Genomic DNA, 53,264 nt, shown 5'->3' on the forward strand with positions numbered 1-53,264 from the left:
ATAAATAAACTAAATATAAGTATAAAATTATAAATCTATCTATCAATCGATCCATCCATCCATCATTATTTATTATTTTTATTCAAATATTCATTTTTCAAATTATTTATTTTCTATCAGAGAAGTGGTGATGGCAGAATTCTGACTTTATTATAACCAAGGGCAAGAGCATGAATTAGAATCATCTTTGTTCCCACAGTCACGCAACAGGCAAATTACAAACAAATCATTATTTGCTGTTATTTATTGAGGAAACAAATTATTATAGAATATTTAAATGGAACAACAACATTCCTATCAACATACAAGGTCTGAACAGCATTTACCAAAAAAGTACAATACAAATAATAAAAACTTGTTAATGATGCTGTAAATCCAACACTGAACAAAGTATATTATGCAAATAGTCGTGTGAGAGATTGCAATAGGCACACATTCAAAAGGAGCAGGGCACAGCACTCTCTCTCTCTCTCTCTCTCTCTCTCTCTCTCTCTCTCTCTCTCTCTCTCTCTCTCTCTCTCTCTAACCTTCAGCAGGAATGAAACATGAATGAATATTAGATGGAATGTTGAAAGATACAGCACAACGTTCTTAAATTAGACTTCTCTCATGTGATTGTCCAGTCTGTTAAAGTTTAAATGACAATGGAGAAAATGAATGCAAACGAATGAACTAAAAAATGTACATGTATGCATGCATCATCTGAATGTAACTATGTCATTCAAGATGTATTTCTGATCAAATAATGTTAAAACACAATATCTTCTTAGTTTAGACCTTCAAAAAGGGTCATGAAGGGGGCAAGAATGAATGCAGCTAGTAGTAGCTAGTAACATCTTTGCTGGAGTTTGTTTATAGGGTCATTATTTTAGGCATGAGTCTTTTCCCTAAAGTAGGGGAGGCTGTGTTTGTTTTGCTTTTGAATTAGCCCATACTCTCTGCTTCCCAATCCAAACAACAGTGAAACTATTACTGTACATACTCACCTGGCTTTTCCTATTTGAATTAGACAAGTAAGACTTAGACTTTACCTGTTAAAACTAGTTTTTGATTCAGTTGTTAAAACATTTTCAAAATATCAAAACAAGTTTGGAATGCAGAGTATAACTCAGAAGTTACACAACACATGAAGCTGTTTATTGTGTTTGCCTTGGTCCCGTGGTGAGTGGAACATGGTTGTTATTTTAGCTGGCTGCATTTACGTGTGTATGTTCTAAAATCAGCATTGTACCATACGAGGGCTTTGAATCAATCATCCTAGACAGGTGTGTTTTATCATGTTCAGACATATAGAGATTCTTTGTTTTCATAGGCTAGGCACTGTGGACACTTTCTGTGGTTTAGGCCAGTTAATTCCAGGCTTTGTCTAAATATACAGAATAAATGGGAAGTTACTCTGACCATCTTTTTTCAAGAGCTTGTTAAATCCGAATCACGTTCAATCCGACTCGTTCCGAGATGTTCAACTAGTAAATGCAGTTTAATCTGGACTTGAAAAGAATGAGTGGATCTGTGGTAATACTGTAGTATCAGTGTCATGATACTTGGTTTAGACTTGTCAGGGATGTACACATCTTAATTAAAGATTATGAGAGTGTTTTGTTTTAAACCAATGTTCTGTGGCTGTAAAGGGGAAAGGGCACGTTGTACTTCTGCTGACAATGCAGACTGGCATGCACAGGATATGGGGCCAGTAGAACCTTTATTTTAAAACAGAATAACAGAAAAGATTGCTAAAAGTCATAACCAGTGTCTATTTTTAGAGGTAAACTAATGCCAGAGAGGAAATGAAAACAGTGATCCACTAAACAGAGAACTGAGATGACCAATACGAGTAGGTCCTTGAGGATATTTTGAGATATCTTTGAAGAAGAGCATTTTATGACCTGATGTGGTTCACACAGAAGTCACCTGTCCATCTTCAGAAAATCCGGTTCACAGATTCACTGTTAACAACAACAACAACAACAACAACAACAACAACAACAACAACAACAACAAAAATAACATTTGAATGGAGGGATGAATGGATGGAGGGAGGGAAAGATAAATGGATGGATGGATGGGTGGACTGACAGATGGATGGATGAATGGATGGCTGGATGGATGGATAGATAGATGGATGGATGGATGGAGGGAGGGAGGGAGGGAAGGATGGATGGATGGATGGGCAGACAGATGAATGGATGGACAGATGAATGGATGGATGGAGGGAGGGAAGGAGATATGGATGGATGGATGGATGGACGGATGGATGGAGCGAAAGTTGGAGGAATGGACGGAGGGAGGGATGGCTGGGAGGATGGATGGATGGGCAGATGTATGGATGAATGGAGGGATGGATGATGGACTGACAAATGGATGCAGGGATGGTGGATGTATGTATGGATGGATGGATGGACTGATGGACGATGGAGATGAAGAAACTGAGGAATGGATAGATGGAGGTATGAATGGATGAATGGTTTGCTTGAAAAATAATATAACCTTTAATAAAACACCTAGATAACAGTAAATAACTCCCAAATATTTTCTGGAGACTGTGAAATGTGAGAAGGTCCCAGGTTTTGATATAAGAATTAAAAATGAGCTAAAAATTCAAAATGTAAAATACAAAAATTGCAGAATGTACTAACCTTAAAGCATTCCTGAATTAAAACGACAACAAAAACAACAACAAATAAATTAATGACTACCTCTTCAAGTTATGTAACTACAGGATTTGTCCACAAGAGGTCCTGAGAGACTATGCTGAATGACATGCAACACTCTACAGCAATTCTGGTTTGTTTATAAATAGCCCAACCATATCAAGCTTTTTTAAAAATAGTTTTTCGTTATAATTATTTTCATTTGTCCATGTTTTTGATATGTCTATTTGTAAGACAATAAATCAGACCTCCCATAATCCTAGAAGCACTCATATCCCTCACGTTCCAGACTTTTTGTGCTATTAAGATTATTTATTTTTATCTATCTATCTATCTATCTATCTATCTATCTATCTATCTATCTATCTATCTATCTATCTATCTATCTATCTATCTATCTATCTATATTTGTTTTTTCATTTGGAGGTTTCATTTTGGTGCTTGACAGTGCCAGCCCCCTTTCACTTTCATTAAATGGAAAAAAGTGTCCAGGATATTCTTTAATATTTATCATTTTGTGTCCACAGAATGTTTAGAACGACATGGGGGTTTGTAAATAACTACAGCATTTACATTTTTAGGTGAACTATTCCTTTAAACTGACAAATTGTAATAACAAAATCAGAATTTATCCCGGAAAATACATTAAAACAATTGATGTCTTTTAGAAAATAAAACGTATATGTTATTCCTAGCTATATACAATAGCTTAAAGAAATCAACCAACTTTTATCATACACAAAGTGCCATCTAAACGCTCGTGCTTTATCATGTATCATCAGAATCTGTATTCATCCGCGCCTATTATTTTTTTCACCTAATGCCAGCGGCCTAAGTACGCCTGCGCGGAGGGATATTCGAGGGACTACACCCAGAGTGTCTACAGCTGGGACTGTCTGTGTGCGGCTCAAAGTCTCATTAGAGAAGGGGGCGTGCAGGACACTGAAATATACGGCTGCCGCGAAACCAAGACCGAACAACACTGTTAGTCACGTCATTTCAAGGCAGTGTGCACGGGCTTGAAATTAGAAGGCAAACATGTCGTCATGGCAGAGCTACGTGGATAACCTGATGTCGGATGGCAGCTGCCAGGATTCCGCCATTGTTGGGTACAACTCAGATTCTAAATACGTGTGGGCAGCGCACGAGGGGGGAACATTCACAAACATCACGGTAAATACGCGTTATTATCAACGTTCTTTGTGCCGTCTTAAGTGATGGACTGAAAACTGTGGCTTTGTCTCAAAATCTAGTGAGCTGCCTACCTAGACAGCATGGGTGGCCGTCATATAGGCGCGTTCCGAGTCAGCTGTGCATGATGGCCAAAAATGCTGTTTTGGAACGCGCCAAAAGTGCTGCCGACATTGAAGGCGCCAAAGTGAAGCTGATTTTAAAACGCGTCAAGTATGCCCAACAGAGCTGTCTACGTGCACGATTTTCTCTATTTTGAGATTGTGATGCCCAGAAATGGTGTCTAGGTAGTCAGCTCCATAGGTTGCGAGATTATGATGCCTAAATATGCTGGCTAGGTAGGGAGTTTACTGGGTTTTGAGACTGTGATGCTCTACGCAATGTGCGTAAACTCGTTCTTGAATGCAAGATCTCCGCAGCGCCTGAATACTTCCCCTTGTCCAAGATGTCGCTCTGTAAATTAGTGTTAATTAATCTGATAACAAGTTTATTTATCACGCTACTCTTTATTCCCTCACCTTTCAGCCGAAGCATTCAATTGGTGCTTAGAATGATATGAATACTCATTAGCGTTATATTCATAAGCAAAACAACAAATGTTACAGATGATCAGCAAAATGTGATGTTGTATATAATTAATTTTTTATAGGAATAATTTATCATTTTATTTTTGTTCCATTGTTTTGTCTTATTGTATTCTGTTCAGTGTTATTCTATTGTTTTATTTTATTCTATTTTATTTTTTATTCGATTCTGTTTTATTCTATTGGTTTTTTTTCTCTTATTCAATTATTATATTTTATTAAATTCGTTTTTATTAAAGTATAGGCTATTCAGTATTTTCTGTTTTATTTTTATTTGATTCTATTATGATCTATTATATTATATAGTTGTTTTTCTCTTATTCTATTTAATATATTTTATATATATATATATATATATATATATATATATATATATATATTTAATTGTATGGTTTCTATTTTATAGATATTTTGTTCTGTTTTATTCTGTTCTGCTTTCTATTTTGCAAAATTTTATTATATTCTATTTTGTTGTTCTATTTGATTCTATTGTGAAGTCATTTCTGTTTTTTTATTATATTCTTTAATGATGTTTGGCTGTTGACTGAAGTTTTATAAAGATATAATTCTATTAAGGACAATATAACTGTTTTTTGCAAAAGAATAATGGGAAGTTGTTGGGTGCTGTAATTAATTTAGTTATAATTATTAAGATAGAATGCATAGATGCATACACCAGTCAGTCAGAGAGCTGTCAAATACAAACTGAGTCAGTATTCATTACGATTTTTTATTAGTACTGACTTGCTACTGAAGTACAGGTACTTTTTTTTATTCTTACTGAGGACCAGATTATTGAAATTGTGTGTTAAGGAAAAGTGTAGTTCTCTTACGAGAGGTTCTCTCGTATTGCGTAAGCTAGCTTACGCTACGGGAAAGATTCATCTTTTCTGAGATATTGAAGCCAAAAAATTATCCTTAATTTTTGTATCCATTGTCAACGCAGTGCGGCAGCTGCAGACCTTGAGCGGGCTAGCTAGCGAGCTCATAGGTTGCTCTGCGGCAACTGCTGCAGCCTATAGACGAGCTTGGGCGAACTCGCATCCAATGAGAGGCGTCCGGCGCTCACTGCAACAAAGCCCGCCAAAATGGGCGTGACTAGAGTGCATATAAGCGTAGTTCAGTAGGCTGGAACCCTGATTTTCATCTCTTCAGCGAAGCTCTTCGCATCTCTGAACTGGAAGCCGGGTCGCCGTTCGAGGGGCATCAAGCAAGCGTGGACAGCGCTCGAAGAAGCCGGCCGTCTTCGCCACCTTCAGCCGTCCTGCGAGCTACGCCATCCGGCGACGTATCCTTTTAAAGCAAGCTAGTTCTCATGAACTTCACAAAAGAGTACTGAGCGTCTTTTTAAAGATGCCTCGCTCCACTTGCGCCTCATGCGCGCCCCTCTCAGCACCGGAGACCGCCACGTCATCTGCGCTCTCTGCCTGGGACTGGGGCATGCAGAGCTCCCCTCGCTGAAGGCGGATGCGATCTCTGCGAGGAGCTTCTGATGTCGACCCTGCGGGCTCGACTCGAGCGCTCAGGACCGAAGCCGCCGCGCCTTCCATTCAGCCGCGCAGTAAAAGCGCTGCTCTCAAAGGTTGCCGGAACCAGTGGTAGAAGCGATTGCCTCGCCGGAGCCCCTCCCTCGAGCATCGCCTTCACCCTCCCCGCCCACTCGGGGCCAGCGCAGTTGCCGCCGGCGGCTGCTCTGCTGCCATCTCGGACTAAGAAGCGGAGGATAAGGGCTGTTCCATCATGGCTTCGGACAGCGAGGAGTGGTCAGGCTCACACGCCTCCTCCTCGGCCCAGGAATCCAGCAGGACCCGCGCCGAGTCGAGGGGAACTAACGCCTCCTCACACAGGTTGTCGACCACCTCGGGCTCGAGTGGTCACCGCCCCTGAACAGGCTCCCAACAGACTCCACGCCGCACCTTTGCCCGCCCTCTGCAAGATGGCGGTCTAAGCTGGTGCTCCGTCTAAGGCCTGCAGAACTACTTCCGCCTGTGTTGGCCGCGCCTATACCGCCGCCGGCCAAGCCGCATCTGCTCTGCATTCCATGGCCGTCTTACAGACAGAGGCTGTTTCAGATCTGACTAGCCGACTTGGGAGAAGCTGAACGCACTACGCGCGCTCTCTCTGTCCGGTCTCTTCGGTTCCGCGGTGAGTGGCATTGTTGACCGTTCTCGAGCCCAAGCCATGAATCTCTTTCTGCCTCGTCGCTTAGCTCCTCTGCAGGCCGCCCTCGATCGCGCTCAGACAGCCGCCTCCTGCGGGCCTCGGCCTAAGATTGTACTGAAACCTGAGCAACCGAAGTCCTCCTAAGCGTTGTTGAGAAAGCGACGGCTCAGTCCCGCCACGGCTGGACCACCGTCAAAGCTTCGCCCCCTGTCAGTCCCCTTCTCTCAGGCTACTGCAGTGGTGGATTCAGCAGCCAACAAGCCGGTGATACTACCCGTTTGCCTGCACTCAAACGCCGTTTTCACGGCGACCCAAAGAAATCTTGTAAAGAGCAAACATGCCTTATGTGTAGAAATTGTGCCCACAATCCAGTGCTCACCCCTACACACAAGCATTACACATCCCGTGTCCCTATCAGAGCACACTCACATAAGCGGTTACGACCCGCTCGAGTGTTAAGAGTTAATAAACGCGTGCACGGGCTCGTGGGCGCCTCTCCTCTGCCCGCTCTGTCACACGGCCAGCTGTATGTAGGTCCCGTACGCCCCCTGTCAGTCCCCTTCTCTCAGGCTACTGCAGTGGTGGATTCAGCAGCCAACAAGCCGGTGATATTACCCGCTTGCCTGCACTCAAACGCCGTTTCCACGGCGACCCAAAATAAAGCCTTATGTGTAGAAAATGTGCCCACGATTCAGTGCTCACCCCTACACACAAGCATTACACGTCCCGTGTCCCTATCAGAGCACACTCACATAAAGCGGTTACGACCCGCTCGAGTGTTAGGGTTAATAAACGCACCCACGAATCCGTGCGCGCCCATTCTCTGGCCGCTCTGTCACACGACCAGCCTTATGTGTAGAAAATGTGCCCACAATCTAGTGTTCAGCTCTACACACAAGCATTACACGTTCCGTGTCCCCATCAGAGCACACTCAAAAGCGGTTACTGAACCACTCGAGTGTTAGGGTTAATAAATGCGCTCGCTGAATACGTCGCGCGCTCCATTCTCTGCCCGCTCTGTCACACGGCCAGCAAACACTTCTCTGTATGTAAGTCCCGTGCCCGTGGCTATGCTTGCGGATCACTTAACAGACGTGACTCTTTCCCCATTCACCTCAACCGGAAGTCACTCACAGAACAGCCTGTCCATGCTGTCTGCGAGCAGTCCAGCATAAGCACAGTAAGCGCTCACACATTCTGTTCAGCTGCTGTGTGCGGCAATCAGAGCGATTTGGCCATTCACCCTCTAACATTACGCTTCAAAGCGTGGGAAGATATTCCAGGGATATCCGAATGGGTGTTAAGCACAATAAAACAGGGCTATTTGCTACAGTTCGATCGCCGTCCTCCTTGCTTCAGAGCTGGCTCGAAACTACTTTGAACACGGAAGCAGCGTGCATGCTTCGTTCAGAAATAGCAAACCTTCTGTGCAAAAGGGCCATAGAGAGAGTGCCGCCTCCCTGAGCTGAGTCGGGGTTTTACAGCCGTTATTTTCTTGTCCCCAAGAAAGACGGCGGCCTCAGACCAATATTAGATCTCAGGGTTTTGAACAAAGCGCTTGCAAAAAGACCGTTCAAAATGCTTACAACCAGCAAACTCCTCGCGCATGTGCGCCAGGAGGACTGGTTTATTTCTCTCGATCTGAAAAATGCATACTTTCAGATTCAGATAAATCCCGTCACAGGCCATTCTTGAGATTCGCCGACGGCCAGGTTTATCAATACACCGTCCTTCCGTTCAGCCTGTCCTTAGCACCCCGTACTTTCACGAAGTGTATGGACGCGGCGCTCGCACCCCTGCGGAGTCAGGGCCACAGGCCGCCAGCCCATCAAGGTGACTCAGACCTGTATTTCAGCTCTGCAGCCCTGGACAGTGGCCGAATGGTATCAGCGGGGAGTGACAATGGGAGCTGTATCTCGCCGAAAAGTCATCTCGACAGACGGCGTCCAACACGGGTTGGGGCGCGTCTCGCGAGGGCTGTCCGGTTTTGGCCTATGGTCAGTTCAGGAAAAGCTCCTTCACATAAATTGTCTGGAAATGATAGCGGTCGAGTACGCCGCGTGCGCTTTCTCCCGGTCATTCAGGGTCACCACGTCCTGGTCCGTTCGGACAACAGATCTGTGGTATCCTACCTAAACCGTCAGGGCGGTGTCAGATCCAGGAACCTCTTCCATCTGACGAAACACATACTGAGTTGGTCCCAGTGCCACCTGCGCCGCTGAGGGCGACGCGCGTGCCAGGCCACCTGAACGACGGCCCGGACAGACTGTCCAGAGACAATATTCCCCAGGGGAATGGTCCCTGCACGCTCAAACAGTCCAGACGTTATGGCACCTATTCGGCAGAGCGGAGATAGACCTCTTTGCGTCCAAAGAGAACTCTCACTGCCCAATATTTTTCTCAAAGCGAGGACGGCTGGCCCAGGACTGGCCCAGACGCCCGCTTACGCCTTCCCTCCCGCCTCGCTATTGCCACAGGTAATGCAGAGGATCAGGGAAACGCGTCACTCGGTGCTCCTCATAGCCCGCGTTGGGAGAATCAGACATGGTTCCCGGAGCTTACGCAGCTGTCACTGACAGCGCCGTGGCCCATCCCAGTGAGAGCAGATTTCCTCTCTCAAGCTCGCGGCACAATTTGGCATCCCCACCCAGAGCTGGGCGCTGCATGCGTGGGTGATCAACGACTACCCGTCGCTCTGCCAGAAGGAGTAATAAACACCATCATACACGCTAGAGCCCCTTCCACGAGAAGACTCTATGCGTCAAAATGGTCTGTGTTCTCAAAATGGTGCACCGACCGAGACCTGGACCCGCTGGACATGTGGGGTGTCGTCGCTGCTCGTATTTCTATAAGAGCTGCTGGATAAGGGCAGATCCCCATCCACGCTCAAAGTGTATGTGGCGGCCGCTTGGCGTTCAGCTGAACCCCTGCATGGCCAGTCATGGGGTAAAACGAGCTGGTCATCCGCTTCCTCAGGGAGCTAGAAGGATGAACCCCCGCGCCCCGTCGGTTCCTATCTGGGATCTTTCTATAGTTCTCGAAACTATGAAAGCCCCCCTTCGAACCACTTCAATCCGTGGATTTGAAATACCTTTCACTCAAAACCGCTTTTCTGACTGCCCTGTCATCAGCCAAACGTGTGGGAGACCTTCACGCGCTGTCTGTCAGCGCTGCGTGTCTTGAGTTTGGACCAAGTGACTCCAAGGTCATTTTAAAGCCTAGACACGGCTATGTTCCCAAGGTGATCGGTACTCCTTTCAGAGCACAGGTCATTTCCCTATCGGCGCTGCCAGCATCCGTTAGCTGAACGCGACGCCAATCTCCTTTGCCCAGTCAGAGCACTGAGATTGTATACTGCGCGCTCCGCCGCTTTCAGACGCTCTGAGCAGCTTTTCGTTTCGTTCGAGGGCGCACCAAAGGTCTCGCCGCTCGAAACAGACACTATCTAGATGGATAGTGGACGCTATTGCTGCTGCACACGCGTCAAAAGACCTGCCATGCCTGTTGGGCATTAGGGCTCACTCCACTAGAGGCATGGCATCCTCGTGGGCATGGTCCAGCGGGATTTCCATTCACGACATATGTGTGGCAGCGGGATGGACTTCCCTCCACCTTTGTCAGATTTTACAATATGGAAGTGCCCGCTCTGCAGGCAAAACTACTAGCGGTTTAATACGCTACAGCTCCCCTGGTGAGCTGCACTGATGGGACACATTCCACACAGACCGGCACCGCCGCTCTGTCGTTCCCTTCCCACTATGTGCTTATGTATTACACAATCAATGACCCGCATTCTTGCCGGCCAAATATTATTTCCCCACTCATAAGGGCTCCCACGGGTCCCCCTTAATTCCCTGGGGCTCATACAGTGGATGCTTGGCGCGCACGGCGTTGACAATGGGTTCCCTGTAGCGTAAGCTAGCTTACGCAATACGAGAGAACCTCTCGTAAGAGAACGTATCGGTTACCTAACGTAACCTCGGTTCTCTCTAGATGAGGGAACGAGTATTGCGTAGCCGGCCGTGCTTCGCGCCACGGCGACTTTTCGCTTCAGTCAATGAAAACCAGGGTTCCAGCCTACGAACTACGCTTATATGCACTCTAGTCACGCCCATTTTGGCGGGCTTTGTTGCAGTGAGCGCCGGACGCCTCTCATTGGATGCGAGTTCAGCCCAAGCTCGTCTATAGGCTGCAGCAGTTGCCGCAGAGCAACCTATGAGCTCGCTAGCTAGCCCGCTCAAGGTCTGCAGCTGCCGCACTGCGTTGACAATGGATACAAAAATTAAGGATAATTTTTTTGGCTTCAATATCTCAGAAAAGATGAATCTTTCCCGTAGCGTAAGCTAGCTTACGCAATACTCGTTCCCTCATCTAGAGAGAACCGAGGTTACGTTAGGTAACCGATACGTTTTCCGCAATCCGATCACAACTGTTTGATTAAATCACATCTTGCATATCTTCATTTCAATTTTATTTGAAATAAAAGACATTTTATTTGTTTTACGTTACTTTGCGGCACACACTCCTTATCTCATCACATTCAGTTCAAAGTGCAAACTCAACCTGGATTTCTTTTGCTATTAACAGTTTTTATTGATTCCTGAACACAAACATGCTCTCCAGTGGTCATAAATAATTAGAACATAAAATTATTTTTAAAAAGTATACTTAAAAACAATAAGAATGCACATACACATTTAAAACTACAAATCCCTCTCCACTAGCCCTCCCCGAGAACCCTTCAAAAAAAGCAGAATTTGTAACCGTCATCCTGTTAAACAAATCCCATTTTTCCAGCCTTCTATATATTGCCTCCTCAAATGCCGCCACCCCGCCTATCTCTTTGATCCGTCTGCCGATCATAACTCCGGCTAGGACCCAACTTTTTATGTCTATCCCCTATATTAATGACTGACCCATCATCTAAAATACAGAGTCTGGGGCAAAATGAATATTGAGTCTCCAAAACCTCACACATAAAGCTCTGAAGCCTCAACCAAAATTCTTGGCTCTTAACACCACCAAAAAACATGGGTTGTGTCCACATCGTCTGATTGCCATCGCCAGCAGATGGGTTTGTCTTTAAGACCAAGCCTATACAATCTAGAGGGGGTCCAATAGAATCTAGGTAAAATCTTAAATTGCATAAGGCGCACCCTTGCATCTCTAATGTACACTTGACATTTTTTATAATCCTAGCCCACACTCCTCCAATACCAAGTTTAAATCTTTCTCCCATAATCTCTTGAGAGAAGTTGAAGCTCCATCCCCCAGACTCTGAATTAGCAGGGAGTAATACACTGATGCCGCATGACCTTTTCCAAAAGCAGTAATCACCACTCCCAGAGTATCTGCCGCTTTAGGGGGTTGTATGCTACTCCCAAAAATAGTACAGAGCAGGTGGCGCAGCTGTAAATACCTAAAGAACTGAGATCTGGGAATCCTAAAATGTTGAACCATATTTTCAAAGGATCTCAACACTCCACTCTCATATAGGTCACCGAGCGTATTAACCTCTCTCACAATCCACTCTGACCAGCAGAAAGGGGACTTATTAATACATGATTTTGGGTTCAGCTATATTCTCGAGGCAACATTTAAATAAATGTCAGAATTAAACACTCTGGACACTTTTTTCCATACCAAGTGCGAGATAACAGGGTGTAACTTAACTTCTCTGGTTAGTTAAATAGAAAGGCTTTGCAATGGCGAAATGGGGCAAGAACTTCCTGTTCAATACAAAACCAGGGAGGGGCTCTCTCAGGAAGCGACCAGTGAGCCATATGTCTGAGACGAATGCATAATAAAACTAAATCTTGGGTAGGCCTAGCTAGGGCTGGACACAATTGGTACTTGCGTGACATGACAATTTTTGAAAGAGACACAACTAATAGAGCCAAAATTGTACGTCTATAGGACGTGTGTACACAGAAGACTTATTTCACCAAGCGGTCATATTATAAAATGATCTTGCATCCTCCATAATATTTTAGGTTTGGTCGGGGACAGAGGGGTCTCTTACTTAGATATTCAACTGCAGCCATCCCACTGATCTGCCAAGTAACATCATATTGAGCGAAACCCAAAACAACGGTAGATCTACAATATTAGGCTAATATCAGTTCACAAACAAGCTACCAAACAAGCTAGGTAACGTTATAATTGCTAACGCTGCAGACTCGTGAAAAAATACATAGGTTATCATAATTTTTTGTCATGAAAATAATCACTTCATCCGATGCTTAATGTGAATATAATAGCCTTGCAACTGCCAGCCTACTTGCTGGAGTTCCACAATTAACAAAGCAATTAGATCTCCACCGGACTTGTGTGTGTAGGTGACATAAAAGGGGAAAGCAGGCAGTGGACCAAACCACTGTGGTGCAAGGGAGGGGGGACTCAAAATGTTTCTGAACTTAATATGCATTTTTTGGCCCTTTTGTATTGTTTTACTTCTTAGTTATTTTAAGTATATATCATTATATTTTTTACAATACACAGCGTGGTTTTTAATGCCCCAGCAAGTTTTTGTGGTTGCTCGCTCTTTTTTTTCTGTTTTCTGCAGCTACTCTGAGCACTTTAATATTCTTTATCCTAGCTGAAGAACCTTTGTTTCAATCTATAAAGATAATCAGCCTATGTTGTAGTTAGTTAAAAGTTAAAGCTTTGGATTTTTGGTGAATGAGGTATACTGTATGAACAGCCCCTAAGAACTGCCTTAACTGCCTCCCAAGCCATGCCCACAGAGGATGCTGAGGACCAGTTGGTCTCCATATAAACTTTGATTTCAGCCATTAACATTTGTTTGAATTCAGGATTTTGCAAAAGGGATGCATTAAAATGGCAACTATATGATTTCCTCTTCTCCATATGTGGCAACACCTCACCAGGGCGTGATCTGAGAGTCTCCTCCCAATATTACATTGCTTGCTGGGGACATGTTTTACAGCTATCCTTAGCATCTATTCTCAACTTGGCTGGGAACATCAGTGCAAAAGCAACCTTATGTTGATGTAAGAGTTTCTTGCATTTCTTGAATAGATCACGTTTCTCGTCGAATTTGCAAAGTCGGGGAAAAAGAAAATGTGGTTTTTCCAAGAAAGCCTTCCTTTATTCCTCACCTAGCGTAACATGAGATCTTAATCGGATGGTCTCAGAAATTTGGCCAGAATTGATCGGGGCCTGTCTCGCTCAGTGGATCGCCAAGCCAAAACAAAATTGTTTCTTCCCAATGCCTTTCTCTTTCTGTTGCTCATTGCTGTTTTCTCGCTCATTAGAGCAGTGCGCAGTTGTACATACGAGATGCTTGATTGATTTCTTAAGCAGAAACCCCACTATTTGTGTAACTTTACTGTCACCTGTGTTGAGGAAAGGAAAATCTGACATCTGCACTCTCACAGAAGCAGATATCTCATGTAGCCATCCTGGAAAAGCAATCGATATTTGTGGTTATAGTTGTAGGCTAGGGATCGATTAAGTCTACGTTAATAATTTAACACTATTTAATACTGACTGAGTGTGTATTGATAAACACATTTTAAGAGAATCGTTTTGTAATCGAATCGTGAGTTCAGTAAAGATTCACACATCTAGGTATGCGTGATGCAAATTTAGTCATCGGCACAGACGACCAAGCGACCCAGTTTTTCTCAACACGCAAACAGTCCTCATTTGTGCACATCGTTGACATGTACTTAAAGAGTATCACAAAGCAGTCGTAGTGTGCATACACAAAGAAAATTCACTCACGAGTATACTCCGAAAGGCTGAGAGCTTGAAAGTGTGCAAGACTATCTGACACGTGAAAAAAATAAATAAAAAATAAGTATAACCGAGAGAGAATTCCCTCGAGAAATGAAAATCGATGTTTTTTTGGTACTTTTATTGTATGGAAAAGACCATTTTGCACATTATGTCGAGCAGACAGAGAAGAGCCCGTCCAGAAATTTCACCATACCCTGACCTTTTTGGCCTCAGGAATTCCAACAATATGGACGTTATTCCGCTGGCTACGGTTCTCCAAGTCCTCCAACTTCTCCCAGACACGCGTCTAATCCACTTTGTTGCTAGCGGATTAGCAGATAATTCCCTCTCCAATGACTCCAGATAATCGATCCATTTCTCGAACATCCCCCACTCTTGTAACCTCCTCAGTGAATTCCGTCGCCATGGCTCCGTCAGACTACATATTACAGCAAGATCCTCCAATTTTGCACATCTCTACTTTTATATGAAAAAAAAGTAGGTGTCCTGTATTCCTAGAGATGGGAATATCTTTGATTAGAAGAAACCTTCCTCAGTGTTTTCTGCAGGTAATTGCTGAGGCATGACTATTAAACCCAATGTAAGCTTACATTTTGATGCGAGTGCTCTGCGTTTAGTCAAACACGATACTGTCAAAGTATACTCCATATGACTACGTGCATACACGGGTGTTTGGGGCATGCATGCTATGACTGCTTTAAGACAGGAATATTTTCCTTCAGGAGTTTAGACTCTTAAAGGTATCTTTATATTCGTTAAAACTAGAGTTATACTAACACCAGGATCTCCTGACCTTTCCACACACGTGCTCTTGATGTGCATGTCCACTGTTAATGTTTTTACATTTATCTACTGTTGTTTACCGGCAATTACATCTTAGTACATGTAGTGCTTCTCAATGACAACAAAGGCTCAAATGTGAGTGTTGCCACCTTCTTGACCCACTAATTAGTGCAAATAAATCCAGGCGCATGCGCGGTTTGGAAAATCAGGCTGTGTGCGTTCAGTGTTCAAACACTCTGCTGATGACTATATTTGACTGGAGTATATTTGGCTTAAGTCTAGTCAAGTGAAGATTGTCTGCATGAATTTAGTTACTGCTGTATGTCTCAGACTGTGTCTACCTCCATATAATGCCTCTTTTTACAAGATGTAATATAAGTCTCAGGTGTCCCCAGAATGGGTCTGAAGTTTCAAGCTCAAAATACACCACGGATCATTAATTATACCAGGTTGTAAATGCCTCATTTTTTTTCTTCTTTTTTTTTAATCAAAAACATTTGTGTGTGTCTCTTTAAATGCAAATGAGCTGCTGCTCCCCGCCCTGATATAGCTCTGGGCTCTTTGAATATAATCAGAGACAATGGTAACTTTAGCTGCATTAGCCGTGGAATCAGCTAACAAACACATTCGGAAAGGAGATTTGCATACATCCTGTTTTATATTGACACTCATTCACAAAGCAGTCCGGTGTAAAATGATTTGCACAAGCAATATAACTTGTTCACTGTGTTGTCAGTGGCTCTGATGCCGGGAGTACATGAAGACTCTTATGTTCACTTTTATAGCCAACAACAGAACACTTATGACGCTTACAAAGCTGAGACACTTCACTGTATCTGCTCCAGCACTGAAAAATTCACTCAGGGGAGGATCTATGATAATTGGGCGGAGTCCATCTCCCGTCGTGGGCGAGGGCTGCTCTAACGTGATGTCACGTTACAGCAGGAACGAAAACCATTCATTTTGACACAATGGGTGGTTGTGTACACACTCTACCGACTCACATTTATGTACAAACACCATGTAAAAGTTAATTTTGCATAATAGGTCCCCTTTAACTTAACTGGAAATGGCATCAGCTAGCTGATTCTCACCAAAGTCAAAAGCTTCTTTTAGTTTTATATGTTTTGGCCTCAGGGAAAACGGCTCAGCTGATTCGTAAGAACTCAGTATAAACTAAGCGCGCAGCTTAGTATTGGATATTATGCTAAAGAAATGACATCTGACTGAAGATGAAACAAACAGGAGAATTGCATGTGCAAACTTGATGTATGATGTAATTTTTCATCATTTCATACCAATGATTTATTGGGTTTCTAATGGAACATTCCATTTTTTATGGTTAGACTAAAAAATCCCAAATTTGTCAAGTAGAAGTTCCTTCTAAGGATATGCTGGAACAAATCGCTGGTGCCTTCATCATATTCCAGAAATATCCTTGTGAAGTTGCAGGTTCAGAATATTCTAAAAATAATTATATTTGTCTTCAGTTGTCAATGCTCAAAACGGATCTTTTCCAATCACATGTAGGTTGGATGACATGATGTCTGTTTGGAGCTGATCAGTGATGTTTTTATTGTTGTTGGAGGACTGCATTTCATAAAATGTCATCAATAAATTACTAAGTGGATTGACATGTTTCAGAAGGCTGGTAGTAGGGATGTGCAAAACAACATTTAAGAATCATTTAGTTGTTATGTTGTTTGAACAACTAGGCTGTTTTGTTTTAAGGGAGCCCTGTATGATTAGGTCAAGCCAGCGATCAGGTGTGTTTTCGACATGTGGACGATTATACTTCACATACAATCATATATGGAAGCTTAATAAAAATCTTATTTATCTTCATATATTTTTACTATAACAAGTTTATTTTTGTGAATGGACAATATGTGCCTACTTCAAGTATTTTTTGGAAACCAGATGAATATTGCATAGTACTAAATTATTACCGTGGAACCCAGTCAAGGTTATTATTATAATATAATACTGAATTATTATTTTCAGGATAAGATTTGTTAAAGAGAAATATATTTTTGTCTTATTACTTAACCCTAAACTGGGGTTTATATTTGTGTTTTTCACCTTCTCCAGGAGCTTTTATTACGAACAGAAAGCATATGTTTGTTTGACAGTAATGAGTTTTGCATCTTGTTGAACCGCTGTCAAACTCTCCTTAACTGTTCCGTGTGTAGATTTGTATAATAGCTTTATAGTGGTTTCTAATGTTTAGAATTGTGCGAATGCTTGAACATGCAGTACTTCACAATACAGGTGAAATGCGATACAAACATTAGCCCATGAGCCCCGCCACCCCAGCGCGTGCACAGATCAGCGCACATATCAGCGCACATAGACCATGTTTATCTGTCTGTAATCACAGCCTTTGGCAGTTAATCACATGTGATCATATGGCCATTTTGATGTTATTTTGATTAATTTTACACCCCTAAAGGATCATGAAATTAGTCTACTGATGCACTCTGTGAAACTTAATGGCCAAATAAAAGGCTCATTAATATCATTACGATATTCACAATATTTTTTATATCGTCAGCAAGATCATCGCGATTATATTGTGGGTATTGGATGTATTGCCTATTACTTTTTAATTATCGATTTGCTACATAAGTGTATTGTACAGCCTTTGGTTTAGCACCATTTTATTTGTTTTTTGGCATAATAGGCCTACTTAATAGTCCATTAAAACCCTCTGCCAGCTAGAATATCCTATATTAGAACTTTCATGGCACAGCTACTCTAAAATGTATACCAGAGCTCACTTTTAAGCCAGTTTCCTATTGTTGTACCCATAATACATCATTGAAGTCAATGTCCATCAGTTCCTGCATAATCAGTTTTATGAAAGTGCACAATTTTTATTTTTTATTTTTTTATGATAACTTTCAAAGACCAACCTACCTTGAGCACTGAGATTGTTAAACGATAGTATGTGCTTTGGTTAAAGCCACCCGTCCCTATAATTTCATTTTAATTAAAAAAAAATTATGTAAAATTGTGTGAAGAACTATGCTACCCATGATCATAAAAGGAAACCACCCACCAATCAGTGAATTGTGGCGAGCAATGTCCGCTCACTCCTGTGACACTGTAAATTTGCGTAAATCGAATTGCTCTCACTACACTTTCAAGCTGCTTATATAATTGCAGATGTCTAAATATTTTAATCAATAACTTTACATCAATAGTTTAATATTTTCCATCGTTTTAAATTAGATTGTCATTCACATTGCTTCATGGGATTGTTGTTCATTCCCTCATGAAAGACTAAGAACTTTGTCTCTTTGTCAGATTTTCTGTCAGAAGTGTTATGAATGATTTGGTGAAAACCTGATTGAAAAATTACTTTGGGAATCAGAACTGCTTAAAATTGGGTTGACACCATTGCACCCTTATCTGTATTGATCTACCTATAGTTTATCATACCTATGTACCTGCCTACCTACATTACTAGTCACACTTGAATGAATTTGTGTTATCTTAAGGAACTTTATACCCAAAGGCTTATGCTTAGAATTAATATTGTAGACAAATATATTTGGGGGGTTGCTCAGCGAGTATTGACGCTGACTACCACTCCTTGAGTTGCAAGTTCAAATCCAGGGCATGCTGAGTGACTCCAGTAAGGTCTCCTAAGCAACCAAATTGGCCTGGTTGCTAGGGAGGGTAGCGTCACACGGGGTAACCTCCTCGTGGGCGCGATTAGTGGTTCTCGCTCTCAATGGGGCATGTAAGTTGTGCATGGATTGCAGAAAGTAGCATGAACCTCCACATGCGGAGTCTCCTTGGTGTCATGTACAGTGAGCCACGTGATAAGATGCGCGGATTGACTGTCTTAGAAACGGAGGCAACTGAGACTTGTCCTCCGCCACCCGGATTGAGGTGAGTATCCGCGCCACAACGAGGACCTACTAAGTAGTGGGAATTGGGCATTCCCATTTGGGATCAAACCTTTTTTTCTAGTTGGAGTGGATGGTGAAGGAAAAATAACCAACAAATGTTCAGCAAATGGGAACTCCAACAATATTGTTTCAGGATGCACCTCATGAAGTTGGTTGTGAGAATGAACGTGTGTGCTGTAATCTAGACCAAGAGTGATGACTTTTAGCTGATAAAGCTAAAATATAGGATTTAAAAGTGTTTAAATATCGATTAACGAATTGCCGAAATGGAAAGTATTACCTATTAACATTTGCTTATTTCTGTCATATTAGCCCACAGAAATTGACGTCCTTGTAGGAAAAGACAGAGTAGGCTTCTTCACCAACGGCCTGACCTTGGGTTCAAAGAAATGCTCCGTTATCCGAGACAGCCTCCTAGTCGACAGTGATTGGACAATGGACATCAGGACGAAGAGTCAAGGAGGAGAGGCCACATACAACATTGCAGTTGGTAAAGCAGGCAAAGGTAGTAGTCCATTTTCTGTATTATCATGCAATAACTTTAATGGAGAAATTCAAGAAAAACTTGCATATAGCCTAATGTTTTTTAATTAGTGTAGTATATCAGTAATATATTAGCGTGGACGTCAACGTTTGCTCAAAATATCTTGGTCCAAACATGCCATAGGTTTTTTGGGAGGGAACTTGTGCATCCATACCCATCAATTAATCTCATATTTTGTATACTTTAATACATTGAGGGGAAAGCGAAGAGTCCTTCGTTATTTGGTGCCACAAAGTTATACACCAGTGTACTTTTTGTATTAAATAGGTATTTGTTAAACATGAGATTTTTTTAATCAAGAAACTTAAGCTCAGGTTCAAAGGGAAGTTGTCTCTGGACCTGTTGAGGTACATTCCCACTGATTTGCATGCATGTGTCTTGGGTCTTTAATCTTTTTCAAGTATCGATGTGGCATGTAAAGATGAGAGGGACTAAACCTGATTTTCCTGCTTGAATGTGGTGAATGTGGGAAATGCTTTTTTGAGGGTTTCAGATTGCTTGAGACACTCTAATCTAATCTCATATTCACCTGCTAAAATCTATTTCTGTACCATCATCTCAAGTTGTCTAGATATGAAACCCAAATTTAAATAATACAATTAATGAGTTAATGGTTGGTCATTTGAGTTAAATTGGCCAGTATGAAATTAACAGATTGTAACAAAATGGTAACACTAAAATAACTTTTCATTATGTAATTTAATTCTCACACAGCCAGAAGAAAGTCTGGTCCATATTGCACTGTCTGAGTGACTTAGAAAACAGCCAAACTCAAGCCTCTTTTTTTTAGTCAGGCATGTGTGAAATTGAACTCTGAGAATAAAGCAGACTATGCAATTATGCTCAAGGACATCCTGTTTATTGCTGCTAAGTGCATTTAACATAGCTTTCAATCATTTTGAGTTTTTGAGCCATGAACCTTGTAAACTTGGGCAAATCCAGTGATGAAATCTTCCTAAGAAGCACTCATTGCATCAACCTGAGAACTTGTAAATGTGATTTTGTTTCTCGGATGACTGATAATGACCGTCCCAAAAATAGCCAAGTTGAGACTGGATATAATTGTATAATGTTTGTTAATGAAAGTTATAAAAGTGTTACCAGTTCAACTAAGTAATATTTTAAGTGGATCAGTAGTAAAAACAATTAGAAGAATTAGATAAATGCTTGTGTATACTTAGGATGTAACGGCACACATAAAAACTATGCACTGTTGGGCTTTCTAGCCTTTCGAATTTTACTGTTTTGACTACGAGGCCTTAAGTGACTTCCACATGACTTGTGTCAGGGCATCAACTCCATGTGCCACTTTGCCTTCCACATAGCATAAATTTGACAGTTATTAAATAATTCTTGTTGCTTTATACTCTAAAAGACATCATTAAAGAGGTTAATATATGTGAATATCATTTTTGTGAAAAGATGGAGCTTTAATAGTAAAGACAGACTTTGCACACACACAAAATGTCCAGTAATCATTGGCTGACACTTCAAAAGGTCAGCGGCAACAGGGTCAAAGTTGAAATTAACTTTGAGGGCCATGTTAGGATGCTTCATGGAAATGCAGCAAGGTGCCAGTGGTAATGCTGAAGCTGCCGCTTCACTCCATTGACTTCAGTGTATACGGCAGCGTTGAGTCATGTGGAAGCCACTTTACAGACATATTTGACACACGTGCATTCTACGACTACTTTGTGATGCTCTTTAGTTAACTCAAAGCACATGTGCAGACAACATGCATAGATGCATACAAGTACTCAAAAGGGTACAAAACTATACTGCATGCAAACTGATGACGAAATGTATGTAAAGCACTGTGCACAAGGTATAATAGTACATGGAAAAACAGAACTATACCTTAGCCGTAAATCTTATCTTTCCACGTGCATGTTATCTTGGCTGGGTTGAACTTTTGCTTTTTTTATTCTGTCCTCTCTTGCTTTGCTTATCTTGGTTTTGGCTTTTTACCAAAGCTGGGGCTTTCCTGTCCTTTTAACTCCTTTCTCCTGTCTTTTTCTTTCAGTCTTGGTTCTTGTAATGGGCAAAGAAGGGGTCCACGGAGGCGGCTTGAATAAGAAGGCATACTCTATGGCAAAATACTTGCGAGATTCAGGGTTTTAGTTAGTTTTGTGTGTGTGGGTGTGTGTGTGATCATGTAGTGAAATTGAGGGAGAAATGAAAAAGAAAGTCCACCCACCTTCCCAAATAAGCTGTGAAGATTTTCTTTCTTGAAACAGTCACATTTAAAGTTTTTGGACATCTTAATGGCGTGGAAGGGTAATGAATCTTGTGTCAACAATTCTGTCCTTTTTTATTTGGGAAAGTTTATTTTTTGCCCTTTTTTGGTTTTTTTCTTTGTTGATTTTTGTTCTTTTTTTTCCTTATGTACTTCAGCGTTGGTTGTAGTCATGGGCAAGGAAGGTACCCATGGAGGGCAGCTCAACAAGAAAGCGTATACCATGGCTGAATACCTGCGGAAATCTGGATATTAAGACACCACCTCACCTAGCAGCTCATTCTTACCACTGCTTACTGCTCAGATGAGATTGGCTTTATTCATTTTTCCCCCTCCGGTATTTCCTGGTGTTTTACCCTAAACCCTGGTCAATTTCCTGTTGTACTATCCCAACCCCTACTGCATTTCTTGTTATTTGCCCCAACCCTATTCTATTTCTTGTTTTGTCCAGCCCCTATTTTTTTCTTCTTCTGTTGTTCTACCCCAACACCTACTCCATTTCTTGTTGGTCTACCTCAACCCCTAATCCATTTATTGTTGTTTTGCCCCAATCCCTATGTCTTTTCTTGTTGCTCATCCCTTACCCTATTTCTTGTTTAACCCCAATCCCTACTCTATTTCCTGTCGTTTTACCATGACCAAACCATTTCCCCCATTTTTACAATTTTTTTTATTTTATTTTGTGTGTTTTTGTGTGTTCAGTCCCATTTTGGCACTAGTATAACATCACTAAATGTGAAATATTCAACACTAAATCTTGGTGTAAAGACAAATGTAAGATTCTCAGCAGCTACATAACAAGGGCTTGAGATACCCCCCCTTCTAGATCATGTCTGGGAGAGGTCGACACATCTTTGAGCCTTCTGAATGGACCTTATTCCATGTAGACCGCAAATTTGATGTGAATGAAATATGGCTGTGAGGGATTGAAATGGAGATCATTCAATATGTTGTACTGTTGAGTACCATGGTGCGGGGTCGTTGAACATGTTTTTCCAAACAAGTGCACTAAAAACTCATTACCTAGAACCTTATGACAATACGATCCATCGAACTGATTGTATGTCTATACCTTGCAGCCTCGTTTTCATTAGCATCAAATATAGCATCTACCCTAAGGTCCATTTCTTTATTTTTCACCAACTTCAACACTCTGTTCATTGTCAAAGACACTCCAACACTACTTGTGGATGTCTACATTTACTCTTACCAATTGATGCATCCCAACAGTCTTTCTTAATCTCTACCCTCGTTTCACAGACATTCATGGAATAATGAGGTTAGACAGCATTAGGAGCTTGTACTCATGTTGTTTGGCTGTCGAGCAATGATATTGGGATGCAAGCAGCATTTCATTAGGAGCTCATTAGTACATACAATCCATGATTCAATTCCCATTGACATTCCGTCATTGCTGTAGCTCAGGCACGTAACTTTATTTTGCTAGCTTGTGTGTAACATTTCTTTTATTTTTCAAGATGACTGCCATTTCTGACTTTGGGTATTCCAACATAACTGTTTGGGGAGTATACAGTGTGAATTTATTTTTTTGGGATCAGTTCTTACCAGTGCTTGAGTTATATTTTATATTTTTGCTGTTCTGTCAACTGTAAACTGATAAACAAAACACTATTGCCTGAATGCAAGCGTGCAAAAAAAAAAAAAAGACGATCTTATTTTGTGAGGTCTTTCTTTTAACACTTGAATTTATAAACCCATGCTGTCATGATTGTGGAATAAATTGTCTTGTTAAAGTCATCAATGCTACAATTGTGTCAACTTGATGCATAATCAAATCCAAATGTTAATGTAGGTGTGACACTAAAATCATAAAATGTATATCCTGTGCCATAATGTAGAAAACCTGTTGCTATTTTAAAGGGTTTAGACCTCTAACCAAATTCTATCAGCACTTTGTTCAAGGTGTTTTAGTATTGATGCAAGTGTTCTGGCCTTTTGGGATATTTGTACAAATTCAAAACCTCTGACTTTAGTTTATTTCTTTCCCTGTACTACATAATCTTGGATACAGATATGTCTGATTTCAGATGCATAGGCCTAAACCAAGAAATGCCATTTAGTTTCACCACCTTGTTTACAGACAGATTAAATAAATTTATTCCATACCAAATGTTGATTGTCAAAATCAATTGTTACCATTTCATTAATGTGCAAACAGCTTAAAACAATAAATTTTTCTAAACCAATTGGTGCAAAGAATATTTTACACCTTTACAAGATTCTAGAGTCTCTGCAAACCTGGAAATATCTAAGAATTTTACAATTGTGTAAAATACATGGGAATTTCTTAAGTTGATACTAATTGTTCTAGTTATAATCTAAAAGTTACTCTTTGTAAGTGCAATCTCAATGAAGTGATTTAAAAAAAATCCTCATAGTTAATGTGAACAACTGGAAATTCATTGGTCAAAATTTCGGAGATTCTGTATATATTATAACCGCATAAATGATTTGCTACACTTTTTCCTTATAATGCTTTCCAACTTGTGCGAGTTTAAAAATTGATGGATGAGATAATACAAAAAACCAGCAAAGGTGTAGTATTTTATTCATGTAGATAAATGAATATAGAGTACTAAACAAGGGTGAACAGAACATTACATTTACAATCAAGCAACATTAAAAGGCAACCAGACATCAGTAACAGTTTGTGTTATCAAAAAAAACCTTCCACTTCGCAAACCATTTCCTACTTGCAGTATTTAATGTGTTATCTACTACATTTCCGAGATCAGTTCTAAGTTACTCATATTTAGGTTTGGTTGTTATTGATTAAAATAAAACGATGGCATCAGTATTGGTACAACAGTCTTTGTCCTATAAAACATGCAGATTTTTTGGATTGGATACACATCCAAGATGAGTTTGGTATGCGATGTGAGCACAAATTACATTCTCAGCTGCTGTGGAGGTTGGCAAAAATCCTGCTGCAAATTTTGCATAATAGCATATTCTCTTTGCAGGCAAATCACAGTTTATAAAATACTGCTGCTTGCTTTGAGCAGTGCTCTCTATACAACAAACTGGGTACATTTAAAGGTACAGTTCACCCAAAAATGAAATGTCTTTCACCATCTATTCTTGTAAAAGCCTCAATCATCATTGATTTTCATTCTACGGAAAAGAGATGAATTGAAGTGAGTGGTGATTGAGTCTAACTTCTCCTTTTGTATTTCATGTAACAACGTCATATGGGTTTGGAACAACAAGAATTTTCATTTTTGGGTGAACTGTTCTTTTAAATGTTTGTGAAATGTTGCTCCAAATACGCTGGAATCTCCTCCTTACAAGTCTGTGTTGGGTCCGCCTTGGGTAACGTCTCAGGCATTGGCCTCCAAGTTTTCGAGACATTCCCGTTGTAGCTGTACGACCACAGTTTCCACAGTGACCTCTTCTTCACTGTCGGTGGTGTCACTGTGCTCGTCATAGTCCGATGACTCCGGTTCATGCTGGGAAAGCGAGCCAGACATGGTTCCGAATGAATGGGCGCTGGTAGAGGCCAGAGATCTCAGCAAAGGCGTGTTTTCCGAGACGTCGTTTTCCTCGCCACCACTATCGTTGGAGTCCGAGTCCCCGTCAGACGGCACAACCTTCTGCTTGCACACTGGACAGGTCTTTTTGGTTTTGGTCAACCAAGGGTCGACACATTTGCAGTGATAGGCTGACGATTGGTACAAAGAGAATTAGTGCAAGTTCCTGACAAAGGCAATCTATTCAATGAGAATCAACTGAATTTACTAGTTTCAAATTTTAACATGAAATCAAAATTGACCACATTTACATTCTTACTACATATTCCTGGATTTATTGTGCATTATTTTTCAAGAAATATGTCTTGGAAATATGTCTGATTACAGAAATAAAGAGCAAGCATCTTTTCATGCTGATTTAATATAAAGTAGTTTTGTGATGCATTAACCTTTTATTGATGATGTTATTGAGTGGGTTGTCATGAGTATCACAAATTATCTAATGTAAGACCCTAAATGTCAAGAAGAAAACTTACCATGCGAGCAAGGCAAGACCCGAAGTTTGTCACCTTCTTCATACTCGTCCAAACAAATAGCACACACGTCATAAGAGTCACCTACGAGAAATATATATATATTTTTTAATGCATTTCAGTCCCTTTAATGAAGTTGACATTAAGGGTCATTGAAGAAAATGTCAAACTCACAATATTTAAAGATGGAATTCATGTTAGTTTGATCACAATTAAGAAAACATAAGGGTGAATTTGAAATAATTGTAATACTTTGTTTTGAGTGGATATTCAAATTTTGTTCATGTCCCTGGGTGCTTCCAAAAATAAAACACTCATGGAAATTCTTGACATAGCATGGAATTTTAATATTGGGATTTCTAGGCCTGAAAAAGTCATGGAAAATGAATGTTTCTATAGTGAACAGCTTATACATTTTTGTGGTTATTTTATTCCCATGATCTCAATACCACTATCTGTTCGTCTTTTGTAATATCCCTTTAACAAAATCCAAATCCTTAAAAACATCATATATATATATATATATATATGTACACACACACACACACACAATGCACAGCATAAATGTGTACACCCCTTCTGAAACCTAACAAATAAGCTCTTTCTCTTTACAAATAAGACATATTTGGTGTTCAATTCTAATGTAATGTTTAAGCAACTCTTAATCAGATACTAATGAAACATGTCAATAATAAACAAGCAAAATGATAAATCAGAATGATAAAAGGCCATGTTGCAAAAATGAACACACTCTCCTGAAAGTTCTAATATAAAACTGAAATGTTTTCTGTGCTAGTGAGGTACATTGACAAGCAGATTATTCTTTTGAACCATCACAATCAAATTGACCCGTTTCATGTGACTACACTGCATGAGCGCACCGCCATATTTGTGCCCTATATTCCATAGACCTTCATTGTGCTGCGCTGTGAGATGCGACAAAAACCTTCTCCAGGAGTTAAAAGAAGCTCTTGCATTCATACAGACAGGATCATCACTGAAGTTTTTCAATACTGCGACTAAATCAGACCAGAAAACACACAAACATTTGTAACTTCTGAATGAGAGACGTTTACGGCGATGTACCGGTGGGCGTGTGTACTCGCCGGGGTAGATGAATTGTGGATAAAATGTCTGCAAATGTTCTATTTGGCAATATTTGTGTTGTCTTTAGACCTGTATGTACTTTTCCTGGGACTTGGCTTGGATTAAAAGCAATGTTTTTCTTGATCTTGTTTTTCACGTGTTTTTCCATTCACCGCCATTGTTTCCTCCCGCTGATGGTCACAAATATGGCAGCTGGTAAAAGTGACGTAACTAATACAGGTCAATAGACATAGTTGTTTAAAGTGTAAAAGTTTTATCCCGTTATCCAGTTGAATCACTCTCAGACTCAATGCTGACAACAAATGGACCACATGGGAGAGAATTGTCAAATAAATGATGAAAAGATCTAACAAACCTTAAGATAAACAACTTTACAGCTCAAATAATATATGTTTTAACCGTAGAATTAATATAAATGCTTTTATAAAGTTATAAGCTTCACATTTCTGTGTTTATACCCTCCAAAACTTGTAGCCCCATTTACTTCCATTGCAAGTGCCTCACTGTACCCTTGATTTTTGCTTTGCTTTTTTTTAAGATCAGGAGGGACTATTCAAAATGAATTCTTGTGGTAATCAACATTATGCTTTAAATGCTGTTGGTTGAGCCTGACTTGGATTGAACCCAGAGATCCTTAACATTTATTTCAATTATTATGTTAATTCTTCTGTTACAACACTATCAATTCACTACAGTAGATTTTTACATTCAACACTTTATTTGACTTATAAGCATTAATAAAGATGCCAAATATATCAAGCTGCTTTTCCTTTTGGATTCTGAGTGTCTAGAAAACCGTTCCAGTCTCAATAAGTCCAGGAATTCATCCGGCTCTCCCTCTAAATTCCTCAGCCTTTTTTTTTATTCTCTCCACCAATGATGGAGCAGCTCTGTTGGTGGTCAGTGTTTATATAAGCAGTAAACTAACACATTTTCTTGCTGTCCTGCAAACTACCGTGACTACATGTGACCGTATATGGGTAAGATATAACGGCAACCGCAGAGCGTCACCAACTATTTGTGCTTAACATGAGTGAATGCCAGTGTTTGAAGGATAAGAGAGGTGTTTCTGGTTTGTAGAAGAGTTCACAGACAGCAGAACAGCCTGTAGGAATGGTCTCAACAGTGCCAATCCGCTGTTTACAACTGACATAAACACCTTGTGAAGTGCATGACCTTCTAGACCAACTTCTTGGACCTGACAATGTTGAGTTTGTGGCTTGAAATAAACCCTCAAATGTTCTGGTACCCTGTACAATGTTCTGAAGGGACTTGATAAAAGTTTACCTTGGGCTGGTTAGAAAATGAAAGATTCACAGAATGTCCAAGATGATTTTCAATGTGTAACAATGTGATGATTTTACATGGCTTTAAGTTTCTTAAAGATTCTTCCTTGACTCACATCTTACGTGTACGAGAGGGTTAAGACTTCAGTGTAAGTAGCAAAAATGGCGTTAAGGGTTCACAAATTCAGTTGACTAACGCAAATCACTTCAACCTCCCATTTCAATTAACCAACTCAAATCTAATACACCATTTAATCTGCATCGTTACTCAGAAAATTGTCACTGTACTCTCCTTTTTGTATTATTCATATATTAAAATGTTTTATTAAAAATACACCGATCAGCCACAACATTAAATTCACCTGCCTAACATTGTGTAGATCCCCCTCGTGTCACCAAAACAGCATCCTGAGATTATATTCTTCTCATCACAATTGTACAGAGTGGTTATCTGAGTTACTGTAGACTTTTTCAGTTCAAACCAGTCTGACCATTCTCTGTTGACCTCTCTCATCAACAAGACATTTCCATCCACAGAACTGCCGCTCACTGGATGTTTTTGAATAAAAGCAAACTTTTCAGTGCATTTTCTTTGAACGTTCGGTTTTCATCATCGATTTATCTTATGTTGCCTGAGATATGCATGTATCCTGACCACGTTTCTGTAACAACTGTGGTGATCATTTTTACATCTGTAGATTTGACCGCACTCTACACAATTTAGATAAAGCAATTTATATAACTGCATTATATTGAAAAAGAGGCGATCGAATGTTCACCTATACGGTGCGATCCATGTTTATTAAAGCAGTGTAACTAAACTACAGCCAGAAAAGTTTAAATGCGCGCTCCGGTCTGGACAATTGATGATGGCTGTATGCTGTTGCACGCAAGTAATTGAGTAAAAATACTTAAGAATTATTTGTGGGGATCTGTAATTTATTCGAGTGCAATTTAAATAGAATACTTGTGCTTTTACTTAATTATGTTCCCAAAGAAAAAAAATAGTACTTTTTACACTTGAAAAGTACTCATTACATTTTTGCAATGATTTTCTTTGATCTTACTGTACTGAAGCTGCCTTTTCACTGCATCTGACAAATGGCAGATGACTGACCAGAGGTCAGTCATTTTAAATGTGTCGCACGATGGCTGTTGGAAGCTTCAGATATGTTGAAATATTTGTGCCAGTAGACCGTATGTGACTGCCTGACTAAATGTGATGTATTAATTCAAAACTATGAGCACGAAGTGACAAAATGGTTTTATCCTAAACTTTATTCTAAACGCAAAAATGATAATTCACATGGCAAATAATATATATATATATAAACAAAAGGCTTTTGTAATTAAATGTGTACATGTCATTTATTTCTACACTTGCCTTCATATTTAAATCATATCTCTGAATTTCTACTCATTATTTGCTGAATTATATTAATTGTTGTTAGGCAACTATTAATTATAATAATAACAATAAAACCTAAATTGATAGTGTCATAAAAAGCAAACTTGAGATGAAAAATTCTGAGATTTCTGAAGCAACCACGTAATTTTTTGGTGTCCTATAACCTAGTTTCCATCCACTTCTCGCGCTGTTGTTACCGACAAAGTGAAAATTTGAAGAAAAAAAACATTTGCGAAATTTGCGATCTTCTGCCCATTTCCATTTAAATTATTTGTATTGATACAAAATGATGTTCGTGATCATGCTTAAAAAAAAAAAAACACTGGTCACAAAAGAAATCTGCCCCTAAGCCGTTTCCATACAGAGATGTGTGTATATCACTAATTGTGTACCTTTCACCTCCCAGATGTCCTTAATAAAAATTGGGAGAGTATTGAGACAATTCATTGAATTTAGCCAGTTTCCTGTCATTTTAATTTCACAAATAAATGCAATCAGAAGAGGAGGAATTGCAATCAAAAGGGAGCAGTTGCCCTTCTGATAGGACGTCACTAATTGGTCCTGTTCTAGCTGGCAACCTGTACCAAGTAGTGAGGGAAACTTTCAGTCTTAGTATAAGGACCATCCATCAATCATTCATTTAAAAGAAAAATTGATGCGGTGTAATATCAGGATTTACATATGATACATTCCTGATATTCAACAGGCTATTTTAAACAATCATCTAATCTAAAGCATCGCAATCATAACTGCATTATGTCCCGCATATTTGTCCAGCAACTTTTAACGTCCAACTGAACTTGATTGTCAATTTACATTTTCTGAAGAAGCTCAGCAAATGCAATCTGAGGTAAAGAGGGTTCAATTGAAAATATTACAAATGTTAACAAGCTTGTTTTCTGAAAGTGAACTCCTGAGGATGACATTCAGATTACTTTTTTCGTCTACAGAACAGTTTTAAGTTTGTGTAAAGATAAGGCAAGTATATAGGCCTAACAATATAATTTTTTTCATTTGGTAATTTATTTAAATAAATACAGGAAAATTAAGCTAAACAATAATTTTATAGAATCAGGCTATCTGTCAGTGTTCCAAAAAAACACACTGAAGGTTTTCTCCTAGTATTGTGTATTATTTTTAATTTAAAATATTTTTGTGCATAGAAATGATATTCAGGGTTTTATTATTTGTCACACACATACAGTATTGCATACATGTGATGTAATGAAATGTTTTTTGTATTGTGGGCTAATTCCATGACTGCCGGCATGGAATGGTTTGAATGGTGTGGAAAAACAGCTTTAATAAATAAACGGATGGCTACCACGATTAAATTAATCACAAAGTGTGGCCATTCATTTGTTCTCCTTGCACTTGTCGATGACAGGTGCATGATACGAGACATTTGTGTTGGCACTCCAGGAAGTGTCATGACGCAGATGTGTTTGCAGCATCGGATCTGTGCAGGTATGTCGTTAAGACCAATCCATAACAGTGCGAGTAATGCTTCATGTACTATAATAATAAACTGGCTTTCAAGGATGTATACCACGTCATCATGATTAACACAGGCCAACACTTGGTGTAAATTCTGTCATGTGACACTATTTTTGCATTAATGCCAATTTTCTCGACAAAGTGTTTTCAAACCAGTTTTTCGCAACATTTGAAGGATCGACATAGCTTATGTTTACAGTTAAACTGAAAAATATTATGTCAACACGTGAAATTATCGGATAATTTGCGTTTTTAATTTGCCTTTTTGATGCGCTACACTTTTTGTTGCAAAAAAAACTCTTAAATGGAAACTTAGTTTCTGACACTTTCGGCTCATGTTTTTCGACGCGTATGCCCTTCAGGACTTGTACCCTAGTCTTTGTATCGCATATGCAACAAAATCAGTTGAGCTAACGCACAATTTGATCACACTTAAACAAGCTTGATAATGTAGTTGGTTATGTAATGCAAACATTAAATGGTCTACACTTATATAGCACTTTTTATTTTTAACCTTAGAGGTTACCAAAGCACTTTACACTGTGTCCCAATCACCAATGACGGCAGAGCTGCCATGCAAGGTGCTAGCCTGTCATTGGGAGCAACTTGGGGTTCAGTGTCTTGCCCAATGACACTTCGGCATGTGGAGTCATGTGGGCTGGGAATCAAACCACCAACCCTGCGATAAGCACCCGGCCCACTCTACCACCTGAGCCATAGCCCCCAGGTGGCGTTTATATGTCATAAGATCGCATTGTGTGAGAAACAGAGCAAAAAGTGTTTAAGAACTGATAATCTTCCATTTTACTCATGATTTGAGTAAAAGGGGATAAAAGTAATTGTTTTTCTGCCTCTAGTGTTCATTCCACCAGGAAATTGCAGTGTTACATACAACAGGCCACATAAAAATAATTTTGTAAAAATGTAGTTATTGTAACATGATTCTATGAACAGGTAGCAAATGCCACTGGGGGAGAAATATGAGTCGTCAGTGACCATAAAAAGGTGACTTAACAAACCAATCAATTTTAACAATATCCTCTCTCACACAATCTCCTTTCTTAATTTCAATCTAGCAAGGAAAAACAATTACTTTTAAAAAATGTGAATACTTTTTTTTTATTTTTGGCTAGATACTTGTACTTTTAAGTAAAATATTCACTTAGTATTCATACTTCCACTTAAGTATAATTTCTGAGTACTTTTTACACACCTAGTTGCATGTGCCATTGAGCATTGTTAAACTCAACGCTGATTACTGAGGCTCACGCCTATGAACCGTGCAGAGAGTGCTCTGGTATTTCAGATGGCGAGGCAATTTTATCAAAAATCAGTTGGAGGGCCAGATTTGGTCCGCGGGCCGCCAGTTGACAAGCCCTAATATACAGTCAGTCATTTGTTATCGGCAAATAAACCTCAACAGGGTGATCAGGGGTTTATTTTGTGATAACAACTGGCTGACTGTACATTATCTCGCTTATTACACGGCTCCTAACCAAATAAATAAATACAATGGATATAGGGCTTGGCATTATGGCCAAAAATATTATCACTGTTTTTTATATATATCACTCAATATCTATGTTTATCACAATATACATTTCTTACCATTAATGGGGATGGAAATGCATTCAACGTGTTTGTTAGATCTCAAAAATGAATGTAAACATAACTTGTTTGTTTACAAGTAAACTCTCAGTTTAGGACTTAATCCCAAAGTTTGTGTCCTCTTCTCGATGTCATTTTGCCACTCTACACTCCTCAGTAGGTGGCGGTAATGCACTGGATTGCCAACCACCAATAAACACAAGAAGAAGAAAAACTTACTGAGCTTCACTACTGTGGTGCCAAATTTGGACTCCCTAGTATCCTCATGTTTAAAGGTAGATGTAGGAAAGGGCTTTAGGGGTAAGGGACAATCAGTAGCAGGGAGTCAGAATCTGGCAGGCAGTCATGTTTCGGCACATCATCAGTTACCATGACAGCAGGTCGAGGTAGCCATTAGCCAGCTAATACTTCCTAACCAGCTGATTTCATGACTGTGATTGTTAGCTAGTTGTGTGTATAATTTTGCCGAACTGCTTGAGTTTTAGCCTCACATACCTAATACAATCGTCTAGGAGTAAAACATCGGCTAAATATTGAAAATTACTCAAAGGTCATCAATAGTGAAAAAAAAATGTCTCTATAAATATCCATATATCACCCAGCCCTATATGGACATACAATATTAATTTGCGTTGAAATTATGTGAAAATAAACAACTGAACAGCTGAAATCCACCTCCTGTTTGCACTGTTGGTGTTTATTTCTTGAAAATTACCGTCTAAATGCTCATTATCCAGTCTATTACAAGACTATTTGCAAAATAAACAAATAAATGGAGTTGAAACATTGATTTGATTTTTTTTTTAGCTTACTTGTAGAGATCTCACATTGTTCAGAGAAACAGGAAAGATGACTCGGTCTGATATGTGGATGTGCAGTTGTTACTCAGAGAGATCAGACCGCTAGATGGCGCCATTGGCCAATCAGAATAGAGTATTCCAGAGAGCCGTGTAATAATGCTGGTAGGCGATTCTCATGTCATAGTCAAATTTGATTCCAAAAAAAAAATACGAAATTATATTTTAATGATGGATAATGGATTTTTAGGACCATTAAGAATTTTTACATTGTGACAACATTTTTTCTTTATTCTCATTAATTCTCATTACCGCAACAAAAAGATTCATTATGGTATTTTCATTACTGCAACATGAAACATTTTTTGTAAATCAGTACTACTCCCTTTGATATTTAGAAAAGTCCAAGTAAAACAGCACCTTTTTGTAATATGAAAAGATTAAAAATAAAAAATCTTATCAGTTAAAGAATTTTCATGAAAGCATTGAGAATAGTAAAAGTAAAAGGTCTGGATGTGTTATGGAATTGGGGGGTAAAATGTGCTTAAAAAATGTCACAATGCAAAAAAAAACTAATCATAATGATCCTAGATGAAAGGTTAATTTCCTTTATGTAAAATATAACTTTTTATTTTGGATTAAATTTTTAAACATATAAATGTGGGAAAGCATACCTTGATTATTTTTATCAAGAATTTTACTTGCATTGGACATACTGAATCTACTTGGACCTAATTGGGAAAAAAACCATTAGCCTTTTAAGCCATTTCAGTGCAAATACATGTCAACGTCCCAGCCATTGTTCAAACGCAATAAACTAAAATGCTAGCCCTCTCTGTAACTTGGTTAAGAATCTCAAGCAGCAACAAATAACAGCTTAAGCCTCAAAATCTGAAATACCCAGGATGCCAGGGTAATAATATTTCCATTTACTGTGCCAGACTGCAGCGATGCAAGAAGCAGGCGAGTATATGAATTTTCCAGCGCCTGCAGTAACAGGGCCATGACAACAGCTGCTTGTTTTGAGTGTGCGGCTCAGCTGCACTGTCATGCGACAGGAAAAACCCACCCAACCATCCGATAACCCAGTCAGTGAGACAGACTGCAGCCCACAGCAGAACACATGAGTCAGCACAGAACCATACAAAACACAAAAGTCAGCAGAGATGCCATGAACGAAGAAGAGGAGGGTGAAAACTAGGGTAAAATGTCCATCACTGTACTATCTCGCTTTCAGTGTGGGGGGAATTTAAAAGGCTCAGTAATGTTGACATGGCTGAAAAGAGATGCTGGTCATCTATAAAAGAAGCACTGCATGCAGAAAAACACACCACCATACTAATAAATTGTTTCACCTTTGTTCAGCTATCAAAGACTGAGGCCACAAAAACAGACATGCATACAGACAGACAGACAGTCAGTCAGAACAAGTCATCATGACAGAAAGACAGAAAAGTCTTTATGATTATAGACAGGCAGATATAGACAGAACAATCATTTTGACAGACAGTCAGATATACAAACAGAAAGATTCAGTTTGCCCTGATTTTCAGATCCTGATGGAAATTTACAGAAGTCCATAAACATTAACTTAATCTATGGACATTTTTGGGATATTTAATTGCCCGCTATGGCAAAGCCATATGTCCAATCAATTAGAAAATTTACAGTCCAAAGGTCTGTGCCATATTTTGTAGATGTAGTGTGAAAGCTCAAGGACAGTAAAAAGTGTTCTAAGTTAGGGATTTACAAAAAAAACAACTCAAACCAAAAACTGTTAAGTAACTTCAAAAATGTGTCAAGCCAACATAATAAATTAAACATGCTAACCCTCGAAACGACTTTGTTTCAGATGACATCTCCAAGCCCCATATTTCCAAACCCTTCCTTTCAACCACCCGTCACAAAGAAACCACTTTTCTCCATCCAATCAATTCCAATTCCAAATGAATAAAAACCAACATGTACCCTATAATTTGTTTTTCACATTCAACATCCTGTTTCACTTGGAAATATGTCAAGTAATGGAAGTCAAATGGGTTGCAAATGGAGTTTCATGTTGATATGAATGCTACTGATTTATTTTTCCACAGATAACCCTCATAAATGACATCAATTATGTAATGTCCCAGATATATTATAGGCCTATCCATCTAATAATTAAGATCAATAAAAGATCAAACTATGACTTTTATTTCGATTTGTCCCAAGTTAATCCCCAAACCTAAACCTAACCATAAAGTGTAAGCCCTTACCAACACCCTCAACCTAACCATGATTTGAATAGGAAAATCAAGAAAAACATTGGGGTTTGGAACGAGAGGGAAGAATATTATTGGTTATTGACATCAGTCATTTGTATTGTGTAAATACTGTAAATATGGAATGAGTAACCAGATATGTTCACTGATGTTACCTTTCTTAAAAGAAAGTGTTGGCTAGCTAAAATGTGATCCCTGTATTGTATCGATATGCAATTATGTTTGCTGATCGGTTGGTCTAAAAGTCTACTTTTCTTCTATGAGCCAAGTTGCATTTTTTTGTGCAAATTACAACAAGTTGTCCTGAGACCGTGTTGAATATCGCACACATTTGATCTGTCGAGCATTTGAAAGAGGAGATGAACACAGGTGACTAACCCGAGCGTCAACACTTTCCTTATACTGAAAACCAAGAGAAAGTGATGATGGTGTGATGGACACTGTTGACACTGTTGATTTGGTTGTGAAGTGGCTTGATGATTCACTACAAGGAGGCGGAAAATGCAGAGAGTTGCAGTGTGGGAGGGGAATTCCACATTTCACCCACAATACCAGGCTGTTTGTCCAGCAAGGATAATACAAAATGCTGATGTCCCAGCAACATGACAGTTTCACAACATCAAATTAAAAGTGCCCAGAAGTTTTAAAAAGAGTTCATGAAAGATTACAGAGTTGTATAGGGATGCACCGATGTATCGGCAACCGATATTTATTGATCAAATGAAAGCCATCTGCATATCGGTCATAAGAATACAAATGCTGACATGAAATATCATTGGTTTATTTATAGTTAAATACATAAAATGATCGCATTGTTTATATACGTTTTTACACTAAGAAATAGAGTAGAATTTTAAATATTTAATTTTATGCATTTTTAGGTGTATATTTTTCAATAAAATTTCATTTAAATTTTATTTATGATTACAAAAATGTATTTTGTTGTATTATATTTCTTTTTTCTCTCTCAAAAATATCGGTATCAGCCAATCCGTTTTTGTTGTTGTTAAAAATGTATATCAGACAAAAAAAATGTCAGTAAATGCATAAAAATTATACTTTGTATTAAGTCTCATTTTAAAAGTAAAGCTCGAATCCATCAAAGTACCTAGCATCTATTCAAAATATATCAAATATGCCGTTTTCCTAATATATAAGATAATATACCATCTTAATATGTTGCTTGCTTTGTTGTGTCGCCAACTTCTTGCTTAAACCATGAATTACTGGGAAGAGATGTTTCTCTGTGGTTTTGTAAAAGCAAATATTTGCTGCAATTTCTGCATTATCATAAAGTGATATCACTAGTCAGTCATTATCAAATGATACAAATAACTCAAAAGCACTTCAACAATCTGAGACAGATTCTTCATCTGTACCGTTACAGTTTAATATCACATTTGATTCTTACCTTTCTTGTACTTGTGAATTGGGAGTTTCTTCAACTGGTCTTTGCGTAAGCGACTTCTTCTGGCTCTGTGTCGGTCCTGAACAAACTTTGTAATCTGAGATTTAAAAAAAAGGTAAACGTGCAAATCAGCCCATTTATTTTGTAAAAAGGGTCAGTTTCTTTATTATAGACTATTATCATTACTCACCATGAAAACAACAATGAGAATAAGGCAGATTCCAACGATGATGAGGAATGGGATCAGGTAATATTCCAGAGGCAAACTGAAGTCTGGCATGAGAATTACATGACCTCTAAAGAAAGACAGAAAGCACAAACATCATGGACTACTCATGTTCATATGGTACATATAATAACAATACTAACATTCTTTAGATTTTGAATCAGAGCTTTGTCTATCACAAATGTATAGAGATGTTTTGTATATATTCATATTACAACCCAACAATTATTTATTGATGTCCAGATTGTCATTATAATATGCTACAGTATTATTATTATTATTATTATTATTAATACTTTGAGGATTTGTTGTATACAATAGTAATATAGTTCTGCCTTATTAACTTTCTCCTGGATCTTATATTCTAATGCTGTAGTGTATTGTTCATCATGTTGCAAAAGGCTGTATTTTATGTAGGCTAAGCATCTTAGGCACATTCGTTACATTATTGTAACAGTTAACATACAAGCCACTGCTGCAAGCCAACATTCCAAACATTACCATTTATCAAGCGCTGAAACTTTGCTTGGAGCAGAATAATTTGGAATAATGTTACAATTTTTAACATTCACCTCTTTGCAGCCTGAACTTGTTCAGAACATTAAATCTTTGTGACACCAGCGCTAAAAACAGTCTAGATGCAGCGCAACGGATGAAACGGAACGCAGGTGTCTCGACATGTGTTTTTGAAATCTGAAGTTATTTTGAACTTGACACAGTGTCTAAAAACGTGTCGGACCCACATGAGACACTGAAGAAACACGAGAAATGGTACAGTGGTCAAGGACGTTCGTCTAGCACGTTTACTTCGAAAAACAATGGAAAAACAGAGTAGAAGCACGCAAAAACACGTTCAGTGTGAACAGCCCCTCATCCAATTGCACGTATCTGTGTGAGTGAGCGCGCGTAGGCGAAACAAGTCGTCCTGTATATTTTTTTCATAATTTATGAAGACAACAGCAGCGTATTCTCATGTGTACCCAAAACAACATGTCACCCTTCAAGCAGTTTTTGCAGAGATTTCCTACTCGGGCCAGGAGCCCCCACCGTTACTGGGTGTGAACAGCAAATTTGTATCCTATTATCAAATGAGTAAAACACACCTGAAATGTTTTCAGATTACTCTGTTCCATTAAGTAACTAACTATCTGAACTGTGAAGTATCCAGAAGTGAAATCCAAAGCTCTCACCCTTTCTGGTAGGTGTAATCCACTTTGAGGGAGTTGGCTGCTTCTTCACCAATGAAAACTGATGGAATGTTGATCTGCTTCAGAATGTCCACTGTAGCGAAATAACAAATATATATATATATATTATTTAACAATTTGAGTGAAAACTTAAATTATAAAATTCAAATTCAGAATTGCTTGGCATGCACTGCACACGTTTGTGCAAAATCTGATGATCCATGTTATCCAGCATTTTATCCATCTTATCTGCTTCAGTGTAAGCAAGGAAATCTGACCTTTTGTACAAAGGAGATAACATGGTTAAATGTTACAAATTTGCAAACTAGAAATAATGTAGAATCTTTAATATTTATTTGTCATTTTACATCAGTTTCTTTGTTTTTGATTTGTGAACTAGAAAGTGTAGAATTTTAAATATTTATTTGTCATTTTACATCAGTTTCGTTGTTTTCGATTTGTGAACTAGAAAGTGTAGAATTTTAAATATTTATTTGTCATTTAACGTCAGTTTCTTTGTTTTCGATTTGTGAACTAGAAAGTGTAGAATTTTAAATATTTATTTGTCATTTAACGTCAGTTTCTTTGTTTTCGATTTGTGAACTAGAAAGTGTAGAATTTTAAATATTTATTTGTCATTTAACGTCAGTTTCTTTGTTTTCGATTGTGAACTAGAAAGTGTAGAATTTTAAATATTTATTTGTCATTTAACGTCAGTTTCTTTGTTTTCGATTGTGAACTAGAAAGTGTAGAATTTTAAATATTTATTTGTCATTTAACGTCAGTTTCTTTGTTTTCGATTGTGAACTAGAAAGTGTAGAATTTTAAATATTTATTTGTCATTTAACGTCAGTTTCTTTGTTTTCGATTGTGAACTAGAAAGTGTAGAATTTTAAATATTTATTTGTCATTTAACGTCAGTTTCTTTGTTTTCGATTGTGAACTAGAAAGTGTAGAATTTTAAATATTTATTTGTCATTTAACGTCAGTTTCTTTGTTTTCGATTTGTGAACTAGAAAGTGTAGAATTTTAAATATTTATTTGTCATTTAACGTCAGTTTCTTTGTTTTCGATTTGTGAACTAGAAAGTGTAGAATTTTAAATATTTATTTGTCATTTAACGTCAGTTTCTTTGTTTTCGATTTGTGAACTAGAAAGTGTAGAATTTTAAATATTTATTTGTCATTTTACATCAGTTTCTTTGTTTTTGAATTTTAAATGTTTAATTTTATGTCCTATTGTTTTCCTATTCATGGACTAGACCGTATAGAATATTAAATATTTCTTTCATTCATCTCATTGTTTCTTTGTTCTGCACTTTTTTTAAATTTATTTTTCATTTTACATTATAATGTTTCTTTGTTTTAAATAGCTAATAATGCTAAACTTTGTTTAAATTAGATTGAGAAAAACTGATAAATGAGAAATTGGTTTCTGTTTTTGGGAGAGAGTTACATTGGATATTTACATGGATATGGATCATCCACTACTGTATGTTAAAAACACCAAAGTTTGGTTCCTCCAATTTGAGAACCAAATGTTGAATGACCAGCAATTAGTCCATCAAGGTCCACTACATTTCAAGTCAATCGACATCACGAGAGAATTCATAAATACAGCAGTGGTTATTACCAACCGCTGGAGTGAAGGTTTGTGAATTGAAGTATTGTCTAACAGCAGAACCCATCAGCAGATGTCTCCAATGCATGTTTTATACATTAATGTGCAGGAACTTACGATCATTGGATCCCATGCCGATTAAGTCATCAGAATCCACATTGTGGACAATTGCGGCCTTGTAGCCGGCCTTCTGCGCATGAAGGACCTGAGGAAGGAGTACAGACAGATACATTGTGTTCAGTGTTCAGACAGACACAGGCATCATACATGCACTCCTCCAACCCTCCCCCACACAAACATTACTTGTATGACACATGTGTGACTATTGTATATCTTAGGGTTTAAAGGATTGTATTTGTAGAACCACAACTGCAGTATCTGATTACCAAAAGCTTATACGTCCTCGTCATTAAGAAATCAACTTTATGTACAGTCGTTAACACCCTGCATTACCATTTTCAGGTCTAGACGGTGTAGACAAGTTTACTGCTAAACAGCGGCCACTCATGGCAGAGACGGGACTTGCAACACAACCAAGATCAACACCTAAAACTCTTCAAATATATATGTGTGTGTGTGTGTGTGTGTGTGTGTGTATGTATGTGTATGTATATATATATATATATATATATATATATATATATATATATATATATAGGTATTTAGCCTATAAACACAAGAGAGTGAGAGACAGTCTCTGCTCTTCGTATAGTGGTCTAGAAGGAGAGACAGATTCTTGCAGTGGCTGGATTCCTGAATGTTTGCACAGGCAGAGATAAGAGTATTCACGACACTCCACAGACAGAGGGGCCACAGACACTAAACGGAGTCATAAAGTGAGGTAGAGAAAGAATGAATAAGAAAGCAAGTGAGAGAGGCAGGATTTGAAAAAGAGTAAAGGAACGAGTGCAAGGGAGTTTTCAGTAATGTAACATTGGATTAAACAGTTTCCAAAAGTCAAATGTTTTGTTCATTTTCATCAATGTATCTGGGTTAATTACATGACGCTATAAATATATATTTTTTCCGGATCTATTACATTTGTCAAAAATACATTTAAAAAGTGCAACACACACAAAACAATGACTTTTCAAAGATGAACATATTTTTATTTTCTGAGTTTTCTGGTGGTTAAAGTAAACAAATGGTGGTGTAACAGTACATTGATAGTAAAAAATATAGGCTGAACTTCTTGAAAAAAGAAATACCAGCATAAATAATCTTTCATCATTATTTATTTAAAAAATAAGTAATGGAACTACAACAGCATTTTAGTGAAAAATAAAAACTCATCAATTTCAAAGTCATAGCTTTACGAGAATCAAGTTCAATTACAAGAATAAAGTCGCAGCATTATGAGTTTAAATATTTTTATATTTATAAAAATAAGGTAAAATTACGAGAATAAAATCGCATAATTCGTAATATTTTGAGAATAATGTCGTAGTATCATGGTATTAAAGTCGTAATATTTTGAGAATAATGTCATAGTATCATGGTATTAAAGTCGTAATATTTTGAGAATAATGTCGTAGTATCATGGTATTAAAGTCGTAGTATCATGGTATTAAAGTCGTAATATTTTGAGAATAATGTCGTAGTATCATGGTATTAAAGTCGTAATATTTTGAGAATAATGTCGTAGTATCATGGTATTAAAGTCGTAATATTTTGAGAATAATGTCGTAGTATCATGGTATTAAAGTCGTAATATTTTGAGAATAATGTCAGTAGTATCATGGTATTAAAGTCGTAATATTTTGAGAATAATGTCAGTAGTATCATGGTATTAAAGTCAGTAATATTTTGAGAATAAAGTCAGTAGTATCATGGTATTAAAGTCGTAATATTTTGAGAATAAAGTCGTAGTATCATGGTATTAAAGTCGTAATATTTTGAGAATAATGTCAGTAGTATCATGGTATTAAAGTCGTAATATTTTGAGAATAATGTCGTAGGATCATGGTATTAAAGTCGTAATATTTTGAGAATAATGTCGTAGTATCATGGTATTAAAGTCAGTAATATTTTGAGAATAATGTCGTAGTATCATGGTATTAAAGTCGTAATATTTTGAGAATAATGTCGTAGTATCATGGTATTAAAGTCGTAATATTTTGAGAATAATGTCGTAGTATCATGGTATTAAAGTCGTAATATTTTGAGAATAATGTCGTAGTATCATGGTATTAAAGTCGTAATATTTTGAGAATAATGTCGTAGTATCATGGTATTAAAGTCGTAATATTTTGAGAATAATGTCGTAGTATCATGGTATTAAAGTCGTAATATTTTGAGAATAATGTCAGTAGTATCATGGTATTAAAGTCGTAATATTTTGAGAATAATGTCGTAGTATCATGGTATTAAAGTCGTAATATTTTGAGAATAATGTCGTAGTATCATGGTATTAAAGTCGTAATATTTTGAGAATAAAGTCAGTAGTATCATGGTATTAAAGTCGTAATATTTTGAGAATAATGTCGTAGTATCATGGTATTAAAGTCAGTAATATTTTGAGAATAATGTCAGTAGTATCATGGTATTAAAGTCAGTAATATTTTGAGAATAATGTCGTAGTATCATGGTATTAAAGTCGTAATATTTTGAGAATAATGTCGTAGTATCATGGTATTAAAGTCGTAATATTTTGAGAATAAAGTCGTAGTATCATGGTATTAAAGTCGTAATATTTTGAGAATAATGTCGTAGTATCATGGTATTAAAGTCGTAATATTTTGAGAATAAAGTAAAACTTCTGAGAATATAGCTGTATCATTTTGAAATTGAAGTCATAATATTTTGAGAATAAATTGTGAGGTAAGTAACATCAATGTGATGTGGTAAACAACAGCAAAGTGGAGTGTCTGGGTCTTTACATACAGTAATCATTGGCTGTGCAACTTTGTTGTCAAGTTTGCCGAGCTGAATTTGTGTGAAGTTTTTGCGAGCTCTCTGATCATGGATGAGGTGTGCATTAGTAGTACAGGAGTTTTCAACATGTGGCACCTGTTAAGGGAAGTGCAAGATGCTTACACAATTGAAGCGATAAATATCTGGAACTGCTGTGAATTATATAGGTTATTTCAACACATATATTGTAACATCCCCTCAGTTATACTATTGTTTTAAGAACAAATGCAGACCAAGTATCACCCACACCGACTGGGACTGTACGAATGTCTGTCTCCTGCATTAATGACATTTCCTACATAACCACGGCAGAGTCCAGATAATAATAATAACTCTGTGTTGATGTGCCAAAAGACCAAGGTTTTCTTTATTGCTAAATTCTATCCAGAAGTATGTTTTAACTAAATCCACCACATCCATTTCTTGCATTAATGAAGCTGCTGGCTTGCGGTCGGTTCTACTGTTGTGATAAAGACACACTGTTTAATATTGTTTTCCCCTCTAAATATTTCTGCTTTATTCACGCAATATTAAGACTTTTATCTCATAATGCTAAAACGTTATTCTCCTAATTTTGATTTCAAAATATATTGATTATTCTCGAAATTTTGTATTCTATTTTAACGTGGCACTAAAACGCCATCATAGCAAAACAATCTTTTTCAAAAAATTACAATGGGTTACAAGTAACAGGGTTGCAGATTTAGCCTAAATGAACTTAGTAGGCACCAGTGTCCAAAATGAAGGGAGGCCCGGGACAAAATGCCCCTTAAGTATAAAATGTGGGGGCAAGAAAATGCCCATGTATGAATAATTTTGTATTTTATTTGTAACACTTGATATAATCCTTAATATTCCATTTTAGTCCTAGTTACACATATTTTGGCATAAACAAATGCCATTTAAGTGTTGATGTTCATTACATTTTTAGAGTAAGACGTAAAAAAATTCTCAATCTTAAGAATTTGCATTAAGTAATTAATTAAAATGATGTATTTGACATAAACGGATGAGACAACGCTTGTGCTTTATATGGTTAAACAGAAAATATGCCCTCATAAAAGTAAAAAAAAAAAAATGCCCCTCAAAATCAAACGTAGGGGGAAAATGTTGCACCTTAATGTACAGTAAAACGTATTTTCTGACACCAGCTAGTTTGGCACCAAATGTTGGTTTGTAGGTTAAGATACACTAATACTTTCCATAAAAGTCTTGTTTAGACATTTCTGTTGCACTAACTTTGGTAAAACGCTTGAATGTATGAGCTTGACAGATGCAGTCAACAGTTTCAAAACTGGCTTTCCTAACAATAAACGAAATTACACATACAACAAAATCAAACCTCTTCTGCTGCACAAACAAACCCACCCTCAAATCCAACAGGAACAGGATGAATATAATGCACTGTAAATCTTTACATCCATACCATGAGGCTTTAGAACAAGCCTCCATACATCACAGCCATACTATAGCTGCAAATCTACTATTAACAAAGCATAAATGATCAACTTAGTGGTTTTTTATTGTGGTATAGCAAATATATGTCAAACAATGTGTAACAGGCGTAATCTGTACTGCGCTTGGAAGTCATCCAAAGTCCAGCAGGTGAATAGAAATTGTAGGAAGTCCTCTTCTCATCTTTGCATACTATTTGCCAACAGCATGAAATGCACAATGAAGCACGTCTTGGAGAGCGGGGGCTGATTTTGCATATAGGAGCGCATATGTGTACTTGGACAGGCGATTCTTTCATGTTACACGCATTTGTAGTGTAGGTATTTTGTCGGCATGTGAACAGAACTGCAGATGTAAAAATGTGCTGAATGTGAAGTACTCTAAAACAGTATGCCATAAACCCTGGAATTTCTATTAGAAACGCTGATGATTTTTACATTTCTACTTTGGGTTTGAGACTCGTTACTGGCTTAAAGGTGAAGTGCATTTTTTTTCTGCGTCACTATCGCGTCACCAAATAATTATGACTGTTTTCAAACAAATTTCCAGAATACTGGTTGACAAATACATAAACCCATCACAAAATTATTCCACTGGTCGAGCCAATGTTGCCATGACGGGCTGCGCAAACAATAGAGTTATTATATTGCTAGAGAACCACAGTGTTTACACTTTTGGGCAAAATCAACCTACGTATAGATTGCTTATAGATGTCTTTACTACTTTCATCATTAACCAAAAACTTGTGCTTTTGCTTTATGCTGTATACACACAATACATGGCAGTATTAAGTCAAAGACCTCAATCTTATTTATAATATATATCTGTACACTGACAGCCAAAAGAATAATGTACAGATTTTGCTGTTTTGGAAGGAAACTGGATTGAGCTTAACTTGTATTGAACCCGGAATATTCCTTTAAGAAATCTTTCAAATTAAACTTAACCATTTAAATATGCAATATTTAAATAGATAAAATAATATGTACAACTAATATGTAAAAGTCATGGCAGGTTGACATTTTAAGTTCATTTAATTCAATTAAAATTAATTCATTAATTCAACTTAAAAAGCAATGCAAACTCATTAGATTTACAAACCCATTGTTCCACTATATTTAATACATTTTCATTTTATGTATCATGGTGGAAGTAAACTTTATTTCCAAGAATGATCTAATTTGCATAATATTTTGATTATTTTCTTTTTTTAGTATTTTGAAAACAGTCTGTATAATATGTCTTTTGCCTCATGAAATCATCTCATCATTTGGTAACAGGCTGTTGAGGGCAGTTGCATTACTTATTTCCAAATATTTCTTTCACAAAGGTACTAAAATAATCGCAAATAGAACCGTTAGGGCACCGGACTCATTAGGAGGAATCAGAAACATTGAATTCCTTACGATTCCCATTCCTATCTGCGACACGAGACACTGGGGTCTCGTGTCAGCAGCCGCCAGAAAGAGATGAACCCTACCTTGACATCAAAGTTACAGTCGAAGCGCTTGATCAACACAATGAAGGTGTTGGTTGCGTTGTCCCTCAGGGGCGGAGGAGCGATTGGCTCACAGGCATTCTCTGGATGAGCCCCAATCAGGAAGCCCTGAGGACAAATGAAATCAATGACAGAACCAAGAATAAAATATTAGCAATAACCAGCACAAAATCTCCTTTAATCAGTCCCTGTTCAAATCTGTTGAGACCGTTCATCTGATGGAAGGAAAATCCACAGATTTAACAGCATTTTCCACTTTCCATTTGAACTCATCTTGAATTACCAATGCTTGTTTTAGAGAGCCAACACTGATGCAGTGATAATGTTTCCTTTATTAGTGCTGTTAAAAACAATCCTATCATGTCAAATTTAGAAATGATCAGATTATCCCAGCATTGGTGCATGGTTTCTAAAACACCAAAAGCACAAAAAATGGAATAACGTTTTAAAATCTTCAAAGAAGGAAAAGATAAAATGTGCAAGACACTAAAGCTATACATGTTTCATACTGACAATTAAAAGTTAGTGACCTTTCTTCCTTTGCACACTACTCAATGTCCATTTAATGCCCCTTACAACTTGGAAAATCCTTTTAAAAACAATCCCAACAGCTCCCTCTGCTGTAAATCAGACACAACTTCTGAAAATGATACAAGTTTTTGGGAAAGTCCAAAGAAAAACGGAGAACGATTCATAACGAACAATGAAATAGCAGATATTTCAATTGAAATCAACTCTCTAAACATAGTAAAGTCTTTTATGATTAAGTCATTCAGTTGAGATTAAGAAGAATATTTAGGAAATACATTCTTCAACAGTTGTTTTTATTCAGAATGGTCTCAAAATAAATGTTATAGAAATAAGGAAATGCTCCTCTCAGCAAAAGTGCAACTAAACCAAGATGGGCACTTCCTGTTTTTGAAGAATTGGTTATAGGGCAATAAAACTGTAGGCATGAGGTCAGCACATGACTGACGATGAGCCAAAGAAGACAGAAGACTATTTAAGGGATCATTCAAGTGTACAAATGAATACAAGCCGTGACAAACCTGAAGCATATTCAAACTATACAAAACACCACTGAAAATATTGCAATGAACAACAAAAGTGTTCAGTTGAAAGACATCCCGTTCCAGTGTATGTCATATAGCACTTTATTTCCCATTTCAAGGTTTTTGCACTTTCTTAAAGAATGAACAAAGTGATGTCCATGGGTTTGCGTTATCCAAGCCGTCAAAACACAAAAAGAAAAACTTGTTACTGAAATATTGCCTATACACGATGCATTTTCTAGCCTAGGCTAAAGTACTTAATGTATGAGTCTTGATAACAATTTTTGAAGGTGTTTTTTTTTTAGGTTGAATTTAATAGAAAACTGTGAGTGTCGCCCCAAAAGTCAATGAATGGGAAATAGTGGTGGTGGTGTGCATGCATTCATAGAAAACAATGGATATGACTTGTAGGATGCTGAATGTCGTCGTCTGCCATCACTACTTTATTTTAAAAGTGGGTAGCTAAGCAAGTAATGACGCTGACCACCACACGTGGAGTCGTAAGGTTGAATCCAGAGTGACTCCAGTCAGGTTTCTTAAGCAACCAATTTGCCAGTTGCTAGGAAGGGTAGAGTCACATGGGGTAATCTCCTCATGGTCGCTATAATGTGGTTCTCGCTCTCGGTGGGGCACGAGGTGAGTTGTGCGTGGATGCCGCAGAGAATAGCGTGAAGCCTCCACACGTGCTATGTCTCCGCAGTAACGAGCTCAAGAAGCACGTGATAAGATTGGGGGGGTAGACATCTCAGACGCGGAGGCAACTGAGATTCGTCCTCCACCACCCGGATTGAGGCGAGTCACTACGCCCCCCACAAGGACTTAGAGTGCATTGGGAATTCCAAATTGGGGAGAAAAAAAAGAAAAGAAAATAGCTTTAACGCAAGACCTTGAGTTTTTAGTACATAATGTAATTTCTCACAATTTCAACAGATGATGTCAAGATTTCTGCTGAAAAATGACTTAAATTCCTTGTAGTTATTCACCTAAACTTAATGTATGCCATCAGAAGATCTTGAAATATGAGTCGCATGGACTATGTTTTATGTAACTTTTGAGTCATTTTGTTTTAATTTAAAGTAAGTCACTACTAGATAGACTGATATATATATATATAGGTATTACCGATTAATCTGAGCCAATAGTTGCTTTCTGGAACTATTGGTTATCGGGCAAAATATATGCCAATAGTTGTTTTTTATACCTCCACATTCATCCGGGGCTGCCACAGGAGGATTTTACAGTTAAAACGCTTTGATTCTACCATATAACAGCGACCCGTAGAGGTGAAATAAAAACAGTCACAGAAACATGGGGGGGTTTGCTGTATCTAAATCTGTCATAAATGACAATATTCATCCATATGTTATCTTCACTTCAGTGCATATTTTGATTAGATAATCACGTGATCTAAATTGAAGTAAGGGCAAGCTAGGAAAAATGCAACTATATAGAAACGAGTCCCATTAGCACATAAATTGTGTCTTCAACTTAAAATCTATTGGCCAATTAATTGGTTATCGTTCTTTCCCACCACCTTAGTTATTGGTATCTGCTTAATCCACCATCAACCCTTGGTCACTATCCACAGCCATTGTACTGAAAAGATGCTGGGGGATCTTCTTTAAATATTCTTTTTTGTACCTCATTAGAAAGAAAATTATTCGGGTTGGAACACTATTCGGGTGCAGAAAAGGTCACTCCCAACACAATATTTAGTAAAAGTAGATAATGATAAGTATTTTAAGTAGTGTTCAGCTGAACAGAACAAAAGGGAACGCTGCTGCTTGGATACAAATACAAACATTTTATGCTGGTTAAAGCGGAATTTGATGTTCACTAAAAATAACACTCTGGTTTCAGCTGATAAAAATCACAGTGAAATCACAAGAAAAGCTAACAGCAGGCTTACCAAAAAGAGAACTGACTCACACAGCTGTGAAGGAAAATGATTTCAAAATAGCTCTAAGTAGAAAGTGATGTGTTTGGTGTGGTTTACATGCCTCATACATGTGAATCAGGAACAGAAACTAGTGTTATTTCAGCAGCTTTTATTCCAACATCGATCAATAATATAATATCAACAAAGTAAGGAATTTCCTTCAAGTGATGATAAGGGATGGGTCAGAATGGTCAACTAGTCAAACGTCTACCATGTCAGTTAAAGAGTTTCGCAGTGGTGATGCTTTAGAGAGAAATTTACAGATGCAAATTCTCGGAGATGGCTTTAGTGTGCTGCCTTACGCACTACAGGTAAGGCTGCGAATCCATCGATTTTATGTAATGCGATCAAAAGTTGTGAAATTTTGTTCTTTTGCTGTAACACACTCTGACATCCAATGATAATGCGAATTTCCAGTGGTGGATCCAGTAGTGCTTTTGAAAATCCAATACGCTCCATTTCCACTTGCTTTCAAATCGATCCACACCCTCAAAATGGATCTTGTGCATTCCTGGCATCAAACACTCCGGCAAAGCTTTCTTTAATGTGCAAGCACCTCAAAGTCACATCCAAACAAATATAGTTTCACTTATTAGTTATCATCATTGGAAGGCTGCAATCATACTGGTTGATTATTTCCCCTTAATACCGTAATTGTGATTGATCATAATGGGAGCATTCTAGTTTTTGTTGCATTGCTGCTTTGCAATCAGAAAGTTTAAAAGATGCACATTAGGGAAAGCCTGGGTAGCTCAGTGAGTAAATACGCTGACTACCACCAATGGTGTTGCGACTTCGAATCCAGGGCATGCTGAGTGACTCCAGCCAGGTCTACTAAGCAACCAAATTTGCCCAGTTGCTAAGGAGGGTAGAGTCACATGGGGGTAACCTCCTCGTGGTGGCTATAATGTGGTTCGCTCTCGTGGGGCGTGTGGTGAGTTGTGCGTGGATGCTGTGGAGAATAGCATACTTTTTTGATTCATTTTGCAGCCCTAATTTTCCAAAGTATGCACTTGAAAGTCTCAATTTTAAGTGGAGGAAAACGCTGGTCCAGTGTGAAAGAGAGGCGTAAACATAGCGAAATTAGTGGACGTGGCTTTAGACTAGCTAAAACTCTGTTCGAGAAGGTGTAATGTTGCGATTCAACTCGCAGCTGGTCAGTTTGATTCGTGGATTAGAACTATTTAATGAAATCTCTATGGAAAAGACATTTCCAGAACAAAGGCTGCTTAAAAAGAGGCCATTGTTGTGCTCTACTGGAATCAGTTTTTTAATTATGATGCTCCCTTAGAAAGTATATGTCAACAGTGAGGCAACTCACTGGGTCTTGGAATAAGTATACAGATGCAGAGTATGACATTGAGTCAGTATCATTAACTCACCTTCAGTCCTTCACTGGGCAGCCTGTAGCCAAATCGAGCTGGTAGGTCATCAAAATTCTCTGTTTTATTGTCAAATGTGTACTGAAAGATAAATGCATCCACAGATTAAAATGCATGTGTGCGAGTGGGTGCATATTTACCGCTGCAGTACCTAAGTCAAAACTTACTGCTGATATATCGGCCTCCACGGGCAGAAGATTAAGGAAAGCAAATATCTGAACAGTAAAGATGGTGTAAATCTGTGTGGCAGAGAGCATCAGCATCCCCAAAGAGAGCAGCATCTTAAGATCTGCTTTACACCTGCAAAAGCAAAGAGAACTGATACATTACACATCTGAAAAAAAAACTCCCAAACTTGCCATTTAAAACAGTGAGGGCAAATTCAACCCTTTCTAAATCATTCTGGTATCATGAGGCAGCGTGATATTTACAAGAATGTAGTAAAGCATTAAAATCAGCTTTTAAGACAACAGCTTGAACTAAAAACCTTCAGATGTATAAAATAAATGTAAATATTAATATATATATATATATATATATATATATATATATATATATATATATATATATATATAGGCCTAAAATGGGGGATGGGGATAACCTTTTATTATTATTTTCAAATAAGCAGTAAAGCAAATTTTAGTAATATTTGAAAAACTTTTGTCCACCAAATCATGTAGTTAGCCAGTTTGTTTTCATGACAAAACAAACAAACAAACAAACAAACAAACAAACAACAACAGAAAATATAAGACCCCTTCAGACCCTCAGGACTGTTTGTAAAGACTTTAAAAATATTGTTATTTTGTCATATCATTAAATATTAATATTTTGTCATTTTTAATAAAAAGGCACATTTTGTTCCGATCCAGTGATATAACCCTGAGAAAACTTCTGGATATTCTTGACACAAATATTCTATTAATTCCCACACATATACATATATATATTCTTTCCCTTGAAGAATATGTTTGAAAACTTATTTTAAATTTATGATCACGTTATGTACACTCTCATGTATTCAAGGTCCAAGGAAAGCATTTTAATACCCTTTTTCTTGACGGTTACACCAATTGACATTTTTTAAGTCATTATATTTTATTACATTTTTTTATTTGTATGTTTTCGAAAATTTGTGAAGGTAACACAAATATTGCATTTCTACTAAACGCGTGATTTCTTTCCCCACCTTGGAGAACCTTATTTGTCAATGACACCGAAAATGGTGCTTGCATCCCATTTTACCTCTGTAATGTTAGCTGTTTCTTTTTGAAACAGAATATTTAATGGAAAAAATTTAGGGAAGGACGTGAAAATTGATTAGAAAAACTGATTGAATTGAAAAGCGCGCTTGAGGGCTTGATGACGTCACCTGAAAAGGAAAGTCATTTTAGAGGTGGAGCAAGTTACTTTTAGCCTCGTTATCGTTCCCGTCAAAAATTAAATTTCTCTGAATAAGGTCTATTATTGCAGATTTTTTTGTGTTTGCCTATTTATATCACTAAACCTTGTGCTATATTAACTATAGATCAAATAAATATATGTAATCGATTAACCCCATTTATATATAATAATGTGCCACCCATTTTATTTAATTAGCATTAGTAATGTTAATCTTGTTTACTTATTCTATAAAAATAAAACCTGAACCTCTTTTGATTTTAAAGACACACACACACACACACACACACACACACACACACACACACACACACACACACACACACACACACACACACACACACCACCACCACTTCGCTTAAAATCTACAGTAGTTTTCCTTTATATTGATCAGATTGAGTTGTCACACAGTTCACACTGGCTGGGATTGCATTAGCATCCAAGCTAACAGTAAACAAACAGAAGAGGAACCTTAGCTTTACTCTAAATATCCGTTTCAATACAACACACGTCTACACATCAAAATGGATCTTAAAAATCACAGCGACATTAAACTATACGAAAATGATGAAACATAGCAGAAAACTATCGACAAAACGACAAGGCTGTTCCTCTACCAGCAAAACAAAGATTAAAAATCAAGCGAACAGGATCAACCGCGCCTTACCGTTACATTAGATCGCTTTCTTTTGTCCGGGAATATAATAAAGCCCCAAATGACATCACATTCAAGTGAAATTAATTGAGATCGAAAGCAGTTCGCTTCGATCTCATGTCATTTGGCAGGCCTGAAGAATGTCAACAGTGACCCAAACACACGATACACGCCTCTCCTAAACGACTCACAGTGCCCTCTAGTGCACAACTGCAGAATGAACTCATTATGACTGACTAGTAACTGTTTCCTATGAGACACACGGTTTTATTCCACATGGGGGCGTCTGATGGCTCAGAAAGCCAACTCTTCCCACCAACAGCATTCAAATCGTGTTTTTTAAATTGCATAATCTTACGATCTCTCCCATAACTTTATATATATATATATAAATATATATAAACGTGAACGCAGCTAGAGCTTTTATAAAATTCAGAAGTTATGGACTACTATATACATACTGTTTACTGTTTTACTGTAATTAAGAGATGGAAACTCTGAGGTTTTACTCTGAGCTGTTCACGTTTAGGGACATTAAAGGTGCTATAAGTGATTTTGGTGGTTCTAGAATTTCCACAAACTGAGCTGTTGGATTAGCCACAGCCCTTTTTTCAAAACCCCGCCCTCCACAGATACTAAACAAGCTTTAATGAGACTGACAAGCAGAAACAGTTGTCAAAAACAACAGCAGCAAATCAATAATC

The 53,264-nt window shown here is 38.0% G+C and overlaps 2 protein-coding genes across 3 annotated transcripts; one reads left to right on the top strand and one right to left on the bottom strand.

Moving 5' to 3' along the window:
- The first annotated feature begins 3,503 nt into the window (after positions 1-3,503).
- Positions 3,504-24,043, top strand: pfn2b (profilin 2b). Of its 2 annotated transcripts, none has more exons than XM_052121349.1 (3): positions 3,504-3,824; positions 19,369-19,561; positions 21,995-24,043. In XM_052121349.1, the coding sequence occupies exons 1-3, from the start codon at positions 3,690-3,692 to the stop codon at positions 22,090-22,092; spliced, it is 426 nt and encodes a 141-aa protein (XP_051977309.1). In that variant the 5' UTR covers positions 3,504-3,689; the 3' UTR covers positions 22,093-24,043. The 2 variants fall into 2 exon arrangements, with proteins under 2 accessions (XP_051977309.1, XP_051977310.1); XM_052121350.1 differs by lacking the exon at positions 21,995-24,043 and adding an exon at positions 21,624-21,977.
- Positions 24,044-24,364: 321 nt separating this feature from the next.
- LOC127639375 (E3 ubiquitin-protein ligase RNF13-like) lies at positions 24,365-52,755 on the bottom strand. Its single transcript, XM_052121346.1, has 10 exons — positions 52,573-52,755; positions 50,672-50,804; positions 50,505-50,585; positions 46,114-46,239; positions 40,383-40,470; positions 38,649-38,739; positions 37,423-37,528; positions 37,236-37,329; positions 25,864-25,944; positions 24,365-25,518 (listed from the first exon to the last, which is right to left on the bottom strand). Exons 2-10 carry the CDS (start codon positions 50,783-50,785, stop codon positions 25,178-25,180), a joined length of 1,122 nt encoding a protein of 373 aa, XP_051977306.1. The 5' UTR covers positions 50,786-50,804; positions 52,573-52,755; the 3' UTR covers positions 24,365-25,177.
- Between the last annotated feature and the right edge of the window lie 509 nt (positions 52,756-53,264).

The sequence above is a fragment of the Xyrauchen texanus genome, chromosome 48, assembly GCF_025860055.1.
Source record: "Xyrauchen texanus isolate HMW12.3.18 chromosome 48, RBS_HiC_50CHRs, whole genome shotgun sequence".
NCBI classification, from domain to species: Eukaryota; Metazoa; Chordata; class Actinopteri; order Cypriniformes; family Catostomidae; genus Xyrauchen; species Xyrauchen texanus.

Excerpts from the sequence above, each read along its gene's own strand:
- pfn2b (XM_052121349.1), top strand. The coding sequence starts at position 3,690 with ATGTCGTCATGGCAGAGCTACGTGGATAACCTGATGTCGGATGGCAGC. Across the intron at positions 3,825-19,368 it reads GAACATTCACAAACATCACG|CCCACAGAAATTGACGTCCT; the intron begins GTAAATACGCGT and ends CTGTCATATTAG. Across the intron at positions 19,562-21,994 it reads AGTTGGTAAAGCAGGCAAAG|CGTTGGTTGTAGTCATGGGC; the intron begins GTAGTAGTCCAT and ends TATGTACTTCAG.
- LOC127639375 (XM_052121346.1), bottom strand. The coding sequence starts at position 50,785 with ATGCTGCTCTCTTTGGGGATGCTGATGCTCTCTGCCACACAGATTTAC. Across the intron at positions 50,586-50,671 it reads TGGAGGCCGATATATCAGCA|TACACATTTGACAATAAAAC; the intron begins GTAAGTTTTGAC and ends TTTATCTTTCAG. Across the intron at positions 37,529-38,648 it reads GATTACACCTACCAGAAAGG|AGGTCATGTAATTCTCATGC; the intron begins GTGAGAGCTTTG and ends GTCTTTCTTTAG.